The sequence below is a fragment of the Salvelinus sp. IW2-2015 genome, linkage group LG36 (genome assembly GCF_002910315.2).
Source record: "Salvelinus sp. IW2-2015 linkage group LG36, ASM291031v2, whole genome shotgun sequence".
NCBI lineage: Eukaryota > Metazoa > Chordata > Actinopteri > Salmoniformes > Salmonidae > Salvelinus > Salvelinus sp. IW2-2015.
Genome location: NC_036875.1, coordinates 10,114,147 through 10,186,235, shown reverse-complemented (window position 1 = coordinate 10,186,235; position 72,089 = coordinate 10,114,147). Strand labels below are relative to the sequence as shown.

The following is a 72,089-nucleotide window of genomic DNA, read 5'->3' as shown; positions in this document are numbered from 1 at the left end:
TTGTTAAGTTACAGCTTTATTAAAAAAAAAAAGAAAAAAGATTCCCTCATCAATCTACACACAATATTTTTTATTTTTTTATTTCACCTTTATTTAACCAGGTAGGCCAGTTGAGAACAAGTTCTCATTTACAACTGCGACCTGGCCAAGATAAAGCAAAGCAGTGCGACAAAATCAAACAACGCAGAGTTACACATAAACAAACGTACAGTCAATAACACAATAGAAAAATCGATGTACAGTGTGTGCAAACGTAGAAGAGTAGGGAGGTAGGAAATAAATAGGCCATAGATGCGAAATAATTACAATTTAGCATTAACACTAGAGTGATGGATGTGCAGATGATGATGTGCAAGTAGAGATACTGGGGTGCAAAAGAGCAAGAGGGTAAATAATAATATGGGGTGAGGTAGTTGGGTATGTGCGATTTACAGATTGGCTATGTACACCGTATTGAGGGGAGGATGGATGGGGCCATGTATTGCGAGATCTTGGCCAACAACCTCCTTCCCTCAGTAAGAGCATTGAAGATGGGTCGTGGCTGGGTCTTCCAGCATGACAATGACCCGAAACACACAGCCAGGGCAACTAAGCATCTCAAGGTCCTGGAGTGGCCTAGCCAGTCTCCAGACCTGAACCCAATAGAACATCTTTGAAGGGAGCTGAAAGTCCGTATTGCCAGCGACAGCCCCGAAACCTGAAGGATCTGGAGAAGGTCTGTATGGAGGAGTGGGCCAAAATCCCTGCTGCAGTGTGTGCAAACCTGGTCAAGAACTACAGGAAACGTATGATCTCTGTAATTGCAAACAAAGGTTTCTGTACCAAATATTAAGTTCTGCTTTTCTGATGTATCAAATACTTATGTCATGCAATAAAATGCAAATGAATTACTTAAAAATCATACAATGTGATTTTCTGGATTTTTGTTTTAGATTCCGTCTCTCACAGTTGAAGTGTACCTATGATAAAAAGTTACATACCTCTACATGCTTTGTAAGTAGGAAAACCTGCAAAAATCGGCAGTGTATCAAATACCTGTTATCCCCACTGTATAAGTATTCAGATGCTTTGCTCAGTACTTTGTTGAAGCACCTTTGGCAGCAATTACAGCATCGACTCTGCTTCGGTATGACTCTACAAGCTTGGTACACCTGTATTTGGGGAGTTTATCCCATTCTTCTATTTTCAGGTCTCTCCAGAGATGTTGGATCGTGTTTAAGTYCGGGCTCTGGCTGGGCCACTCAAGGACATTCAGAGACTTTAACCTTAAAAGCCACTCCTGCGTTGTSTTGGCTGTGTGCTTAGGGTCATTGTCCTGTTGGAAGGTGACTCKTCTCCCCAGTCTGAKGTCCAGAGTGCTCTGGAGCAGGTTTCCATCAAGGATCTCTCTGACTTTGCTCCGTTCATCTTTGCCTCGATCCTGACTARTCTCCCAGTCCCTGCTGCTGAAAAACATCCCCACAGCATGATGCTGCCACCACCCTGCTTCACCGTAGGGATGGAGCCAGGTTTCCTCCAGATGTGATGCTTGGCATTCAGGCCAAAGAGTTCAATCTTGGTTTCATCAGACAAAAGAATCTTGTTTGTAATGGTCTGAGATGCTTTATGTGCCTTTTGGCAAACGCCAAGCAGGCTGTCATGTGCCTTTTACTGAGGAGTGGCTTCTGTCTGGCCACTCTACCATAAAGGCCTGATTGGTGGAGTGCTGCAGAGATGGTTGTCCTTCTGGAAGTTTCTCCCATCTACACGGAGGAATTCTAGAGTTGTCAGAGTGACCATTGGGTTCTTGGTCACCTCCCTGACCAAGGTCCTTCTCCCCCAATTGCTCAGTTTGGCTGGGTGGCCAGTTCTAGGAAGAGTCTTGGTGGTTCCAAACTTCTTCCATTTAAGAATGATGGAGGCCACTCTGTTCTTGGGGACCTTCAATGCTGCAGAAATGTTTTGGTACCCTTCCCCAGAACTGTGCCTCTACACAATCCTGTCTCTGAGCTCTACGGACAATTCCTTCGACCTCATGGCTTGGTTTTTGCTCTGACATGAACTGTCAACTGTGGGACCTTGTATAGACAGGTTTGTGCCTTTCCAAATCATGTCCAATCAATTGAATTTCCAACAGGTAGACTCCAATCAAGTTGTAGAAACATCTTAAGGATGATTAATGGAAACAGGATGCACCTGAGCTGAATTTCGAGTTCCATAGCAAAGGGTCTGAATAYTTATGTAAATAAGATATTTCAATTTTTTATTTTTAATACATTTGCAAAAAAAAAAWWTTWAAACGATTGAATCCATTTTAGAATGAGGCTGTAACATAGCAAAATGTGGAAARAATCAAGGGGCCTGAATACTTTCCGAAGGCACTGTGTACTATATAGCTTTCAGCAACTAGTGGACTAGAATATAATGAAAGTATATCCAATATTTATGATGATGATGCTTCTGAATATGAGTCTGATATATGAATGCAGTGCGTACAGTAAAGCCATGTGGGCAATACATGAAGACATATCCCTCTGGGCAGAAACTGGTTGAATCAACGTTGTTTCCACGACATTTCAACAAGAAARTTCAATGTGATGACGTTGAATCAATGTGGAAAACTGATTGGATTTGCAAAAAGTCATCAACGTAAGGGAATTTAGACTTTTTTTCCACCTGACTTTTAACCTAAGTCCAATGGCATGTTGAAAGGTTTAGTTGATTTCACGTTGAATTCACCCTAGTTGACAACTCAACCAAATGTAAATCAAAACTAGACATTGAACTGACATCTGTGCCTAGTGGGATGTCACATAAAATAAGTTGTCATCTTCATGAATTCTTTGTATGTATCTTTCAAATCTTTATATCTCATCTTTTTGTTGTGGATTTTTAACACAGGGCATTTTCTGTACGTAAATGACATTTCTGTAAACAACAGACAAGGAAGTAAATCCGATCTAAATCAAATTGCTGATGAAGTGTGAGGTCTGATTGGATAATGAGCACATCAACATTTTGTGCACAGAGAATAGAGTCAGGAATACAGTATAGTGCTGTAARCAGAGATTACTGTACTCATCATTCCACATGGCTCAAAACAACCTAAAGAGCATTTAAATGTTGGACCCTGACCTAAACCTCCATCTGCATGTTAAGAAGGTTGTCCAGTCCTGCTTTTATCATCTAAAAAATATAGCTAAAGTTAAGTATTTTATTTCAGTCACTGATCTGGAGAAAGTTATACATGATTTATTTCCCCACACTTAAATGACTGTGAAATTGGTATGTGACAGCATTAAGCACAGGAACAGAACAGAACAGCCTCATCCACCAGTCATCCTCCTGTCAGTCATCACACCAGTCAATGCAGTCTATGAAGAGGATTGTATTGTGGGGGTTATATAAAAAGCTGCTTTACTGTCAACAGCAAATGGATAATGAAAACAAATCTCTTCGGAAGTGATTAGAGCAGCAGAGATGCCGGAAGTGCATAAAAATTCTATTTTTAATTTCATCTGGACTAGTTTGAAATTTTTTAATTGCATCCTTCCTTCCACAAGCACTCAGAGACATGCRAACTGAGGTTGACATCAGCGGCCTGTGCAGTTGCTGGATATGCTCTTAGGAAGGAAGCCCATCATCCAGTGCCGTTTCGAGGCATAAGCGACATAAGCAGCTTAAGGCCCTGCGACCACTAGGAAGTCAGTCGGGGTCTAAACTTACTGTTAGTTTGGATAGTAGAATAGGCTACACAACGTGCAATTTCGAAATTTGGTAGTGCATGAGCAGCTTTCCTTTTGTTATGCCAGTCACTGAAAGTCATTTAATTAACCCATGTCAGCTAACATGTAATAGATTGCTAGGTAAGTTAGTCTAGCCAGCTATCTAAACCTTGTAGTAATCATGGCCGAATTGGGGCCCTGACCTCTAGAAGGCCCCAATTGATTTTGTTAGTCACTCTCACTCAGATATCATATGAACATGGCATGAGTCATAGCAAAATGTGTTGAACTGCAGGAAATCTGCTTTAAAACTGCAACATTTAAAATAAAATTAAAATWAAATAAAATTGTATTGGTGACATACACATATTTAGCAGATGTTATTGCGGGTGTAGAGAAATGAAATGCTTGTGTTCCTAGCCACCAACAGTGCAGTAGTATCTTAAAAAGATTCACAACAATACAAACAAATCTAAAAGTAAAAGAACGGAATTAAGAAACATATAAATATTAGATTGAGCAATGTGGGAGTGGCATTGACTAAAATACAGTAGAATAGAATACAGTATATACATATGAGATGAGTAAAGCAGTATGTAAACATTATTTAAACATTATTAAAGTGACTAGTGTTCCATTATTAAGGTGGCCAGTGATTCGATGTCCATGTATATAGGTCAGCAGCCTTTAAGGTGCAGGGTTGCGTAACCGGGTTAGTGATGGCTATTTAACAGTCTGATGGCCTTAAGATAGAAGCTGTTTTTCAGTCTCTCTGTACCAGCTTTGATGCACCTCTACTGACCTCCTGGATGTTAACGGTGTGAACAGGCTGTGGCTCGGGTGGTTTTCTGTACGCCTGAAGGCCAAAATGTGTAGAATTGCAGGATATTATATTTAAAGCTGTAAAAGTTTCTCTCCACTCCTCTAAAATGTTTTGCCCGTGAGGTGGCGGGGATCCCCAACCAAATATCACTGAGGGCCCCCAAAAAGCTAGAAATGGCCCTTCCATCACCCACCAATGCAGCCAACCAAAATACTTTATCAGTTATGTGCAGTGCAAGATACGTTAACTTTGTCCACAGTCAAATGTTCCTGGTTACAGACACCCTTGGCCTAAAGTGCACTTGAAGGGATGGATGACTGTCTATWACCACTGGAAACAAACTGGTTGAATCAACGTTGTTTCAGTGTACATTTGTCGACGTATTGTGACGTGTAATCTACATGGAAAATATACTGTCATCAAAAAGTCATCAAACATTTTTTGAAAAAAACTGTTTGAAAAACGTCATCAACAAAAACTTTTGTTTTGAGGGTGGAATTTCAACCACAGGATTATGTCATCATTGTAACCTCTTTTCAACATAGACTAACCCGGTATAAAATATGTTGAATTTGTACCTTTTTAAACTAAGTCAGATTTTCAACTTTATACCCACTATCAGAAAAAWATATAYATAGGCTGGGCAGCACCTCCTATGGAGTGTTGCTCTATCTACAGCTATTAATTTGTTCTCCCACCAAAGGTTTCAACCAAGCCCTGCTTAGCTTTTATATGTGTCACTGTGTACGGTTACAGGCACACAATAAAGAGATTATTGTGGATAGTCAGATTAATGTAATATTTAGATTAAAATGCTTACATGCTTTGCAAGAAGAACGATGTCCCTAATAATCCTGTTTAAACGGACACATCTGAAATCAGGCTACCTGATGGCAATCCGATAAATGCAGAAAATCGCTCATCAGAATAAACTCTCTACTACACCACTATTTTGGGGAAACATATTTGATTCTGAGTGCAGACATACAAGTTTATATGTAAAAACTGCTTATAAGACACATAGATTCAGTTGCTCCCGAAGTCACTTCACTTGCGCTAAAGAGGGAGGCTTGCTCGGCTGGTGCTAGCACATCCGCAGATCAAATACACCGCTGGAACGCCAATTAGGTGTTTACATGTCCTAATAATTTGAGATTTCGCAGAAAACCAGATGTTTTAAGGTGTTTACATGACTATTGTGTAATCTGCCTACTGCCAAAATCAGTATAATATCTCATTATTACTGTGCATGTAAACGTACTCACTGACTACTACCAATGTGTTATCTTGAGAATGATTATTGAGAGATGTCTTAAGACCTAAATGTATTCACTGTTGCTATCGAAGTCATTCCAAAGGGTAGGTATAACAGAGCAAATTAAATGTAACCATGCTTTATAAGTCAAATTTCACCAATGAGACCATTTAGGCCTATATAGTATAGCATTTACAAAGTCATCAACAGCTTTCATTTCAATTCAACCCAGGGTTCAACTAAAAATAGACAATACATAAATGTATAAGCCTAAGGTTAAGCTTTGGTTGAATTAAAATGTTAGTCATTAATATGTTGGATTCAAGTCTCCATCTCAACCAAAAATCTAAGTTAAAGAATAGAACTAAATCAAATCAAAGTGCAATTCATTTGATTTTATTAGATTTAGTCCTATTCTTTAATTAACGTACATGTTTGGTTGAGATGGAGACATGAATCCAACATATAAATGAATCATTTGTAAACACGCATGACTTGACCTTCGCCTCTCCGGAGCACAATGAGGAGTTGTAGTGAGATGAGCCAAGAGACCTAATTCAGGGAGAAAACTGAGTAAAAAAAGATGCTTGTTGCCATACCTCCCTGTTCAGGGTCGGGCCGGGTAGTACCAGGATGGGAGACCACCTAGGAACACCAGGTGCTGTAATATCCAAACTGGATATTGAATTGTGTTTGGTTGTCAACGCAGTTCCATTTGTGCCACTGACTTAGTCTGGCTTTAATTCCAGTTTGTCTACAAATTAATAAATGATATGTTGGATGTACGTCTCCATCTCAACAAACAATCAAAGTAAAGAATAGGACTAAATCAAATCAAATCAAACATTAAATGCACTTTACATAAAGGTTGATTTGATTTAGTCATATTCTTTACTTTGATAACATGGTTTAGATGGAGGCATGAATCCAACATATCAATTATTCATTTGTAGACAAACTGGAATTAAAGCCAAAGATACATCTCCTTCAAATGTTGATATTTGGTTGCATTGACAACCAAACACAACTCAATATCCCTTTGGCAATACAGTAAATAGCATATTAACTTGTTAACATAATGTGTTAACTTGTCAACAAGTTAATAGGCTATTTACTGTATTGAAAAAGTGGCCATGGATGTGTTAGAAAAGTAATATTGAATTGTGTTGGTTTGACAATGCAATCAATTAACAACATTTAAAAGATATTTAATTATATGTTGGATTCCAACTAAACCAAAAATAAAAGTGAAAGAATAGGATTACGCCAGTGGCTCAGATGAAACCTTCCAAGCATTAGATATCCTTTAAATGTTGATATTTTGTTAAGCTGTCAACCAAACACAATTCAATATTATTTTTGAAATACAGTAAATAGCCTATCTTACAAACTAATGTAACCATATTTATTCAACCTTAAAATAAATAACACATCCATGGCCACATTTTGAGGTTAGCCTACAGTAACTATAAATCTTTTCTTCTGTAATCATAGAAAGTGGGCATGTTCAAGATAGCATGTTGACAAAACAAAGGAGCTGATCGTGGACTTCAGGAAACAGCAGAGGGAGCACGCTCCTATCCACATGGACGGGACCGCGGTGGAGAAGGTGGAAAGCTTCAAGTTCCTTGGCGTACACATCACTAACAATCTAAAATGGTCCACCCACACCGACAGTGTGGAGAAGAAGGCGTAACAGCGCCTCTTCAACCTCAGGAGGCTGAAGAAAATTGGCTTGGCACCTAAAACCCTCACAAACTTTTACAGATGCTCAATTGAGAGCATCCTGTCAGGCTGTATCACCGCCTGGTACTGCACCTGCACTGCCCGCAACCGCGGAGCTCTCCAGAGGGTGGTGCGGTCTGCCAAATGCATCACCGGGGACAAACTACCTGCCCTCCAAGACAGCTACAGCACCCAATGTCACAGGAAGGCCAAAAGATCATCAAGGACATCAACCACCCGAGCCACTGCCTGTTCACCCCGCTATCATCCAGAAGGCGAGGTCAGTACAGGTGCATCAAAGCTRGGACCGAGAGGCTGAAAAACAGCTTCTGTCTCAAGGCCGTCAGACTGTTAAATAGCCATCACTAGACGGCTTACACCAGTTACGTAACCCTGTACCTTGGAGGCTGCTGCCCCATATGCATAGACTTGAAATCACTGGCCACTTTAATAATGGAACACTAGTTACTCTAATAATGTTGACATGTTTTTGCTTTACTCATCTCACATGTATATAATGTATTCTATTCTATTGCATTTTAGTCTATGCCACTTATATAATATATATATATATATATATATATATATATATATATATATATATATATATATATATATATATATATATATATATATATATATATATATATATATATATACCTTAATTCCATTATTTAACTTTTAGGTTGTGTGTATTTTTGTGAATTTTTTGATATTACTACACTGTTGGAGCTAGAAACACAACCATTTCGCTACACCCGCAATAACATCTGCTAAACATGTGTAAACATGTGTGTGACAAATACAATTTGGTTTGATTTGATTCGATGCAAAGGCTGCAGGTCTGAGGAGATATTCACAATTGCTATAATAATCTGCACAGAATCTTGTACAGCATTGATCACTTGCACTATGTCCTTATAATGTAATCTCAACTGCAATCCCGGTCATTTGGTTGTGCTATTAGAGAATCACAGTGATAACACATTAAGTTGTATAAATACAAAATATCTGACATTGTATTCCCATTTGAACTGTGTTGCTATATAATTGGTTGAAAGCACAGTGATAACACATTTAGATGACAACTAAACCAAAAATCTGACTTTGTTTTTCCATTGGAATTTGGTTGAGCTTTCATATGGTTGAAAGCATAGTGATAACACACTGGGAAATCAAAAGACTTCTGTCTGTCTTTTTGAGTCGGTGAATTAAGGTTGAAATCTCATTGATCAACGTCTCAACCAAATATTACCCACATTTCCACGTTGAAATGACATGGTTTGCCCAATGGGTTGTCTCTATAGGTGGGACAACATATTTGTTACAAATGGCAGCCTATTCCGTAGTGCACTACTTTTGACGGGAGCCCTATGAGCCCTGGTCAAAAGTAGTGTACTGAAAGGAATAGGCTGCCATTGGAACACATACAACTTGTCTGATCACTTATCTCATTTGTATTAAGAAGGCTCTCTCTGATCTTTAGCAGGGCACTTAGCAGGCACCTTGAGACTATCCCCTAGCATCAGGCTTATGAGTTCATAGGTTGCACTCATGAGTCTGTGATTCAGTGAATGTCAGTGTAAACATACTGCACAATCTATTTCCCTGGGTTCATATACTGTATAATCTCGGCGCATGGGGTCACCACTGGTTTTACCAAATGTAAAATTAAATGGCATCTGCCATAGGAGAAGCAATTAACACTCTGTGTACAGGCCTGCAATGCTAAGCTACACTCTTCACTGAAAATGGTAGCCTGTTGTTGAAAGTCAGCTTTTTCTACAGATTCACAAATGTATTCATTAGCAATATGTTTATATTAATATTTTAGAACCCGGTGGTATAATTTGTCCTTGTGCAAGGAATTTCCTCTTAGAAGAAAATAAAGAACTCTATTATATTATATTCTAGATTACATGAGTATGGAAGCTCGTTCCTGCCACCCAATAAAATCTATGAGATAGTAAGTAAATTATGAGATGATAAATCATACCTTTATTTGGTAAACAGCTGAGGAATGTGACAGGATAAATGTAACCACTCTCAAATACATAGACGAAAGGACTCTCCTATACAGTACATTCGGAAAGTATTCAGACCCTTTTTCTTTTTCCACATTTTATTACATTACAGTCTTATTCTAAAATTGATTAAATACAAATGTTTCCTCATCAATCTACACACAATGCCCCATAATGACAAAGCGAAAACAGAAATACCTTATCTACATAAGTATTCAGACCATTTGCTATGAGACTCGAAATTGAGCTCAGGTGCATCCTGTTTCCATTGATCATAACTGAGGTGTTTCTATACTTGATTGGAGTCCACCTGTGGTAAATTTAATTGATTGGACATGATTTAGCAAGGCATATACCTGTCTATATAAGGTCCCACAGTTGACAGTGCATGTCCAAGCAAAATCCAAGCCATGAGGTCAAAGGAATTGTCTGTAGAGCTCCGAAACAGGATTGTGTAGAGGAACAGATCTGGAGAAGGGTACCAAAAAATTGAAGGTCCCCAAAAACACAGTGGCCTCCATCATTCTTAAATGGAAGAAGTTTGGAACCACCAAGACTCTTCCTAGAGCTGGCCGCCAATGGTCACTCTGACAGAGCTCCAAAGTTCCTCTGTGAAGATGGGAGAACCTTCCAGAAGGTCAACCATAACTGCAGCACTCCACCAATCAGGCCTTTATGGTAGAGTGGCCAGACAGAAGCCACTCATCAGTAAAATGCACAGGACAGCCCGCTTGGAGTTTGACAAAAAGCACATAAAGGACTCAAGATTCTCTGGTCCGATCAAACTAAGACTGAAATCTTTGGCCTGAATGCCAAGCGTCACGTCTGGAGGAAACGAGGCACCACTCAKCACCTGGCCAATACCATCCCTACGGTGAAGAATGGTGGTGGCAGCATCATGCTATGGGGATGTTTTTCAGCGGCAGTGACTGGGAGACTAGTCAGGATCGAGGAAAAGATGAACAGAAAAAAGTACAGAGAAATCCTTAATGAAAACCTGCTCCAGAGCGCTCTGGACCTCAGACTGGGTCGAAGGTTCATCTTCCAACAGGACAACGACCCTTAGCACCCAGCCAAGACAATGCAGGAGTGGCTTCGGGATAAGTCTCTGAATGTCCTTGAGTGGCGCAGCCAGAGCCCGGGCTTGAACCCGATCTAACATGTCTGGAGAGACCTGAAAATAGCTGTGCAGTGATGCTCCCCATCCAACCTGGCAGAGCTTGAGAGGGTCTGCAGAAATGAATGGGAGAAACTCCCCAAATACAGGTGTGCCAAGCTTGTAGCGTCATACCCAAGAAAATTTGAGGTTGTAATCGCTGCCAAAGGTGCATCAACAAAGTACTGAGTAAAGAGTCTGAATACCTTTAGAAATGTGATATTTCAGGTTTTATTTTTAATACATTTACAAAAAAATTGAAACACCTGTTTTTGCTTTGTCACTGTGGGGTATTGTGTATAGATTGATGAGGAATTAATTTTTCATCCATTCTAGAATAAGGCCGTAACATAACAAAATGTGGAAAAAGTCAAGGGGTCTGAATAGTCTGAATACTTCCCGAATGCCCTGTATGGATGCATGGACTGACCATTCATGAGATCAAAATGATAGTTTTAACCATGTTTTGAAGATATTCAGTGTTTGTTTACAAATACATTGTTTACAAACAATGGAGTTAAACAAGCTTATATTTTGGGTTATGATGGGGTAAGACTGTTGCTCATGAGGCATTTCTAAGTTATATTCTTCAATAATAATTTAAAAGTCCAAAACTGGATGTACCAGTTCCTGATTTTCAAACAGGCACCAACTCACATCAACAAAACTCTCCAACCCCTTAATATAGAACAATATCACCACAAACTAACTCTCTCTCTATCTATCTCTCACACACATGCACCCTATCTTACTACTTACTAGTACTTACATACGACTAACTTACTTAGTACACACTTACAATTTACTATAATATTATGACTTACACATCTCAAAATAATGACTTGTTATCTCAAAATAATGGCATACTATCTCATAATTATGACTTACACTCTCATAATAACAACTTACTATCTCATAATTATTACTTACTATATCATTATAATGACATATCTCATAATTATGACCAACTCTCTCATAATAACGACTTACTATCTCATAATAATGACTTATAAATCTCATAACAATGACTTACTATCTCATAATAATGACTTACTATCTCACAATAATGTCTTACTCTCATAATTATGAATTACTATGTCATCATTTGTAGTCAGATTAGTTTTTTGCGTGGCAGGAACGAGCATCCATACATGAGTCTATATAGCCTATTGAGGAGAAGAGAAATACAGTATATCGAATTTCACTGATATTATCATTTTAAATTTATGTGAAGCCTATAATAGAATGGCTGCATAATGGAACATCATTCAAAGCTGTCAAAAATAAATGTAATTGCATTTCACATGAAAATACTAAAGTAATTCATGAATAGGTTTAAACTGTCTGATGTGTGAAAAGAATATGGCATATGTTATGCTAGGTACTGCCGTCATTGTAAATAAAATTTTGTTCTTAACTGACTTGCCTAGTTAAATAAAGGTTAAATAAAAATAAAAATAAATATTTAAAAAACTGCAGGTGGTTGATCATAGCGGATATAACAATAATACCCGCTTCCCTGTTGATCTAATTAGTTCGATATCGCTGATTTTGATATCGTCTAGAATATGATACTGTAGTACATTTAACATGATACTTGTCAAATATCTAAATTACTTTCACCCTCAAATATTTGGATATTAAAGATGAGTGCCCCACAAAGAAGATAACGTCCGCCTAATCAGTGTATTGCAATGGGAAATAGTAGCTTCTTACCGTTGGCAGTAGCGCCTCCATTTGAGCGCCTTGGTCCTTAATGTCCATGTTCGATAGTCTAATTCCCGGAGTATGGAATGGTGGTGTTATTTTTACTATTCCCAGTGTTAGGTCTGAAAAGTGCCGTACGGAAAACCACGAACTGGCACGCTAAGGTCACATGTTTAGCAGTAGTCGTGAAGCCTTGGCAGATATCATTATTCCTCACATGGGCGCAGTTTATATTTGATCAATGCACACAAACCATAAGCATCCTTCTTGTTTTGTGACGCCGCAGAATAGATTGTTGGGAGCACATTATTATTGAGGTGGTTTCTCATAAATGTAGAATTTTGGTAGGCTACCGTATCTCGCTGATGTTAATTACGACAAAATTACAATTCTAAAAGACACCTAAGACAAACTTTACAAACTTTACTGACTCAAACTGCATTAGAACTGAGAGCATATATACATGAACGTAACTACATATAAGCACACCTATAAACATATATGTATATTATAATAAAAGTATATATTTAGTACACAATAAATAAAATAAATGACGGGTCAATATCTAAATATTGCCCCTTGACTTGATCAAAGCTCAGAACGCTTATTATATTCTTGGTCTGACCATTCTAATCGCACCTGCCTTTTTGCGAACGAGTGGAATCACCAACAGTGGTTGTTCGTTATGTTCTCCTGCATCCCCAGGATTTTACTTCCGGGTGTGCCCTTTTACCAGCACATTCACCACTCTCTCTTAAACGGCCAACCCGCCTTCTCGCGGCACAGACCGAGGGCCTGAGACGTGAAACGAACCAGCCTACCCCAGCTCGAAGTCGGCTCAAGTTGGCAAATAAAGACGCTGCTGGCGGTGTTTGCGAGATGCCGGACAAAATGCCTTTTAAAACCACCCTGCGATTCCTGCCGCGTCTACAGACATCCCTCAAACAACCAAAAACCTACTCTCGGAGAATGCATGCACAAATGGTAAATAGTCGCTTTTTTGTTATAGCTAAATATATATATGTCATGGAAAGGTGGCTGCTGGCAGACTTCTATTGCAGTAACGTTGAAGGTCTCTGGCTAGCCTACTTAGCCAGCTAGAATAATGAAGTAAGGAGCTAACGTTAAACGGAGCCTACCTTTACATGAGCAAAAAACAGGCTACTAAGTTCTCATAATAACTGCTTTACAGAGAGTAGGCTACTGAGACAGACAGTGATGTGGCGCTCAGTGAGTGGTGAGGCTGAGGCAGGCTGCAATGCATGCAATTGAGCAGAGGAGACCGAGAGCTTAGTTAGTACAGTCAGTAGTGGAGGCTGCTGAGGGGAGGACTGCTTATAATAATGGCTGGAACGGAGTCAATGCAATGGCATCAAACATATGGAAACCATGTGTTTGATGTATTTGATACCATTCCACTGATTCCGCTCCAACCATTACCAAGAGCCTGTCCTCCCCCAATTAAGGTGCCACCAACCTCCTGTGGAACAGTGGTTCCCAAACTTGTTGTCGGAGCCTCATGTGGGGTCCCTGAGAAAATCTGTAGTAATCTTATCAAACAAGTTAGATATTTTTTATTAGATAAAGATATGTTTCACTATGAACATCTCCACATGGCTTATCTTCCATATAGGCCTACATTAAATTGCAAACAATACAGTTGTACAAATGTCATACATTCTCGTTTATATCGGTGGTTGATTGTCTTATCTCGATCGCCCACTGGAGTTTATAGTTTTCCCATTACCCACCTTTTTCTTACCACTTACGTCACTGATATTAATACAGAATCATAAGTAATAGTCGAATAATTAATGTGAATGTGATAATACGATCCTCTGTGTGCTCTATTGATGTATTTCTGTGCAGCGCTTGATTAGTAATGCCTAGGAATACAAATGTGGACACTATGTAATTTTAGAAAAGAGACATCTATGTGAAGAGTTGATGATTTTATGCAATTCATCATTACAACGGACTGAACCGTCGCTGAGGCTACATGTCAGTGTGAATCCTTCAGCTTTCAGGGGTATAACATTACATTTGWATGGCTAATAGGCTATGTGTTTTTACATCGACTGAGGTGAATGAAACTACAGCAGCCAAGGCAATAATGGCTGGGTTCATTTTTGGTTGCTTTTGCTGTTCACAAAATAGTATTTTAAAGTTTTTTAATTGTATAGAAATGCAGTAAATGAGCTTCAACTTGACCAAAAAATACTATGAGAAACAGGGGGAATGTTTAGTCGTTTATTATCATCATTGATTAAGATTACATGGACAGAGGGAATCTGATCCTAGATCAGCACTCCTACTCTGAGACCCCCTTTATGAAGACAGGCCCTGAAGGTTACCAAGCCCGGGCATCACACGACTCAGACTGGTCACACCCTCTCACTACTGGGCCATGCTCTCTCCATCCAAATTCAGTGTCCAACTTGGCCATTGTTCAAAAGCCATGGCAGCAGCTCTCCCTTGGCTCTCAGCATCAAAGAGCATCAAAGGGGAAGCCCACATTGCCCTCCCTTAGGTTTCACTGTGCTCCCACTCTACGCAACACGTCCCTTATGCTCTGTACCAATCCCATGTCCTCCTCAGAAAGAGCTCACCATCCACCACAAATAACATCACTCCTTGCTTGACATCATATAACATATATCAATACAATCATTCAGTCAACTTGTGAAKTTGATGCTGTTTTGACTGATACACCTCAACTATTGCTCATTCTCATATTTGGGAAAGTACTTCCTGCCCTCTGGTGTATATGAATGGAACAGCATCAATAAGATACACTGATATATTGTTGCAGAATTTAGACCAGAATATTGGTCAATAGTCATTGTGAAAAGTGACACTGTATTTGAGAATGCCTCGCATAGCTAAATAGTCCTCATATAACTCAATTATGACTTGTGTTTGTATTGGGTTGGCGCCCCCCCCTTGGGTTGTGCCGTGGCGGAGATCTTTGTGGGCTATACTCGGCCTTGTCTCAGAATGGTAAGTTGGTGGTTGAAGATAATCCCCTCTGACGGTGTGGTGGCTGTGCTTTTGCAAAGTGTGCGTGGGGTTATATTCCTGCCTGTTCGCGCTGTCCGGGGTATCATCGGATGGGGGGGCCACAGTGTCTCCTGACCCTTTCTGTCTCAGCCTCCAGTATTTATGCTGCAGTATGTTTATTGTCGGGGGCTAGGGTCAGTCTGTTATACTGGAGTACTTTCTCCTGTCTATCCAGAGTCCTGTGTGAATTTAAGTATGCTCTCTCTAATCTCTCTCTTCCTCTCTTTCTCTTTCTTCTTCTCTCTCTCTGGAGGACCTGAGCCCTATGACCATCTCTCAGGATACCTGCATGATGACTCCTTGCTGTCCCAGTCCACCTGGTCTGTGCTGCTGCTCCAGTTTGAACTGTTCTGCCTGTGGCTATGGAACCCTGACCTGTTCACCGGACGTGCTACCTGTCCCAGACCTGCTGTTTTCAACTCTCTAGAGACAGCAGGAGCGGTAGAGATACTCCTTAATGATCGGCTATGAAAAGCCAACTGACATTTACTCCTGAGGTGCTGACTGTTGCACCCTCGACAACTACGTGGATATTATTATTTGACCATGCTGGTCATTTATGAACATTTGAACATCTTGGCCATGTTCTGTTATAATCTCCACCCGGCACAGCCAAAAGAGGACTGGCCACCCCTCATAGCCTGTTCCTCTCTAGGTTTCTTCCTAGGTTTTGGCCTTTCTAGGGGTTTTCTTACACCGTGCTTCTACACCTGCATTGCTTGCTGTTTGGGGTTCTAGGCTGGGTTTCTGTACAGCACTTTGAGATATCAACTGATGTAAGAAAGGCTATATAAATACATTTTATTTAAATTTGATTTGATATTGTCTACCTAAAAGATACTGAAAAGATACTGATAAAATAACGATTCAACATGCAATGCATTGTGATAGCCACAAGATGACAGTGGTGCAGATGCAGTATGCATGCCTACATGTCCTGAGTAACAGAGACGGTTTGTATGGTCCCTGTGTAACGATGTGAAATGGCTAGCTAGTTGCGGTGCTGTCGCACGCTAATAGCTTTTCAATCGGTTGACGTCACTCGCTCTGAGACCTGAGACCTTGAAGTAGTTGTTCCCCTTGCTCTGCAAGGGCCGCTGCTTTTTGGGAGCGATGGGTAACGATGCTTCGTGGGTGGCTGTTTGTTGATGTGTGCAGAGGGTCCCTGGTTCGAGCCCAGGTAGGGGCGAGGAGAGGGACGGAAGCTATACTGTACACCTGCATCATTTTTGATGTAAGCGTATTAATATAACGGACTAATTTACATCAAAACCTGTAATCCAAAGGTTTACAAAGTTTTCCAGGTAATACAATTGTGGATGTGCTTTGGATGTCCGCTGTTTACTGGTGGAGATAAGCATGCTTTCTCCAAGTTAGAAAAGGGGTTATTAGCCTTTTCTGTGAACACCTGAATGGGGGCTCTTGAATGGTGCCCTTGGCCAACTCACCATCAGTGACTTAAAAATATGCTTGCCTAGCCCATAATAATCTTCATGATCTGTGAGTGTAACTTATGCTCTCTCTGTCTCTCTCTCTGCTCTCTCTCTGTCTCTCTGTCTCTCTGTCTCTCTGTCTCTTCTCTCTCTCTCTCTCTCTCTCTCCTCTTCTCTCTCTCTCTCTCTCTCTCTCTCTTCTCCTCTCCTCTCTCTCTCTCTTCTCTCTCTCTCTTCTCCTCTCTTCTTCTCTCTCTCTCTCCTCTCTCTCTCTCTCTCTCTTCTCTCATTAAAATCCTAGATTAGGGGCCTAATTAATTTTATGTCAATTAACTGATTTCCTTATTAACTGTAATTCAGTAAAATCTTTGAAATTGTTGCATGTTGCGTTCATACTTTTGTTCACTATAGTTTAGTGACAAAATGTTTTGTTAAATATGGGTACAATAACATATATTCGCCAAAGTATGGTCATCTGGTCTTTGGTGTCCCAATGCAAATAGCGTAGCCGCAGGTCRTAAACAGGGTTTGCGTTTTAGTGTTCATTCACATTCACTTCACTCGATCTACAAACACGTAGCCTATTAGCTGTACTCTAATGTTATACCCCTCAAAGGGGGGAAATATGAGAAATGATTCACAGCACTCCAAACCCAAAACATTGGTTTCTTCTCTTAACTAGCTTCAATGGCGTGTCTCTGTAAAAACAATATATATATTGGTACTGTTTTAATAAAACACAATTTCCAACACCATGGTAGGGTGGCTAGTGCAAGTTGCAAGTTGCTGTTGTTTACCACTGCTGTACACAATGTCCAGAAGCTAGCCACCATAGTAGCATGGTGGTGGAACATTTTGTTTTATTAAGACAGTAGACATATTTTMCTTTTTTTTGTTAGTGCGGACCCCCATTACATTGAGTTAAGGAAGGAACCGAAGCCTTTTGCAGCCTGAAGGGTGGATGTTTTATATACGAACCGAACCGGTCGCTGGGGTACAGGAGTGTATTACTGGCTGCCTGATTGCTTTGACACCTAGAGGTAATAAACAGCGTTAGGTAATAGGCCCTCAAGTTGAACCCTCTATTTAAAAGTAGTGCGCTAGGATGCCATTTCATCAGACGCAGCCTCTCTCTCTCTATATATATATATATAKAGAGAGAGAGAGAGAGGCTGCGTCTGAAATGGCATCGTAGTGCACTAGGATGCCATTTCAGACGGGTTTCTAGAACAGGTTTCTAGAAATTTCTGCAAATGTATTCAAAATTAAAAACAGAAATACCTTTATTTACATAAGTATTCAGACCCTTTACTATGAGACTCAAAATTGAGCTCAGGTGCATCCTGTTTCCATTGATCATCCTTGACATGTTTTCACAACTTGATTGGAGTCTACCTGTGGTAAATTCAATTTATTGGACATGATTTGAAAAGGTACACACCTGTCTATATAAAGGTCCCACAGTTGACAGAGCATGTCAGAGCAAAAACCAAGCCATGAGGTCGAAGGAATTGTCCATAGAGCTCTGAGACAGGATTGTGTCGAGGCACAGATCTGTGGAAGGGTACCAAAAAATGTCTGCAGTATTGAAGGTCCCCAAGAACACAGTGGTCTCCATCATTCTTAAATGGAAGAAGTTTGGAACCACCCGTCCTAACTGAGCAGTCGGGGGATGGCGCCAACAGAGATGGTCGCCTCGCTTCGCGTTCTTAGGAAACTATGCAGTATTTTGTTTATTTATGTATTATTTCTTACACTGTTACCCTAGGAAATCTTAAATCTTATTACATACAGCCAGGAAGAACTATTGGATATAAGTGCAACGTCAACTTACCAACATTACGACCAGGAATACGACTTTCCCGAAGTGGTCCTCTGTTTGGACCACCACCCAGGACAATGGATCGGATCCCAGTAGGCAACCCAAAACAACGGCGCAAGAAGGGACAGACGGAGTGGTCTTCTGGTCTGGCTCCGTAGACGGGGATATTGCTCTCCGCTCCCGAGTATACTAGYCGCCAATGTCCAGTCTCTTGACAACAAGGTAGACAAAATTAGAGCAAGGGTTGCCATCCAGAGAGACATCAGAAATTGTAACATTCTCTGTTTCACGGAAACATGGCTCACTCAGGATACGTTATCAGAGTCGGTACAGCCACTCGATTTCTTCACGCATCGCGCCGACAGAAACAAACATCTCTCTGGAAAGAAGAAGGGTGGGGGTGTATGCCTTATGATTAACGAGTCATGGTGTGATCATAACAACATACAGGAACTCAAGTCCTTTTGTTCACCTGACCTAGAATTCCTTACAATCAAATGCCGACCCCATTATCTACCAAGATAATTCTCTTCGAATATAATCACAGCCGTGTATATCCCCCCCAAGCAGACACCTCGACAGCCCTGAAAAAACTCAATTGGACTCTATGTAAACTGGAAACCACATATCCTGAGGCTGCATTTATTGTAGCTGGGGATTTTAACAAGGCTAATCTGAAAACAAGGCTCCCTAAATGATATCAGCATATCGAATGCGCGACCCGGGCTGGCAAAATTCTGCATCATTGCTACTCTAACTTCCACGGCTCATACAAAGTCCTCCCTCGCCCTCCTTTCGGCAAATCTGACCACGACTCCATTTTGTTGCTCCCAGCCTATAGACAGAAACTAAAACAGGAAACGCCCATGCTCAGGTCTGTTCAACGCTGGTCCGACCAATATGATTCCACGCTTTAAGATTTCTTCGATCACGTGGACTGGGATATGTTCCGGATAGCCTAAGACAACAACATTGATGTATAAGCTGATTCGGTGAGCGAGTTTATTAGCAAGTGCATCGATGATGTTGTACCCACGGTGACTATTAAAACCTTCCCCAACCAGAAACAGCGCGAACCACTGCTTTTAATCATGGCAAGGCGACCAGAAACATGACCGAATACAAACAGTGTAGCTATTCCCTCCGCAAGGCAATCAAACAAGCTAAGCGGCAGTATAGAGACAAAGTAGAATCGCAATTCAACGGCTCAGACACGAGACGTATGTGGTAGGGTTTACAGTCAATCACGGATTACAAAAAGAAAACCAGCCCCATCGTGAACACCGGCGTCTTGCTCCCAGACAAACTTAACAACTTCTTTGCTCGCTTTGAGGACAATACAGTGCCACTGACACAGCCCGCTACCAAAACCTGCGGGCTCTCCTTCACCGCAGCCAGCGTGAGTAAAACATTTAAACGTGTTAACCCTCACAAGGCTGCCGGCCCAGACAGAATCCCTAGCCACGTCCTCAGAGCATGCGCAGACCAGCTGGCTGGTGTGTTTACGGACATATTCAATCAATCCCTATCCCAGTCTGCTGTTYCCACATGCGTCAAGAGGGCCACCATTGTTCCTGTTCCCAAGAAAGCTAAGGTAACTGAGCTAAACGACTATTGCCCCATAGCACTCACTTCCGTCATCATGAAGTGCTTTGAGAGACTAGTCAAGGATCATATCACCTCCACCCTACCTGACACCCTAGACCCACTCCAATTTGCTTACCGCCCTAATAGGTCCACAGACGACGCAATCGCAATCACACTGAACACTGCCCTAACCCATCTTGACAAGAGGAATACCTATGTAAGAATGCTGTTCATCGATTACAGCTCAGCATTTAACACCATAGTACCCTCCAAACTCGTCATTAAGCTCGAGACCCTGGGTCTTGACCCCGCCCTATGCAACGGGGTCCTGGACTTTCTGACGGGCCGCCCCCAGGTGGTGAGGGTAGGAAACAACATCTCCACCACGCTGATCCTCAACACTGGGGCCCCACAAGGGTGCGTTCTCAGCCCTCTCATGTACTCCCTGTTCACCCATGACTGCGTGGCCATGCATGCCTCCAACTCAATCATCAAGTTTGCAGACGACACTACAGTGGTAGGCTTGATTACCAACAACGACGAGATGGCCTACTGGGGCCCTCGGAGTGTGGTGTCAGRAAAATAACCTCACACTCAACGTCAACAAAACAAAGGAGATGATCGTGGACTTCAGGAAACAGCAGAGGGAGCACCCCCCTATCCACATCGACGGGACAGTAGTGGAGAAGGTGGGAAGTTTTAAGTTCCTCGGCGTACACATCACGGACAAACTGAAGTGGTCCACCCACACAGCCAGCGTGGTGAAGAAGGCGCAACAGGGCCTCTTCAACCTCAGGAGGCTGAAGAAATTTAGCTCGTCACCGAAAACACTCACAAACTTTTACAGATGCACAATCGAGAGTATCCTGTCAGGCTGTATCACCGCCTGGTACGGAAACTGCTCCGCCCACAACCGTAAGGCTCTCCAGAGGGTAGTGAGGTCTGCCCAACGCATCACCGGGGGCAAACTACCTGCCCTCCAGGACACCTACACCACCTGATGTCACAGGAAGGCCAAAAAGATCATCAAGGACAACAACCACCAGAGCCACTGCCTGTTCACCCCGCTATCATCCAGAAGGCGAGGACAGTACATGTGCATCAAACCTGGGAACGAGAGACTGAAAAACAGCTTCTATCTCAAGGCCATCAAACAGCCATCACTAACATTGAGTGGCTGCCGCCAACATACTGACTCAAATCTCTAGCCACTTTAATAATAAAAAATTGGATATAATAACTGTATCACTAGTCACTTTAAACAATTCCACTTTATATAATGTCTACATACCCTACATTACTCATCTCATATGTATATACTGTACTCTATACCATCTACTGCATCTTGCGTATGCCGTTCGGCCATCGCTCATCCATATTTTTATATGTACATATTCTTATTAATTCCTATACACTTGTGTGTGTATAAGGTAGTTGTGAAATTGTTAGATTACTTGTTAGATATTACTGCATGGTCGGAACTAGAAGCACAAGCATTTCGCTACACTCGCATTAACATCTGCTAACCATGTGTATGTGACCAATAGAATTTGATTTGATTTGAGAAGGGCCTTGGTCAAATCAAATGTTATTTGTCACATGCGACGTATACAACAGGTGTATCACCTTACCGTGATATGCTTACTTACAAGCCCTTAATCAACAATGCAGTTCAAGAAATAGAGTTAATAAAATATTTACTAAATAAACTAAAGTTTWAAAAATCCAATCACTCACAAGTTAACACAAGAAATGTACATAACAATAACAAGGCTATATACAGGGGGTAGCAGTACCGAATCAATGTGAGGGGGCACAGGTTAATCAAGGTCATTTGTAAAGTGACTATGCATAGATCATAAACAGCTAGCAGCAGCAGTGTAAAAACGAAAGTAAATTGTAAATAGTCTGGGTGGCTTGATTAGTTTAGTTGTTCAGCAGTCTTACGGCTTGGGGGTAGAAGCTGTTAAGTAGCATTTTGGTCCTAGACTTGGCGCTCCAGTACCGCTTGCTGTGCGGTAGCAGAGAGAACAGTCTATGACTGGAGTCTTTGAAAATGTTTTGGGTCTTCCTCTGACACCGCCTAGTATATGGGTCCTGGATGTCAGGAAGCTTGGCCCCAGTGATGTACTGGGCCGTATGCACTACCCTCTGTAGTGCCTAACAGTCAGATGCTGAGCAGTTGCCATACCAGGCGGTAATGCAACCGGTTAGGAAGCTCTCAATGGTGCAGCTGTAGAACCTTTTGAGGATCTGGGGACCCATGCCATGAGCTTTTCAGTCTCCTAAGGGGGAAAATGTGTTATCGTGTCCTCTTCACAACTGTCTTGGTGTGTTTGGACCATGATAGTTTGTTGGTGATTTGGACACCAAGGAACTTGAAACTCTCAACCGGCTCCACTTCAGTCCTGTCGGCCCTCCTTTTTCTATAGTCCACGATCAACTCCTTTGTCTTGCTCACATTGAGGGAGAGGTTGTTGACCTAGCACCACACTGCCAGCACTCTGACCTCCTCCCTATAGGCTGTCTCATCATTATCGGTGATCAGGCCTACCACTGTTGTGTCGTCAGCAAACTTAAAGATGGTGTTGGAGTCGGGCTTGGCCACACAGTCGTGGGAGAACAGGGAGTACAGGACTAAGCATGCACCCCTGAGGGGCCCCAGTGTTGAGGATCAGAGTCACAGATGTGTTGTCGCCTACCCTTACCTCCTGGGTGCGACCCGTCAGGAAGTCCAGGATCCAGTTGCAGAGGGAGGTGTTTAGTCCCAGGGTCCTTAGCTTAGTGATGAGCTTTGTGGGCAACTATGGTGTTGAATGCTGAGCTGTAGTCAATGAACAGCATTCTCACATAGGTGTTCCTTTTATCCAGATGGGAAAGGGCAGTGTGGAGTGCGATTGAGATTGCGTCATCTGTGGATCTGTGGGGTGGTATGTGAATTGGAGTGAGTCTAGGATTTCTGGCATGATGGTGTTGATGTGAGCCATGACCTTTCAAAGCCTTACAAAGCACTTCATGTGGCTACCGACGTGAGTGCTACGGGCGGTAATCATTTAGGCAGGTTACCTTCGCTTCCTTGGGCACAGGGACTACAGTGGTCTGTTTGTAACATGTAGTTATTACAGACTCTGCCAGGGAGAAGTTGAAAATGTCTGTGAAGACATTTGCCAGTTGGTCCGCTCATGCTTTGAGTACATGTCCTGGTAATCCGTCTGGCCTCGCGGCTTTGTGAATGTTGATCTGTTTAAAGGTCTTGCTCACATCGGCTACGGAGAACTTGATCATACAGTCGTACAGAACAGCTGGGGCTCTCATGCATGCTGCAGTGTTTTTTGCCTCAAAGCGAGCATAAAAGGCATTTATCTCGTCTGGTAGGCTTGCGTCACTGCGCAGCTCGCAGCTGAGTTTCCCTTTGTAGTCCGTAATACTTTTCAAGCCCTGTCACATCCGACGAGCGTCAGAGCCGGTGTAGTAGGATTCAAGGAGGTGACCAATTATCTGATGGTCACTCTGACATAGCTCCAGAGTTCCGCTATGGAGATGGGAGAACCTTCCAGAAGGACAACCATCTCTGCAGCACTCCACCAATCAGGCCTTTATGGTAGAGTGGCCGGACAGAAGCCACTCCTCAGTGAAAGGCACACGACAGCCCGCTTGGCGTTTGCCAAAAGGCACCTAAAGGACTCTCAGACCATTACAAACAAGATTCTCTGGTCTAATGAAACCAAGATTGCATTCTTTGGCCTGAATACCAAGCGCCACATCTGCAGGAAACCTGGCACCAACCCACGGTGAAGCATGGTGGTGGCAGCATCATGCTGTGGGAATGTTTTACAGAGGCAGAGATTGAAAGACTAGTCAGGATCTAGGTAAATATGAACGGAGCAAAGTAAAGAAGATCCTTGATGAAACCTACTCCAGAGCATTCAGGACCTCAGACTGTGGCGAAGGTTCACCTTCCAACAGGACAATGACCCTAAACACACAGCCAAGACAACGCAGGAGTGGCTTCAGGACAAGTCTCTGAATGTCCTTGAGTGGCCCATCCAGAGCCCGGATCGAACATTTCTGGAGAGACCTGAAAATAGCTGTGCAACAACGCTCCCCATCCAACCTGACAAAGCTTGAGAGGATCTGCAGAGAAGAATGGGAGAAACTACTCAAATACAGATGTGTCATGCTTGTAGCATCATACCCAAGAAGAATACTTATTTTCCACCATAATTTGCAAATAAATTCATTAAAAATCCTACAATGTGATTTTCTGGATTTTATTTTCTCATTTTGTCTGTCATAGTTGAAGTGTACCTATGATGAAAATTACAGGCCTCTCTCATCTTTTTAAGTGGAAGAACTTGCACAATTGGTGGCTGACTAAATACTTTTTTGCCCAACTGTAGATACTTTTGTATCTGTTTCCTCCAGCATCTTCACAAGGTCCTTTGCTGTTGTTCTGGGATTGATTTGCACTTTTCGCACCAAAGTAAGTTTATCTATAGAGACAGAATGCGTCTCCTTCCTGAGCGGTATGACGGCTGCGTGGTCCCATGGTGTTTATACTTGCGTACTATTGTTTGTACAGATGAACGTGGTACCTTCAGGCTTTTGGAAATTGCTCCTAAGGATGAACCAGACTTGTGGAGGTCCACAATTTTTTTTCTGAGGTCTTGGCTGATTTCTTTTGATTTTCCCATGATGTCAAGCAAAGAGGCACTGAGTTTGAAGGTAGGCCTTGAAATACATCCACAGGTACACCTCCAATTGACTCAAATTATGTCAATTAGCCTATCAGAAGCTTCTAAAGCCATGACATCATTTTCTATATTAAAGCTGTTTAAAGGCACAGTCAACTTAGTGTATGTAAACGTCTGACCCACAGGAATTGTGATACAGTGAATTATCAGTGAAATAATCTGTCTGTTAATAATTGTTGGAAAAATGACTTACTTGCCAAAACTATAGTTTGTTAACAAGAAAGTTGTGGAGTGGTTGAAAAACTAGTTTTAATGACTCCAACCTAAGTGTATGTAAACTTACGACTTCAACTGTATATAGTTTGGACACACCTACTCATTCAAGGGTTTTTCTTAATTTGTACCATTTTCTACATTGTAGTATTATAGCGAAGACATCAAAACTATGAAATAACACATATGGAAACATGTAGTAACCAAAAGTGTTAAGCAAATAAAAATAGATTTTAGATTCTTCAAAGTAACCACCCTTTGCCTTGATTACAGCTTTGCACACTCTTGGTATTCTCTCAACCAACTTCACCTGGAATGCTTTTCCAACAGTCTTGACGGAGTTCCCACATATGCTGAGCACTTTTCCTTCACTCTGTGGTCCAACTCATTCCAATTCATCTCAATTGGGTTGAAGTTGGGTGATTGTGGAGGCCAGGTCATCTGATGCGGCACTCCATCACTCTCCTTCTTGGTCAAATAGCCCTTACACAGCCTGAAGGCGTGTTGGGTCATTGTCCTGTTGAAAAACAAATGATAGTCCCACTAAGCGCAAACTCCTCTGAACAGTTGATGATGGGATGTGTCTGTTACTTGAACTCTGTGAAGCATTTATTTGGGCTGCAATTTCTGAGGTATARTTAACTCTAATTAACTTTTCCTCTGCAGCAAAGGTAACTCTGGGTCTTCCTTTCCTGTGGCGGTCCTCATGGGAGCCAGTTTCATCATTGTGCTTGATGGTTTTTGCAACTGCACTTGAAGAAACTTTCAAAGTTCTTGACATTTTCCGGATTGACTGATCTTCATGTCTTAAAGAAATTATGGACTGTCGTTTCTCTTTGCTTATTTGCGCTGTTCTTGCTATAATATGGACTTGGTCTTTTAGCAAATAGGGCTATCTTCTGTATACCACCCCTACCTTGTCACAACATAAGTGATTGGCTCAAACGCATTAAAAAGGAAAGAAATTCCACAAATTAACTTTTGACAAGGCACACCTGTTAATTGAAATGCATTCCAGGTGACTACCTCATGAAGCTGGTTGATAGAATGCCAAGAGTGTGCAAAGCTGTCATCAAGGCAAAAGGTGGCTACTTTGAAGAATCTCAAATTTAAAATATATTTTGATTTGTTTCACACTTTTTTGGTTACTTCATGATTCCATGTGTTATTTCATAGCTTTGATGTCTTCATTATTATTTTACAATTTAGAAAATAGTAAAAATAAAGAAAAACCCTGGAATGAGTAGGTATCCCAAATTTTTACTGGTACTATATATATATATATATATACACACACACATCTATCTCTCTCCATCAATAGGCTATACATTTGAGTTAAAAATACAATGAATACATAACATAGATCACATATAGCCTCTATCTATATTACTTTATATTACCTTGCATTTCCGCATAATTTTGCACCTTTTGGGAAAGTGGTCCAGCATCTCCACCCCCCTCTGTACGAACCTGGTTAGGCTATGGTCCCTGCTGTTTTATACCGGTGACCTGCAGGCCAATCAATATGAACTTGAGCCACAGAAATTCATCATTTCATCATTGGTACATGCATAGGCTAGTTTGGATTTAGAAGGATGATAGCTTCTTGCTCCAGGTAATTAGCTTTTATATCGTTTATTGCAATGAAGCACATTACAGCAGATACAGAAGCTTCCACATAAAACACAATCTATAAAAAAGTATGGATGGTCAGAGAAAGACTTGAAAATTCCATGTTTTTTCTCTTATTAATGTAGTAAAAATGACACTATATTAACATGTATAACGTTTATTACCACACCTATAATGAATGTCTGTCTTATTTTGAGTTTGATCAAATGGCTGTGTCCTCAAATGTCTAACATCTGAATGTTTTCTACTGACACTGTGATTGAACATAGAGGGCATAGAGTACTACAATGGGAACATAAATAATTAGGCTACGTGTACTCAGATCTCACTCTGTTACACAACGAAATAGCCATCATAGACCTCTCTCAATCGTTTTTTTTTTTATCACATTGTATGAGATCACTTGACTATATCATAGGCCTACGATGTGCSTTTTTAAAACACAACTAACAACTATTTCTATCCTTCAAATTCTTACAAATCAATTCAATAGTTTACAATCATTTCACAATATGACAAAATGGTTAAATAGCTTATTATGTACATCATTTTCATAATTACAATAGACAATAGCTGTTGATTAAAACTAGTTTAAATGAAATAGGTTACTGTATGTAGGCCTTCAGCTATTAGATAGCAAACTTATAATGTTAACTGTAAATGTCGCCTAAATTTCCCCAGTAGGCCTATGCGCTACAAGCCGACATTTTCTAATCGTTCGTCAATATTGGTTCAATATTGGTCCATTACAACTGATCGGCCTATCAGTTGGATATTATCAGTTGCATATAAAGATAGATTAATCTAAATAGAACACCCCCCCCCCCCCCCCCCGTTTTGTGGTTGTCTAACTGTGTGGATAGAACTATAGTAACCAATGTCCTTGACGCAATTTTTCTCACACTCTCTTTGGAGGCAAGATCTCAGATTTCAACGGGGACACTGTTTCCGAAACCGGTGTGGCAGACGGTGAAATTCTTCTCCGTTTAGCTTGCTCAAAGATACCAGAATCACTTGAATCAATCGACTTGATTGAAGACGGCGTCTCTATCCAGCTGGATTCGGATAAGTCTTTTGGTTTTGCCTCGTTAGACCCTCCGATGGGTGACSTTTCTGTTGGGATGGTGTCCGCGTTATCAACCAGGTAGTTGGACGTGCCTGTTCTGCTAACAGAATTTGTTGGCCAGCAAGAGAGCACAGAGCTAGACTTACTGCAGTACTGGGGTGGTGTGTGTGTGCCCCAGCCGGAAGGGTCGGCATAGTAACCTAGAGGTCTGTTTGAGCACCCTGTAGTGGGCAGTGGAAGTGTCTTTACTCCAGCTGCTGCGTAGGACAGCAGGGTGGCCGCGTTACCGGCAAAATCAGCAGCCGCGGCAGCATCGTATGGCGAGGCGGCAAAGTCCAGTCGGTTATTGGCAGGGTTGACAAACCATCGCTGCGGGGATGCAACTGTGGGCTCTTCGGTTTGTTGCGGGGATAGCAAGCTGTTACTAAGTGGGACGCTGCGGTCCGTGCCAGGTCCAGTCCCTACGCCAGGGTGAAAGCGAGATTTGGCATAACTGCTGACAAATTGGTCCTGTAGGAAAGAACCAGCCATGGCATATCTCGCACCAGGCATGATCTGAGAGCGAGGCGAGTCACCCGGTGATGGTGTTAACCGGTCAATGTCGCAACCTGTGTAGACACTGAAAAGACGAGGAAGAAACAGACAAACAAATTATGAATCACCATGGGCTAAGGTTGTCACTGCCAATGTGATGTGCAAGAATGGAACAAACTTTGTTCATGACTCATTTGATAAAAATGCTGAATAAACTATGTTTTGGGGGAGGGGACATTAGCAAATAAATGTCGTGATAAAATTGTCACCATTTTATAATGTRGTAATTATATTGGATTGTACAAAGGCCTACTCCAAAATATAATGCTTACCCACTGGGTACAGACGTCAATTAAACTTCTAGTCCACGTTGGTTCAACATAATTTCGTTGAAATACATGGAAACAACGTTGATTGAACGAGTGTGTGCCTAGTGGGTATGATCAAATGTGTCCCCATTAATATTCAAGAACATTTACATTTTGATCAACGAGGACACAAAATAAATTTTTCCTGACAGTTACATTTCTTTACATTTCAATTGAACATGAGCAAAATAATTACGAGGTAGCCTATGCTACACTTCATTTACATAAACGCTATCATTTGTATTGCCCGAGAGAATAAGAACCAAACGAAACAAACTGTTTCATAATGAGAAGGGATCAAGAACAAATGGCAAATGGTCTTACGTGTCATAGTTGTCCCGAAATCCTTTAGCAAATGGATTGTGGTCGATTTTTAGCTGGGTAATCTGCACACAAAAACAAGTAAGCAGATGTTAGGAATAGGTGCACGTAGTTGTTTATTCCTAATTACGTTGCAAATCCGAATATGCCAAACGAAATGTGTCTTTCGAAAGGCAACAACACTAGAATACTTAACGAATGGAATTATCATCAATCCGATTTTCTTACATCGGTATTCTGGTAAGCTGTGACTGCGATGAACTGTGTCTCTGGGAAGGTGAACGTCTGTACTCTTCCAGGTTGGCTGGAGTCCTCGGTTCCGTCTTCGTTGACTTCCACCACATGGAGCCTGGGCTGATACTTGTGAAGCGATTGTAGAACCACCATCTGGAGGTATACAAGTAAGGAAGAGATTCCATGACCACTGTCAATTTCGACCTACATTTGGAGCCAATAAGCCATGATGTAGGCTAAATGACCCAAACTGAAGACAGGGTAAGGCTTTCGTTTTTATGACATTTTATGAAAACTATTATTTGACGGTGATGTATCATTGGAGAAAGACCTAATAAATATTGTGTAATAACTGCATACGGTGTGCGCAACAAACTCTCTCCATGCACACCGCTCAATAGTTAATTCAGGGTCTTTGAATGTCGCTGATCATAATATTTTACGTTTTTAAAACAAGGTCGTAGCTGACCTGTCCGGTGTTGTTTGAGCCTCCTTTATTGTTCGTTAATTTCAGCTTTCCAAATGAGATTTCTTGGCGCATCCAGTGCGCACCGGTGTTTGGGGAGTCAGGGTGCATGTACACCCTGTTTCCTGTAAAAAAAACAAAGAAATTACTTAGCCTACATTGAAATGCGTTGTTTTTACAAAATATCATACACATCACAATATTGATTTTCAATTACATTAATTCGATGATATCATGTTTTGATTGTATTAGCCTAATGTTGCGTGTTAGCTTGGAACGGCAGAATCAATTGAAGATGATTCTTCTTGGAACGGCAGAATCAATTGAAGATGATTCTTCTTTTGATAATATAAACTACTCTTAATTATCAACCATTATCATCACTGTATTGTTCACAGAGATGTAGAGGAACGTAGGCCTACCTGTCACATTGGTGTCCGCTTTGCCACATGGTACCCACTTGCCACCTTGGAATCGCCAGTGATTTGGATCAGCAAGAATAACATCCACAAATATGTTGTAGTGCGCCGTCGGATCCAGACCGGAAATGTTGAAACTCAAAAAGGGGAACATTCGTCTGCGGGTAATAATTAAAAATATGTAAATAATATTTGGTCAAGATCGGTGTAAATGTCCTGCATAATAGACCCTGTCCAACATTTGGTGATTTACCCAATTTGAAAATATTACTGAAACAATTGAAGAAAAACATAGTCAGTTCAAATGTTTTAATTGTAATTTATAATAATGGCAATATATTAAACGAATTACAATTGCAATGCCCTTCCTTATTTAAAACAAATCGGACTCATGCGTGTTACTTCACAAGCTATACCAAACTTGTGATTAAAATTAATGTAGCTGAGGAAACCTACCGTCCTTGTTTGGTGATTATCATCTCTGTTTGATGTCTGTGAAACTTCAGCCACAGGGCCCTGTTGCACAGATACACCTGCGCTTTCCCAGGCAGCAGCCCAGCTTGCGCCGAGGAAAACTGGTAGAACGCCCCTCCTTGATAAGTGTGTCCATACTGTTGTGCGTATGGGTAACCCGCGGTTGGGTAGCCTTGCGGAGAGCTGTTGGTGAGAAGACTATTGTACGCTCCATTAGTGATGACTGGATGGTGGGCCAAATAATGACTCGGGCTCCCGATAGAAAAAGCCGGGTGCGCTGGTCCATGTTGACTCGGATAGGGGAACATAGTACTTGGAGTTGCTGAGACTGACTGTGGTTGGCTAGATTGCGAAAGGGTATACCTTTCTCCTGTAGATCCATCGAAATTATGACGAATTTCAGAGACTCCGTGAAGATCAGGAGAGAGTTTGCCTCTCTGGACGTCCCCTGATGCGTCCTTGGAGTCGGGGAAATTGTCTGCCTCTGACTGGTTCGTCATCCCCCTGGAATTTTTTTTCAGAGTTGAACTTCTCTCCAGGTTGTCATTAGCAGATATAATAGGATGGTCCTGCAAGGAGAGCTCAGATCCATCGGAGCTTGGGTAGCCACTGCCCACATTCAGACATTTCTTGGAGAGCCCACTAGTGCAATTCTCGAGCTGCATAGCTCTCAACACTATTAACGCAACATATATGGAATCGCAAGCTTTTGTCCACTCCTAACTCTATATAACACACGCAAAAAAATCGCCTTCCTATGTTTTCAGTCACCTTGAGTAAGAGCAAATGAGCCAATTGACACTATCCTGCAATCAGGAAGGATTTGCTATTCATCACTCATCATGCATTGCTAATGAAACAACTATTGCTATTGGTTAGCTCAAGACAATAATTTAATTAGACAGCACTTAATTAGGATAATCATGAGGGCTTTGCCCATAAACCCTATTTGCTTGCAGAGACAATCAGCCAGTCCTTATTTGATAACATTTTACTTTATGTGATATATTTGTGTAGATATCACACCAATGTTAATTGTTTATTATCTTAATGATGCATTGCCACATGCTCATACAAATATCAACAAAAATAGGCCGGAATCATAGTTACGTTTTTCCCCTGTAGATTTCGACATTATTATGGGAAATATGCGTTATTTACCTATTCATCTGGTAAGAGTGGCAAAGTATGTCTACCGGAGAAACACAAATATATTATGAACATACCAAAAGTGACAGGCAATGACAGGCAGTGCACTTCATGCTTTAAAATGTTTGTGATAGCGTGAAATCATGCCGTTCCTCTGAAATGTGTTTATGAGTCTCAAGGCAGGTAAATATTTCATTATACTGGTCCAAAGTTATGAATCAGAGCACTCATAACAGTGAGTGCAATGACAAATAAAATAAAAACACCATCAAAATCTGCAAGAATGGGGAATAAACACCAATAAAATAACGTTATGAAAGTCATTTTGAAATTTCAGAATTTTAACAAATGTATAAAATCTTTTTGTTCAATGATGTTATAGCATAGCACTGCTATTATTAAACGAGTGGACTCTTGAGTTTCATTGTTTGATCAGCAGTTATAGGCCTAATTAATAATACACAGGGAAAAAGGGAAAATCTGATATTCCTCTAAAAATATTTCTGCATTAAAGGTCGATTTCATCTCATCATTTTGACTGTTTATCCGTATGAGAGCTTCATTGATGTGCATGGGCAGTGTGACAGCGTCATTGGACAAAATCCAACCTGAACGTTGTGGTCCAGACTGAGCCAAGACGATGCTGTGTCTTGCTTTACAAGGCTGGCAAAACTCCAACTATTTACTTATTGACTGAAATACATTATAGGTTATCCAAATGTGAGATGTAGACCAATATTTTGTATTTAAATGCCTCTTTGGAAACTCAGGCGATTAATAATGTATTGAAGGGGATAAATAAATCAAAAACGTTAAAGCTCCATATCAACACTGATATTTGTTTGCTGTTTGGCTGACATAATTTCCTTCTCAACAGCTAGATTTAGAGTGTTCACAGTTGTCTATTAATCTTAAACATTAAGTTATCTATTTAGGAGATTTTGAGCGGTTCTGGACGGGTTCCGACTGACATTTTTGTGTACAGAGCACTCTGTGAGTGACGCAACATCAATTGCCGTGCACTCAGTGAAAGCTCTGGTTGTCCCGCTTCGCATGACGCTCTCTGCTCTCGTCTGAGATACAGTATGTGAAATCTCACACCATGATAAATATTTGCATAGAGAGCGACATGTCACATTTTCTGGCCTATCCAGACAAAGGATCGACTTCCTCTGGCGGTGACCCTTGCGGCTCCGTTTACAATAAGGCATATGAGGCATTTGAAATGGAGAGCCTAGCAATTGCAGCAATAGCAGCATCATCTAGCTTGGATGTACTCAGTTGGATTTAGAGCTCTATATATGAAAAAATACAACATCATTTTGTAGAATTGAAACAATTCCACTTTCTCTTCGTCACAGAGGGATGAAATCACATAGTGCTTAAAGCTGAAGTTATAATGAGTTGGCAGGCATTTGAATGCTGGAGCGGCAGGTAGCTTAGTGGTTAGAGCGTTGGGCTAGTAACCGAAAGGTTGCTGGATCATAATTCCCGAGATAACAAGGTAAACAAAACCTGTTGTTCTTCCCCTGAACAAGGCAGTTAACCGACTGTTCCCCGGTAGGCCGTCATTGTAAATAAGAATTTGTTCTTAACTGACTTGCCTAGCTAGTTATTACATTTTTATTTTAAAAAATGGCGTCTGGGGATGCTGGACAGAACATTTTATGTCATCAATTAAATTAAATGGGGACACTTTTGTACAGTCACTAAGTATGATCATATTTATTTTACTGTTATAAGAAAGATGAAATAAGTAGTTTATAATTTGATTGTTACTATATATTGAAACCACTTCATTCATTTCAAGACCACTTTTGTTGAAAAGGGAAAAAATTATATGTGTTTTCATATTTTCATCATATATTTTATACTGTGTATTTAAGCTTGTGTCCTCAAAAGTGAGCAATTTAACTATTTTTACTAGAAAGGTGCGATTTTAATATTTCTGGCAGTATAAGCATTACATTTAAGTCATTTAGCAGACACTCTTATCCAGGGCAATTTACAGGAGCTTTGCTCAAGGGCACATCAACAGATTTACAGTTGAAGTCGGAAATTTACATACACCTTAGCCAAATACATTTAAACTCCGTTTTTTTTTTTACAATTCCTGACATTTAATCCTAGTTAATCCCAGGGTCAGAAGTTTACATATACTCAATTAGTATTTGGTAGCATTGCCTTTAAATTGTTTAACTTTTTGGGTAGCCTTCCACAAGCTTCCCACAATAAGTTAGGTGAATTTTGGCCCAATCCTCCAGACAGAGCTGGTGTAACTGAGACAGGTTTCTAGGCCTCCTTGCTCGCACACGCTTTTTCTGTTCTGCCCACAAATTTTCTATGGGATTGAGGTCAGGGCTTTGTGATGGCCACTCCAATATCTTGACTTTGCTGTCCTTAAGCCATTTTGCCACAACTTTGGAAGTATGCTTGGGGTCATTGTCCATTTGGAAGTCCCATTTGCGACCAAGCTTTAACTTCCTGACTGATGTCTTGAGATGTTGCTTTAATATATTCACATAATTTTCCATCCTCATGATGCCATCTATTTTGTGAAGTGCACCAGTCCCTCCTGCAGCAAAGCACCCAAACAACATGATGCTGCCACCCCCGTGCTTCACGGTTGGGATGGTGTTCTTCGGCTTGCAAGCCTCCCCCTTTTTCCTCCTAACATAAYGATGGTCATTATGGCCAAACAGTTCTATTTTTTTTCCATCTGACCAGAGGACATTTCTCCAAAAAGTACGATCTTTGTCCCCATGAGTTGTTGCAAACCATAGTCTGTCTTTTTTTATGGTGGTTTTGGAGCAGTCGCTTCTTCCTTGCTGAGCGGCCTTTCAGGTTATGTCGATATATGACTTGTTTTACTGTGGATATAGAAACTTGTACCCGTTTCCTCCAGCATCTTCACAAAGTCCTTTGCTGTTGTTCTGGGATTGATTTGCATATCTCATTTTAAATACATCCACAGGTACACCTCCAATTGACTCAAATTATGTCAATTAGCCTAGCAGAAGCATAGAATTTTCCAAGCTGTTTAAAGGCACAGTCAACTTAGTGTATGTAAACTTCTGACCCAGTGGAATTGTGATACAGTGAATTATAAATGAAATAATCCGTCTGTAAACAATTGTTGGAAAAATTACTTGTGTCATGCACAAAATAGATGTCCTAACCGACTTGCCAAAACTATAGTTTGTTAACAAGAMATTTGTGGAGTGGTTGAAAAACTAGTTTTAATGACTCCAACCTAAGTATATGTAAACTTCCGACTTCAACTGTATCACCTAGTCGGCTCAGCTACGGGCCCAACGTTCCCAACCTCTTGGCTACCTGCCGCCCATAACTAGGTATTGTTTATGGCCCATGATAAATAATTACTTTTGGGTATGTCTAYTTAGGTGGAAATGTACATTTTGACATTACATTTAACTCAAAGGGATCAGCACAACCAACTGATAACATTTTTTTAGTGCTGGGTGATCCCAGCATCTCTATCACAATGGTACAGTGAAGCTTTTGGTAGGTCCTTGGTACTCTTGCAAGTTCTAGCAAGTTCAGCAAATGCATTTCTCTTCTCTCTTACATGATAGGTGGGGAAACACAATGTGACCAATCAGAAGGAGTGCTGTGGAGCTGCATGGTTCAATACCATTGCTACAAGCCAAGGCAGTTGACTAGTGAAAGTGAGAGGATGTGCTACTAATAACTGAAATGGCGTATTGGCGGCAATCAATAAAGTTTGACTGAAGTAAATTAAACACAATACTTTTGATGTATACAACTTCCCTGTTTTCTTGAGTCATCGACATTGTATTTCAGGGGGAAAACAGCCAAGCTTGAAATAAATCATAAAGCATCAGTATACTGAACATACATACATGTTGCATTCTGTTTCAATGAAGTTGCATAATGTGTGTGTTAGAAACTTAAACAAGCCAAATTGAATGGTGCAGAACAAGCCCCATCTCTGATAGTGGGGTTTCCAGTAGAGGCTAAAGGCTTTGTATTCTAATGAAGAGCTGTGCATCTATGAGGCTAACAAGAGAGGTCATTACAGCAATAGGGTCCAGGATCCTATTCCTGTGAAACGTACAAGCATGGGCTTGCCTGTGCCTCTAACCAGGAACTGGCGCAAGTATTCTCTTCCTCATTACTTGATTATGGTTAACTTCCATCACTGATCTTTAAAGGACAATTCCACCCCAAAATATTTTGGTGTTTGTTTCATTCATCCATTGTTGACATAGTCACAAAATGTTTTGCTTGTCAACAATCAAGTTTTCAAGATATGTAACTTTCAAAATATAGAAATCGCCCCTGATGCAAAATGCAACATTATATGATCCAAAATGCATCATAAGGGGATGCATAGAGAAAAATGGTGCCGGAGGAGATGGCTGCCGTTTTACGGGCTCCTAACCAATATTTTGCGTTGTTTGTAACTTATTTTGTACATAATGGTTCTGCCACCGTCTCTTATGACCGAAAAGAGCTTCTGGATATCAGAACAGCGATTACTCACCTCGAACTGGACAAAGATTTTTTTTTTTAACAAGTTGGACACGAAGGATTTACTCCATATACCCGACCCAGCCCAAATCCCCGCCATTCACATGAAGAGAAGACGCCGATACAGGAATTCGTCGGCGTGTGGGTAACCCGTCTCTAACATTCGTCCTATTAGCCAACGTGCAATCATTGGAGAATAAACTGGATGAGCTCCATTAAAGACTATCCTACCAACAGGGCATTAGAAACTGTAATATCTTATGTTTCACCGAGTCGTGGCATGAATGACGATATGGATAATAAACAGTTGGCTATTTTTTCCATGCATCGGCAAGACAGAACAGCTGCATCTGGTAAGACAAAGGGTGGCGGTCTATGTCTATTTGTCAATAACAGCTGGTGTGCAAAATCAAATATTAAGGAAGTCTTGAAGTTGCGCTCGCCTGAGGTAGAGTATCTCATGATAAGCTGTAAACCACACTATTTACCAAGATAGTTTTCATCTATATTTTTCGTAGCTGTCTATTTACCCACCACAAACCGATGCTGGCACTAAGACCGCACTCAACGAGCTGTATAAAGCCATAAGCAAACAAGAAAATGCACATCCAGAAGTGGCGCTCCTAGTGGCCGGGGACTTTAATGCAGGGAAACTTAAATTTGTTTTACCTAATTTTACCAGCATGTTACATGTGCAACAAGAGGGAAAACAATTCTAGACCACCTTTACTCCACACACAGAGACACATACAAAGCTCTCCCTCGCCCTCCATTTGGAAAATCTGACCATAATTCTATCCTCCTGATTCCTGTTTACAAGCAAAAACTAAAGCAGGAAGTACCAGTGACTCGCTCAATACAGAAGTTGTCAGATGACGCAGATGCTGAGCTGTCAGTCACCGGCTTCAGCAATAAGTGCATCAATGACGTTGTCCCCACAGTGACCGTACGTACATACCCCAACCAGAAGCCATGGATTACAGGCAGCATCCACACTGATCTAAAGGGTAGAGCTGCTGCTTTCAAGGAGCGAGACTCTAACCGGGATGCTTATAAGAAATCCCGCTGTGCCCTCAGACAAACCATCAAACAGGCAAAGCGTAAATACAGGACTAAGATTAAATCCTACTACACCGGCTCTGACGCTCATCGGATGTGGCAGGGCTTGCAAACTATTACGAACTACAAAGGGAAGCCCAGCTGCGTGTTTCCCAGTGACACAAGCCTACCAGACGTGCTAAATGACTTCTATGCATGCTTTAAGGCAAGCAACAATGAAGAATGCATGAGATTACCAGCTATTCTGGACGACTGTGTGATCACGCTCGCCGTAGCCAATGTGAATAAGACCTTTAAACAGTTGTCAGAACAGAAATTACAAGATTATGTTATAATACTATTATTGCATCAAATTGTTGTTTTAAGCAACAGAATAGAGGGTTCTTATAACTCTATTGTGTCTGTGTGAACTGTAAGTGGGCCTCTAGGAGATGTAACACTGACTGTGGATTTACGATGGATTGGTGATCAAGACAACATTCCATAGCATGTGTTTGTGCCTGACTGAAAGGTACCAGGGAGAGATGGCTCAGGGCCAGACCCTAGTTTCTACACAATGAGAAGTCTTTACAGCAGATGCTTTTTGCTGTGAATTATTAGTATCTTCCATACGAATCTTAACCTTGTGACCCATTCCATACATCTGTTGTTTGTCATGAACATCCAGGAAGATGAACTTTGCTATAAAATGCTGTGGCTCAAATCCGCGAGTTGGGCTTCTCAACGAATCACCTACGGRTGGGTTGTCGACAAGCTTCATTATTTCAATAATTAATCAATGTTATTAATACGTTTTTAATAAAGTAATATCCTGATTGGTGATTGACCTTGTTTCTCCTCATTATTGATTAGAATTTCCATGACACAGGTCAACATTCACAAGGCCGCAGGGCCAGACGGATTACCAGGACGTGTACTCCGAGCATGCACTAACCAACTGGCAAGTGTCTCAACTGACATTTTCAACCTGTCCCTGGCCGAGTTTGTAATACCTACATGTTTTAAGCAGACCACCATAGGCCCTGTGCCGAAGAACACCAAGCCCCCAGGTGGTAAGGGCAGGCAACAACACATCTGCCACGCTGATCCTCAACACGGGGGCCCCTCAGGGGTGCGTGCTTAGTCCCCTACTGTACTCCCTGTTCACCCATGTCTGTGTAGTCAAGCACGACTCCAACATCACCATTAAGTTTGCTGACGACACAATGATGGTAGGCCTGATCACCGACAATGATGTGACAGCCCATAGGGAGGAGATCAGATACCTGGAAGTGTGGTGCCAGGACAACAACCTCTCTCTCAACGTGATCAAGACAAAGGAGATGATCGTGGACTACAGGAAAAGGAGGGCCGAGCACGCCCCCATTCTATTCGACAGGGCTGTAGTGGAGCAGGTTGAGAGCTTCAAGTTCCTTGGTGTCCACATCACCAACAAACTATCATGGTCCAAACACAGCAAGACAGTCGTGAAGAGGGCACGACAATGCCTATTCCCCCTCAGGAGACTGAAAATATTTGACAATGGTCCCCAGCTCCTCAAAAAGAAATACAGCTGCACCTTCGACAGCATCCTGACTGGTTGCATCACCGCTTAGTATGGCAACTACTAGGCCTCCAACCGCAAGGCGCTACAGATGGTAGTGCGTACGGCCCAGTACATCACTGGGGCCAAGCTTCCTGCCATCCAGGACCTCTATACCAGGTGGTGTCAGAGGAAGGCCCTAAAAATTGCCAAAGACTCCAGCCACCCTAGTCATAGACTTTTCTCTCTGCTACAACACGGCAAGCGGTACGGGAGTGCAAAGTCTAGGTCCAAAAGACTTCTTAACAGCTTCTACCCCCTAGCCATAAAACTGCTGAACAGCTAATCAAATGACAACCCCCTTTTTTTACGCTGCTCTGACTCTCTGTTTATTATCCATTATTTATGCATAGTCACTTTACCCCTACCTACATGTACCTATTACCTCAATTACCTGGACTAACCTGTACCACTGACTCGGTACCGGTACTCCCTGTATATAGCCTCGTTATTGTTATTTTATTGTTGCTCTTTTATTTTTTACTTTAGTTTATTTAGTAAATACTTTTCTTAACTAAAATTGCATTGTTGGTTAAGGGCTTGTAAGTAAGCATTTCACTGTAAGGTCTACTACACCTGTTGTATTCGGCGCATGATTTGATACGATTTCTGTATTTTGAAAGATAGTATTTGGGTGGAGTTTTCCTTTAATAAGCAAACTGGGCTTGCTTTTTTAGATTCAGACAATTGTTGAGTCATCCATGATGCAGCAGCACCGTACTTTGTTTTCTCCCCATGCTCTATTCCCATTTGTTTGTTATTAGCCTCAGTACTTTGCTCTTATTAGCCCAGCTAGTGGCCATAACCACAGAGAGACCCGGCTGATTATCCATACCACGGCCAGACAGTCCCTCAGGAGGTCATTGTGCAGGTTTGGGAGGGACTATACCTTATGCTTGGCACACACCAGCCACTGACCAGACTATATGAAAACAATATGAAATAATATGACATAATGAAAATGTAATCCATTGTAACCATAAGCATTCTTGAAATGGATTATAATGGCAGATATAAAATAACAATAGTGCCTATTTGATAAAAACAATTTTTTATATTTTGTAAGAAACTTTACCTGTCGGCATATGGACAGCTCATTCAACTATGGTTTATGTCCGAAAAACATCATGTTGGCATCAATGTAAGGATAAAAACAAACTAAATGTTATTTACAGTCAGAGTCCACCGCACCAACAGATCTGCTTATGGCTGGTAGTCAGGTTTCTTTTTAAATGGTCTCATTCAAACAATTATAAAGATTCAAATACATAATGCTAACATCTTTCTAACATTTTACTCTGAATGTTTAGTCAAAGGTATAATTTCTTTAAGAACGGTATCATCCTCCTTTTCCATGTTGTCCCAAGGAACAATGTTTGCCACCTGGGTCTAATCTAATCAATGTGGATGACAAGGAGAGAAAAAGCCTGAAAGTGAGCACCAGCTCAGGGACTTTACCTAATGCCCGGCACTGTCACATCAATGATGTGATCATAGCACACAAAATGACAAAAAAAATGATAGCCAGCAAGGATATGGGGACAGAGTGTGCTGCCCCAGTCAGATACAATTGCTTTTTGTGACTATGAAATGGCATCTCTCTTGTCGGATGGGTAAACATTTCCCTGTCAGGCCAATAATAAGGAATGAAGCTCACTGAGCTGAACTAAGAAGATAGAGCCAAGGTTATTTGTGATTCATGACAGGTAGTGGCTTATATTACAGTGGCACTAAACATTTTATGGGAATGCATTTAAGATGCCCTTTAAGTTATTTATATGTTGTTTGCCAGACTTCACATTGGAATTTCCATCAATAAATCAAGTTAAAATATGTATATTTTTCTCTTCCATTTTAATAAAAAAGAGGAAGCAAATAAATTCCCCCTTAACTTTAATTAGTCTGACTAATTTGTCTTAAGCCTTTGTTTGTTTGATGCTAACATAACTGTTGGCCCCTGTGGTCTCCTGCAACCACAGATCTCCCACTGTCAGAAAGAATCAGGGTGCACTTTAGGAAAAAGACAGCAGGTGGTCTGCTAAGGGGCCAGGTGGACAGTTGTGGCTTTTAAACCCTTATTAGCCATCCTCCCTCTCCTCCCTCTCCTCCCTCTCCTCCCTCTCCTCCCTCTCCTCCCTCTCCTCCCTCTGCCAGAGACACAGTGAGACACTCGGCCATGTCATCCCCAGAAGTGCACTCCTATAGCCATCATTATTGATGTTCTTTTAGGTCCTCGAGTCAGAGATCCCTCCGATTCTTGACCACAAACCTTAACCTGGCTGTCAGTGAGTTTGATAAAAGGGTAGATGAAATAAGGTGTCTCTTTGAATACTTTGGACTCCAAACTAAAATGAAACCCTGGTCGCCAAGCTGTTATTACAAGCTTGCAAACCCTTGCATCTGGAATCTTGAAACTAATAAGAGACTTAACGTTTTCAGTGCATTGTCAAAGGCAAAGTTAGTATGAGATCATCCTTTTACACTTTCTTATTTATGTGGCACTGAAAAAGACAGAGGTCAAGTGGAATTAAGTCCAGTTGTTTGTTTCTATAACCCTCTCAAATATCTTGAGACTGCATTACAATTACCACATTTGAACACTTCTTCATCATATCAGTATGTTGTGATCAGCATGTAAAGCTGTGCATGTGTGCAAAAAAATATTATTCATATTTTTAACCGTGGAAAATGAATAGAGTATTAATGAATAAAGCTGTGGAATTTTTCCTTTCGGTTGTGGAAAATAAACAGGCGCTGAGCGTCCGGATCTCCAGATGTCCCCGTGTTCGAACTCAAGCTCTAGGACTGGAGCACAAATTAACAGCTGTGGAATTACTGACACATATGAACTCAGGAAAATCAGCAATGTTGTTAAAAAAAAAAGAGATGCATTTACCAAAGAGCACTATAGTAAGCTAGTACGATATTCATTTCAACGCTATAGGATTTTCTACATGTGCTTTGCCAAGCTAAATCACTAATGTGTATTATAAAGGATTATCGGGCTAGGAGTGTAGTGTAGAAAAGGGCTAATGTTCCAACTAAAATGTATTTTATCACCTGCTAGTGACCTGTTATCAACTGTTCAGTTTGTTGCTAGTCTCTTAATTTTTTTTACTGAACTGTGTTATTTCTGCTGCCATGCACGGTCAGACGTCTACAAGTGAAGAACATTGGCTACTGTCCCTAGTGGCATAAAACATTCAGGCTAACTCTACTTTTTAAGCCATACTTTTTAAGCCATTTCTGATGAAAAGCATAAGGAAATTAAACTGACTTATGCCAAATGAATATCACTGAATCGCTGAGATTGTGGGGCTGATGTTTGTAACGTTGAAATTATTTATAAAACATCAATTTCATTTTAAGAGTACCCATGCCATGAAGTGTGCAAATTTCCCTTCAGCCTCCCCAGAGAGTTTCTATGCACTGGGCCTAAATCAAATGATGAAGAAAAACCTCCAGTATCCTCAGCATTGTCCTTCTAATAGATCAAAACAAGCATGCAAGTAGAAGCGACAATGCTACAACCCCAATATCTGCAAAGAGGCTGTGGATAACACATAGCTCAAATCAAATTGTAATAACATTTGCTTTGTGATAGTGAAACCAGTAGTATATAGTGAAACAATAATTTTTCTATTTTTCAACTGAATGTTGGCTTTTTTTTTCTCCTGAAAATGACAATCATTTATATATTTTGTGACAAAAACAATCATATTCACAGCAAATGAGTGGATATTGCGTAACACCGAGATATATATTACGTGTACAATCAGAAAATACACAATTCTCAGGCAAAGTGCCGAAGAGATGATATTTTTGAAAATGGGAGCAAACAGCCGATTGTCGTCTTAATTAAAGTAGCAAGCAACAACAGCTGGCCAACACACGGCTCATTGGGAATGCAGTGTGAAAAGAGAGGCCCACAGATTATCGCTTTAACTCATGTTGAATTTATCCTGGAGCAATACAGTCCGAGTCCCTCTCTGTCAAAGAAATAGTGACTGATAAAAGCTGGTATCCAACCCCAAAAAGCATAGCCAGAAATAACACAGCCACACAGTCACTGCACAAAATGGCTGAGTGAACGCTCGAGAGTGAAAGCATTAGAGACATCTTCAATATGTTTAGCACAGCTTCACAGCAGCGCAATATCATCGGTTTATGGCCATTAATACTTCAGGACCCCATCTCTAAGTGAAGTTAACAACGAGGTGTTCACGCAACAACCAAACATGATATGCTTAACCCTTGGAGTAATTCCAAACTTCAGGAAGAATATCTGCGCCGGCTCTTTAGGCCTACACACAATACATTTGATAATAGTAAAAAAAGAAGCAAAGCAATAGAAGCAGACAAACAGTGTCCTTGCCATTCAACTGTGAGAGGTAGCCCTCAGCCAATTTCTGTGTGCTGTATAGTGCGTCTCACTCTTTCCTCCTCCCCATGGCAAAGTGAAATGGAATTGCCTCTCACATTCACAGACAGCTCTGTGAAGGTGACAATAGAGCTATACTCCCTGCTGTCTGCAGACAGGAAACAGGAAAGTGGCATATGGGGCCAGGAACCAAGTAGAAAGGAGAGGCAACCAGGCGAGGGAGGAAACCAAAGGAAAGGTTAATGATCATTTCTGAATTGTACAGGGAGAAACTACGCTCTAAGTTGAGAGGAAAGTAATGTGACATGATTGGCAGACTGACTCACGTCTCTTCCCTATAACAAACAGCCACAGGTGAAAAAAACAGTAATATCTTCATCTTCTTGGGTGCTGGTTTAAAAACCAAACTATGACAGTAATGTAGGCTGATGAAATGTCAAATTGTTTTGACATTGAATCAACTAGATGTCCTGAAACTGAAGGATCAACATAGCATTGGATTTCTCTCAAGTAAAAATCACTATGTTTAAGTTACATGTTACAAATGAACCATTGCATAGAGTAAATAATACAGAATTAGACCGTGTCACATTGCCTCTCATGTGGACATGAGAGGTCAAAGGGCGAAGGTGAGGAATAGAAGCATACCTGGTAGATATACACTCTGGAAGGGCTCCGCCATCACCATGGCACCACCTGCATGCTCCGACAAGAACCTCTGCTAGCTGTTAGTATGGTCTCCAGACAGCCTGCAGTTACAACCAAAATGGCTTTGATAGCCAGTCACCAGCACCATCTCAGGCCTGCAGCACAAGAAGGACTTACGAGGAGCTGTGCCAATCCGTAAATGACCGGGCACCTGCAGCAATATTTTATAAATTGAGCAGGTGGGTATGATGAAAAATGTAGGGTGGGGGAAAAAAACGAACAAAGGACATTTAGAGATGTTTTTTACAACATGCCTGATGGAAAACATGAGAATGAGCGCTGCGAGTGGATTACAGAAGGTGTGCTTACATTAAGCAGGATGTACATTAGCAGTGGAAGAACTTGCTTTCAATTTTTCACACTGTTACCACACCATGACTGAGACAGTTTGTAGCCTTTCAGCACCCGAGACTGGATATCCACCCTTTAAGGATCAATTAAATCAGCAGTGGGACTAAGGAATCCATCATCAAGCAATTTGCACTGTGTTGCTCTGCTGCTGAGCCTTTGTTCACATTCATTTTTTAATGTTTTTTTTTTCTTTCTACATCAAAGGTATTCGAAGAAGTGTATAACAACTGTTGAAGGGAGCAGAATGGACAATTATTGTAACTGAAATAGATTGAGCTAATCCTCATAAGATGTGCTTTCTATCCTTCTCTAAAACATGACAATACAATGCAATAAAATACAATGCAATACAACGCAACGCAATACACAGATACAGACAAAAACACACTTATTATACCTATTCACAATTATACAAAACTAAGCTGATGTATACTATTCTATAATGATGCACTGCAGTAACAGATGACAACAGATGTCTCCGTGACGTCCTGAATCTGACAGGGAGATCATTGGAACCTGACAAGATAACACTTAAACACGGAGGTGACATGACAGTGTCTTCTGAGCCAGATGGATCGATGCTTAGCTTAGCTCAGCGAGCATCTGAGCAGTTATACGGCAACGTTTATCCGCTTCAATATCAAGTCCTACCTGATTCGGCAGCTCTACATTTAAAAAAAACAATTGAGTAATAATGATGAGGTTCCTTAATCTTCAAACTATAGAATGCCTAGTAAAGGTTCCCTCTCAGAAATGCTTATGGTCTTTTCAAATGTTGACCTCTCAATTACTGCAAGTGAGGTGATGTGACTTGCGTGGCAGTGTTCCTCAGTGGGGCATATGTAGGAAGACTTACACAAATGAGTGTGAGATAGCCAGAACTATAGAAAACAAAAAACATCTGTAAAGCTGCACATTCCTGAGAAATGTAACGATGTCACTGAACAGCATTCGATGTCCCAAAGGGTGAATAATAACATCTTACTGTATTGTCTCTGGTAGCCTAGAGTCAAACCCCGTTTTTTATACATCTAAATCTATGTCCTTAAATCAAAAATCCAATATTTCCTTCAAATATTCAACAGTCGCTTTTTCCCTCTGAGAACTAGGGAGTGTGGTTTAATACTGCAGCTACACAGGGATCTACCAGTGCAGGTCTCTACAGACATGGCAGAGTAGCTCTGGTCTGTTGTGGAGCTATAATGTTTCTGGGCAAGATCATGACACACACAGGGACATTGAGATTGTCCCATAGATCAGGGAGTAGTATCACAACTTGAAATTGCTCCAAATCCAAGCAGTTCTATGCTACACATATTTAGATCAATCTATCGGCCATCTGTTGATCTAAAATCATGGTTCGACTGCCAGTTCTATATGGAACATGATCAGCATGCTTGTATTGTGTAAAACAGTAGCTAGCATATTTGTTTGAAGAAGGCTGGCCTATAAGACACCCACATTTTGTTCGATCTTATGTAATCCTATGGGTTGTGTAAATGCAAAAACCACAGAGACGAACAACGAGAGAAGAAGAAAACAAAAACACATCTCTTCTCGATGCAATGACAGAGCAGGGTCCCTAACTTACAGATCGGGGCACTGGGAGCACTTTGCAGGTTGTTGTCTCAGGTATGACGGGAGATAATTGCGCTTGCTCTCCCCAGATAGAGAAAGGTGTGAAAAAAATATGCAGCCAATTTGTCTTGCGCTGATTTAAAATAGAGGAAAATATAACCTGCATATATTCTGGATCATCTAAAACGGTAAAGACATAGATTGGCAATGACTCAAATTCCAACTACTACTAAACATAAGATCAACCATGAAAGAGATAAAAAGCAAGAAATATATAAATATCCATGATGTTCAATCTAATCACACAGACAAAGAGAGAGTGTGAACATTGGCACAAGATCCACTGATCCATGGGGAATTGGCAGGGATAACAGCAAGCAGGAGCATTACATATGGGTTGCCATTTTCACAACTTTGACAAAGAGAACGCAAAAAGTGCTATCTCTCACTATCCAACACTGTTAAAACAAGAAGCAAGATTACCATCGTAACAAAGACTCCAGGTGAATTAACTAAGCACACTTTGTCAAAAAYAAATAGTGAAGTGAGAGATGGATGTTCCACAGGGATGCAATAATGTTCAGACCAGTCTGAGTGGCAGAGCAAAGAGACTGGGCATTAATGAAGCCATCATCCTCCCACTAATTCAATGAGGTGTCAGTAAGGGAGGTAGCCTGCCAGAATGACTCAGTTCTACCAAAGCCAGATGGTTTCTTAACACCGAATAAATAAATGGATTCGTGTGTAGACCTCTATTGCAGGGTTTGTGTACTTAAAAACAGGACAACAGGATGGTCATCAGAAGGAGAAGAACGTTCTGATCTAATAACCTGGTTAGCATGTGTTCCCAAGGAAAGGTTTCTGCTGCTATTGAAGTTGATTCATGTGTTTACGGCATTTAAAGCTGTTATGTTGACAAAGTGTTAAGACAGGCCTTTGTCAACGTAACTGTACACAGCTCACACCTAAAAGTGCTCTCCACCAAGTCCTTCTCCACCTCACTTTGTTAACATCATTACATAGATCCCTCCACCTTTCCTTATGGTGTGAACTGGCATCAGTTATTTAGCTGTCTTTTAATTATTACATATTGTTAAAATACCTGCTAATGAATTGTGAAACCAAGTGTTATGGTGTGATTGTGGCGGCTCAACTAGAAGGATTCACTACATTTACAGCGGTATGCAAGCACCTTTTTCAATTACAGTCCATCTTTAGGGGTTTTCATTCATTAGGCCAGTAGCTGGTGTGAGGATGTCCACCTTACACATAGACAAAGGTGTTTCTGTGTTTTTTATTTGCCGCCATCATTACAGGCTGAAAGCAGAGGGCCCTCTACCTGCAGAGGGACTCAGAGGAAAACAAAGGAGTGCCCACTGTGATTTTCACCAGGGGCTTGGATATTCACACCTATACGAGTGTTGTTTGTAAGGCTGATAAACGTGTGAAACGTAAGGGGTGGAGTAGAATGGATACTTCATCCAAAGGAAGAGTCTGGATTTTAGGACATAGAAATCAAGAGAATGGTGAGACTCAGATGGTTATTTCTTTATCTCTATGTTAAACAAAAAATAATAAATAATTACAGAGCAGCAGTGTATCTGATACCAAAGTGGTTGTTCTAACTGGAGCTGAACATGGCCATATGGGCAAGTGCAAAAATAGAATGTCCAGGAAGTGCATAAGGATTCATATGGCACATGAAAAAAGACAGCATTTCCAATATTACCAGTCTGATAGTCAATTCCTGAAGATCTCATCAACGAATGGCAGGTTCGTCATGACAGTTAATACAAAGATACCTTGGCGGCAAGATTCTACAAAAGATTCTACAAAAGAAGGATAATTGGTGTTGGCAAATGATTATTCGTTATTACATGCCGGATTTCTAGTCCCTAAAAATAACAAGATCAAAAGGATGAAAACAAAGTGCATGTGAGTTGCTCCTCCTCCCAGCATTGGTGATGTTCAGAGGCAGCCTGTTATTGAAGGTGTTAATTGGCAAATTCAGTAAAAGTCAAGAGCATGTTCCCTGTCGTCCTCGCCCAGCGAGGCTAGGTCATTAAACCGAGAATGGATTCTTTCATGCTGCCTTAACCCTTGAAATGCAAGTTTATTCCACTACCCCCCCCCCCCCCCCCCGCTCCAACCCGCCCCCATGTGTTATAGTGAAAAACAATCTACATCGATGCAACCGAGGGCCATCGAAAGATGAGGAATTTCTTGTAGGCTACGGCTTTCAATCTCACAACCATAATGCAAGACAAGAAATGGCTATCTACCAACAATTCTGCAATTAGGCTCATGATAATCCTTCTAAAACACAGCCATGAGATGTTACTGTATGAGGCCCACTCAACACCATGTCAATAAGGGTCATATTTTTTGGAACTGTTAATAGGTTTGAAAAATGTATCAGACAATGACATTATCAAACTCACATTGACCACTATCTCTGCGAACCGTGTACATATCCAGCCTCCAGGTCCCCTGAAACGGGAGGCTCCTTTGGGGTTCTGGGTGCGATCTCACCACTGCCTCTTGTCATCACTTGCTGTGACTGCCAAATCTGTTCTCCAGAAATCAGGGCTCTCAAATCAGCACCCGAAACAAACACATCACGGAGAGAGGGGCCGTTCCGAGACTTTCCAAAGGCAACAATGGCTTCAACACATGTCATCTGACACGGGTAACTTAGAAACAAGCAGCAAGATGCAGCTCAGCCCATGGCATGAAAACTGCGAGGTGATACTTTGAGTTCACTATGCCAGGAGATTTGGCAGTCCAAAGTGACATTGTGACCAGCCCGCAGATAACTGAATATGGTTCTTTCATGAGTTGTTAATTGTTTGCATGACGTTGATGTTGCGACACTGTTCTGGCCAGGTGGTCTTATTACACTGGCTGGGCATGTGTAAACAGGCATCTAGACTGTAGGCTTTTTTGTTGTTGTTGCAAACAGCACACAAGATTTAAAAATGGGGAAAGGTAAACACATCTAGAAGAAAATGGATAAGAGATTATACAAAGAATCAAACGAATTATTCCAAAACTAGCAGGCAAGGCCTTTGAAGATCACATTATGTGTTAACTGTAGAATATCGTAGAATAATCTTCAGTACGAGGAAGGTTTGCTTTTTTACCTTGCACTAAAAGCAGTAGGAACACATTTGCACCTGTCTGAGTCATAGCATTTCCAACCTGGTGGGTCTGTCTATGTCTGTAAATAAGAAAAGCCAGAGAAAGAAGCCATTGTAAACAATGCAGCAGTCTACTAGTTCAACTTCCCAAATGTTGGTGGTAAGTAAAAGGGTTGATCAAACTTCCTGTTAATTAACACTACATACAAATTCTAGAATCTGTCTTTCTTTTCTAACAAACATTTTMTTTTCTTTTTTCTTCAGATGTTCTGGTAAGCAGTACGGTACAGTAGTACTCTTCAGTGATTGTGATGTGTTAAATCTGTTAAGAGATTGACAAGTGTTCTCGCTAGGGCCATGTTGTCTTTGCTTCAAGCTTGGTGTACATTCCACCCCAATATAGCAGGCGTGATAGCCCTTGAGTAATGTCATGACAGTGTATTGCATATAGTATACCTTACTCTAAACACTATGTACTGTAAGTCTGCCACTAGAGCAATTCCTTTAGTAATTATGAAAATGTCAATGATTATAGAATTGTATTTGGAGTCAAGATATATCATACAATGTAAAAGAACACGCGCACTAGCAGTTCCATTTCAATAGCAGCTATTGTCAAAGGAAGCGAATAATTTACAACAACAAAAATGAACCGCAGATGCTACAATGTGATCATAGAAATCCCTCGTTCAAGTTATATTAGTTTGATAGTTGAATAATAAAAATAAAAACTTCAGATGTACAATCTGCAGATTCCTTTTCTAAGTCGGTTAGAATACAGAGATGTGGTGATACAGGCCACTTGCTGTCTAGGACCTTTTGGCTTATTCATTGGCTGGCAGAACTGGTGCCAGAACAAATATGTCCCCCCCCCCTTCTCTCCTCCAGTTGGAATTGACTGAAGTCCCCTGAAGCTGGTGACTTCCTATTTATCCCTGAACTCTGTACAGCTCAGAATGGCGGTACAGCAGCACTCCTGATTAGCATGCAGTAATGATTGTGAGCTGGGCTCCATTGTTCTAACACCTCCCCTCTCCTCCGCACCAATCTGTCACCGTTCAGCGGGCTAGCGCTGCCTCAAATGCTGCTCTCCACAAATGAGATGGATAATTAGTTGCCCCTCACGAATGCTGCACTCTTCTCACCCCTGATTGCTTTCACCTTTTTGCTCCTGGCAATTTTGACACCTCGTAATCAGCCTGCTGCTTCTCCCTCTCGATCCATATCCATCTTCCTCCTCCTCCTCTTCGATTTTTTTATATTTCCTCCTATGTTCCCTCCAAACATACCTGCCACAGCCGTCACAGCTCACATGGAACAACAAGCTGGCCCAGGTTAGGTACACAAGCTGTTCCCCTCAAGGTGGGCATACAATGGGCTCCCAAGAGCTAAAGTCAGCGTCCTTAGCTCGCTGTCCACATTGCTTTATTAACAAGTGAGTAAACATATCAAATAAAAAAAAATCATAGACCTAGCTGTCAGTGCAGCTTCCCTCTTCCAAATAACAAGCAGTGACAACATAATTATGTGCAAGCATCTGTCGATGATTCCAGAGAGAGAACCATACAGTCTGCACTGTGTTCAACTCTTCACAGATTTACAAGGCAGCATCATTAGGGAGATGGGTTATTTGTATTTGCTACATTTTTTCTGAATAAATTCTCTCTATCCTTCACTGTCCATAATTTGATGTGAAAATTCTGCAATTTATGTTCATCCAAGTTAGACATAGCACATTATGCTTGGCACATTGTACATGACCAAAATGTAATATTCAGCTTTGTAAATACAGCACTAGGACATGTTGTTTCAGCTATTTCACCCTCTAAGATAATGTATTGTTGTTGTATTTGTGTGGTACTAATGTCTTCCTCTTCCCTTGTCCACGTGAACAGCAACAAATTATTATAATAATCTATTAGCATATGTCAAAGAGGATGAATAGGCTCTGCTCTTTCTTTTGATATCAACGCCTGCTCACTTTTGGTTTCTCCTTCATCACGGAAGATTTGAACATAACCATGAAGATTGGTGAAGTTATATATAAATCAGGCAATAATGTCAGTGATAAAGCAAAGGCCATATTCTGTGATTATCAAATCCTTAAGACTCGACTCAATATGATTAAAAATAATGTATGATATTCAAAATAATGTAAAATATATTAAAATAGCTATGAAGTATCCACCGGTGTCAAGTAAAGCATGTAAAATGGGATTAATAACAGACCCTGTTTGCAGTCTTCACACCAGCTCATCTAGACAGCACAAGTGTTACTAGCCCATATCCGAAGGGCTGCAAGGTCGTTACTGCACACAAATGTTTTAATACACGTATTTCCCCTACTTCACCAAGACATCATCACACAAGAGAGTAAAAATGACTACAATTGTTTGCAAAGCTGTGAATAAATATTGCCGAAGTCAAAAGCTATTTGTACACTCTTAGAAAAAAATGGTGCTAGCTAGAACCTAAAAGGGTTCTTCAGCTGTCCCCATAGGAGAACCCTTTGAAGAACCCCTTTTGATTCCAGGTAGAACCCTTTTGGGTTCTATGTGGGACCTTTTCCAGAGGGTTCTACATGGAACCTGAAAGGGTTCTACCTGGAACAAAAAATGGGTTCTCCCTGGAACCAAAAATGATTATCCTATGGGGACAGCTAAAAAAAAAACTTTGGGGACCCTTTTTTCTAAGCATGTAGGCAAGAGGCTAGGTCTCATCGTGAAAATCGACTGTGTTGCTAACAGCTTGTGTATTGGTATACCGTTACTAGCTGGTCAGATATAATTAAAGACTATAAAATTAAAGACTATCAAATGTAAAATGTATTAATGTAAACCAACCCATAAAAGAGGAGCGGGGGAGTGCAAAATCATGTTCAAGCGTCTATTCATCTGTTAATAAAGTACCACCTATCATCTGAAGATGTATAAGACTAATATTGTCAAGGATAAAAACATTGATCTACAAATTGCAAGATAATTTGTCATGTAATTGAAGAACTGAACCGGTACCTGATATTATGTGGAGTAACACATAGTTTAATTAACCTGTTTACCTGCACAAATCTGCTTTCAATGACCATATGGTGTTATAAATTATAACATTGTTTTAATTAAATGGAATTATTTCATATTCTGCACTAAGCATACCATGCAGCTGCTACCAATTACAAAAGCTAATTTAGCCAATTAGTATTTATGTATAGCCTACTTTTAATAAAAACGCCTGTGACCAGTATTTCATAAACCAACTTGTGCACAGCATAATCATTTAGACAGAAATCATCACTATGAATTGATAAGCAAAACATTATGCTGGCATATGTATTTTGGATTGAAATATTACTATATGCCATAAAATAACCGCACATTTATCTATACTTGTAATTTGCATGACTCGCACATTTCCAGATCCACTTGGAGAATCAAAGTGGATGCATCTTCAAAGATCTCGGTGAATGTTCCCCTGAAAATACAGTATCAATGTATTACTGCTTTGGGGGACAAATGTAGGCACCATGCATGCCATTAAAATCCTTGTGTATAATCAAAAAACATTAAATAATGTGTGAAAAATCATGATTAAATGTTTGCTTTATTACACTCAGACCGATACTGTACAATATCATTTCATAGGTCGACGTACAATTTCCAAGTAATATTTTAAGACAAAACTGTAAAACTGTACCATTAACCTCTTACAAATTAAATAAATGATTGAGAGTGGATTCAAGTCCCAAAACGCCAGTGTCATGTGACATCCAGCAGAGTGCGTGTAATTCATGGCGTGGCAACAAAGACATGAATTAACCATGAATCAACCCTAGAGTTGTTGTATTGGGCAGCCACTGTCTGCTAGTGTCAATTGCTGGCTTCACTCTCGCTCTGGCAATGAGTATAAAGGTGGCTGTGCATGTGCTCTTCGGGAACTACCACGTTGCAGTAGGTACATATATCAGGGCTGTTGTTGTTCATCTGTTGTTGCTGTTCCGCACTCACGGCCTGCGCTGCTGTTGCTGTAGTAGCGTCGCAAAGCTCAGGGCGCCTTGGGGGCTACATGGAAGGACAAACACACCACTTTATACTCTAGAATTCATACACTTAGCATTGCTTACACTCACCCACTTACAGCATGGTAGGTCATGTGCTTGCGTCTTTCACTGAGGAAAGATCTGTTGCTCCGGGGGAATACAAGCAAAGCATTGTCCAACTTGAACCCGCTTTCTCAACATCCATAGTTCCTGCCCACGACTTGTACTATTGTAATGCTGTATATTTGCTACAGTAGGATTGAATAGTTATTCGTTTCTGCCATTCGTGATAAATTAGAAACGGAGAAACCAACCAATGACATGATCTAATAGCAAAATAAAATCTACCATCAGTGTGGGTGTTCTACCACTATTTACCATACCAGACACACGTCTCAACAAAGGTGTATTTCTTCAGTGTATTTTCTTTTTTGTTGTTGTTATTTTTATTAATTAAATGTATTAGATATTTTTTAATCTCTTAATAAAAAAAAATTCTCCACAATTTCGTGGTATCCAATTGGTGGTTACAGTCTTGTCTCATCATGTTATCCAGGTGTACGGAGGAAACACCGTACACCTGGCGACCGTGTCAGCGYGCACTGCTCCCGGCTCGCCACAGAAGTTGCTAGTGCGCGATGGCAAGGACATCCTTGCCGGCCAAACCCTCCCCTAACTCGCACGACCAATTGTGCGCCGCCCCATGGGTCTACCGGTCGTGGCCGGCTGCGACAGAGCCTGGACTCGAACCCAGACTCTCTAGTGGCACAGACCACTGCGCCCCTCAGGAGGTCCTTCGGTGTATTTTCTAACAAAAAGCATGGTCTTATATAATACTCAAAAAAGGTCAGATGACCTTCTGAAAATTCTAAAGAATACTACGTGACAGGTAAGATCAATTTGACGTATACTGAAAAAATAAATAAAAGCAATACTGCCTCTATCATTCTGCATTCACGACCTCACAGGTGTGAACAGTTGTACTGATACTGGTAATCATAAAATATACATTCCTTTGGTTCTGAGATCAACATGGACTTGTATAACCAACTACAAAATTGAATGGCATGAAAGCATTATCATCTAAAACAATTGGTGTGTTTTATGATCATTTGTAATAACTATGTAACATGCATTGTTGTACACATAGGCCTATCATAGCTTATTGTGATGAACAACTTTCAGAGACTTGCCACACTTGTGTCGATGTGTGAGGTTGCCTTGTACTATTTATACGCTTTCTCTCTCCCATTCGTTTGCCAGAAAAAAAATCAGTAGTTGAGAGTTTCCTAATTTTACCTGCAAATAAAGGAATGAGCATTTCCTGTCAACCTCACCTGCTGGTGTCCACGCACACTCTTGTGTGAGAGCGACATGGAGGGGGAGGGAGGGTGAGAGACAGAGGTAGTATACAGGAATGGGATGGCCAGCTCTATAGACGGTTACCTCTATGACAGCAGGGAAAGTGCTGACTCCTGCCCTTGGCATGGACAGGTCAATGCGTTTTTCCGGAGCGCTGTTCAGGAACTCGTATTCACTGTCTGTGGAGGGGGGGAACTTGATGCTGAGTGTGGTGAAGGAGTCCACTTGGTTCGTGTCCTCGGGGCTTGCACCGCGGGATGCCAGGGACATGGGCGGGTGCTGGAGGTCGACCCCTGGCCTCAAGGCTGAGGGGAAGGGCCTCTCCGCCTGCTCCACGGCCACGTCTGTACACTGAATGGGCATGGAGAACTGCTGCTCTGTCGAATGTCATACACAATGCTTTCATCATACTGTTTCTGTAACATATCGACATTCACTTACAACATTTAGATATTACGTTTTCCCATTGAGTAGCAATTAGTTCAAGTAATAATGAATAATGTAAAGAATATTTTCACTTTTATTTTCAATAAGTATAAATACACACGGTAAGTATAATATGATTGTAGTTTTTTTCATTCCCATCATTATATAACTAACCAGCGCTACATCACAGCATGTGTCTGTGGAATAATTCAACATATTTATCTGCTCATTCTTTTCCACACAGGTGGAGGGCCATGATTAAATAGGCAACAAGGCATTAATGTACGGTTCTGCTTAAGGTGTTGATATCTCATTGTATATAGGAACAAAGCTAAAGCTGACATATATAATTACTAATATCGTGTTATGACATATCCAAAGCAATTGTAGCTCAACATATTTTYTCTATTGTAATTAAATTAGAGTACATCAGTTCAGGCCTTGGGTTCCTTTCAACAGTGCTGGAATAATAAGCAAATTCCAAATTACTATTGTGCAGACTTTAATATTACCATTTGCCATGTCATTTCCTCTGTAGATTTTTTTCAGGTGATCTTTTTGTCTCTGGGTTAATGTACGTATCTGCTGGAATTTCCCCCGAAGAGCTTGAAACACTTCAAGAACATCTTTACTGAGAGACAAAGAAATGCAAGTAAAATAACTGCTTTTCATCCAAAAAATGAAGAAAAGACGCACATACTAATGCACATACTTCTCAAAACTGCTGGCTACTGGTGCTGTGTGTGGTGAAGATGACACAATCACAGCAGTTTCCATATTTTCCTTCTGAAAAACAGACACACATGGCATGAAGGACTTACACAGCAGGAAATATCAACCTTACTATTATTATACACTATCCAAATTGAATACTAAAATTACATATTTTTCTGCATAATGTGATCATTTCATAAATCAACATTTGTATGTCATAAAAGTCATATACTGTAACAATAATTATGACAATTATACATTCTAACAAAAAAAATCATGGGTGATGCCTTGTGATSTAAGTTATTAGGGAATTACTTCTCAACAATAAAGCTGGCGGTTCTATAAAGCTGATGACTATGGGGCGGCAGGCAGCCTAGTGTTTAGAGCGTTGGACTAGTATCCGTAAAGGTTGCAAGATCGAATCCCCGAGCTGACAAGGTACAAATCTGTCGTTCTGCCCCTGAACAAGGCAGTTAACTGTCCCTAGGCCGTCATTGAAAATAAGAATTTGTTCTTAACTGACTTTCCTATTTAAATAAAGGTAAAATAAAAATAAATGGCCTCAGACCCTGAGGGTTGGTGATGCTATCCTCTAGCGCCACCTGTTGATGAAAGATAGTATGTGTGTGTTCATTCTATTAAAATGATCCCCAATGAGGAGTTTTGATTATATTACAATATTACGAATTAATCATTTTTAAAAACATTGATGTTATCCAGCTATAAATGTATTACAGAAAAGCAACAAGATGAATGATGGCCTATGTCACACGAAGTGGATCTATTGTATTGTGCATTGAGCTCTGATACAGCTATCAGGGCTTGAAGATACAGAACAGTATCTACAAGCAAATGTATGATTTATGAACAATAACGTCTGTGTGTGCGTGTGCGTGTGTATGTGTGAGAGAAGATATTGAGCTTTTTTGAGAGATTTGAGAGAAAACAAATGTTACGAGGCAGCCAATGGGGATGTCATGTTTGCACCCCAACACGTCCTTGCATCTACATCCTATTTGTAAACATAAATAAACAAGATCTAACTCTAATCTCGTGTGGATTGTTTGATTGTGTTAAACATATCTACCAAGTAATGAATCTTCCTCAAGGAGCTTCCTGGGTTGTCAAAGAGAGGGTTGGAAGGAGACAAGGTTTCTTCTTCCTGTTTTCTAGGAGCAGCCTCACCTTTGACCTCTCCTAAGAATCAAATAAGAGAGGAAATATAATGTAACCTAACTACTTAGTCAACACAGAAAATCTAATTTGCAATGTCCTGAAACAACAATAATATTTATTACAGCACAATTTATCTCCCGGGGAATAGACAATGCAACGGTATGCCTGGATGTTCCCAATGTAGGCATCTCGTTTCTTTCACTGGAGATGAACTGTGAGGTATAGAATATGTCAGAAAATGTCATCATGCAAACAATTCTATTGAGAAAACAGCTATGCTTGTCACTTACCTGAGGGTTGCTTAGTTGCTGATATCAACTGAGCTTTGAGTTTCGAAATCAACTGCTGCTGGTCTTCTATCTGTTCCTGAAGTTTCTGAGTGTGCCGTTCATAATTTACATTCTGCAAATGTAAAACTTCCGTTACATATGAATCGTGAACGGCATCACTTACTAGTAGCTAGCCTTTTGTGTCCTTTATAGTTTGTTACTATGTAATGATCATGTATTTCATTATATCGAAGCACTGTATGGAAAGCTATACCACATCTCACTGGACGGAGTTCAAGTCTCATAAGTGAATTAGAAGAGTTGGGGCCGGATTCCCAGACCCAGATTAAGTCTAGTCCTGGAATAAAATGTACATTCAGTGGAGACTATCCATTAAAATACATTTATAGTCCAGGACTAGGCTTTCTGGGAAACTGACCATTTGTTTTTTATCACTGTGCATAAGGTGTAATACCATCTGCTGTAGTTCCTTTTTGGCATTGTCTCTCTCGATAGAGGCCTGGCGGTAAGCTTCATAGGCCTTGTTGAGTTGATCTCCAATATTCCTCTCCATGCTGTGTGCTCCACGATCATCACTGACACAGCAGTCATGAGGCCTGGCGCAACATATCACACAACCAAAGTTTAGGGGCACAATACAGCATTAAAGCACATCATCACATAATTTGCTGTAAGAAAACCCTATTAATCACCTAACTTGGACAAACACTTGAATAAAACTGAAAACCCCCAAGTCATCCTCTCTCATCATGACACTGGGGCCAGTGCGTACTTCTCTTTTACACCTGTCCTTGTTAATTTGAGAAATTCAAAAGATCAACATTTCTGGTTGATTATACAGGTGTCCTAAGTAAAAACAGCTTCTTAATGAAAACAAACAAACATCCAAAATATGTACAGAAAAAAAACAGTTAGGAATAAAAATATAAACTGATTAAATCAATTGACATTTATGCGAAATTGAATATTAGTCTTTTTTTTTTAAACAAGTACAGTGCTGTGTACCAATACATGAATTTACATTATTGAATGCCATGGTTTGTTACTAGTCAATTAATCTTTGGTCATACGTGAGAAATGCCTGCAATCACTGTAATAAACAAATGTGTGGAAAATATGAGATATTCACAATCATTTTGTGCACTGAGAAGATGTTAATAGATTGAATCAAGTATAATGGCATATATTTTGGGTAAACACACCTCAATGTGGTTGCCCATTATTAATGATAGCTAATGAACAATAACAAATAGCCCATCTCTTCTTTCAAAAAAGTTGTATTATGCCATGATCAATACATTAAGCTACTAATATGATAAAGTCAACAGCCAATGACCTAAAATGGGAAGCTATGACAGATCTAATACTTTTAAAAGCAGTTGGGGTTTGTTTTTCTGGGTGTCCTGAATATATTTTTTTCAGACTTCTGATAGTGAACTGAGCATGGTACTACTCTGATATGATTGGTTACTTCGTTTGAACACACAGCTAATCCAATTCTCCATCTAGTCATTTATTTGAATAAACACCCGTTTAAGACAGTACAATAGTAGTCACTGTATGTCACTGATTGCATACCAAAGTGCATGATACTATGAAGACACATGCTAGCCTGAAGCAACCTAATAGTTATACATTGTAGCACGAACTGGCTACATCATATAACGTCGACCTTCATTGGCGAATGTACAAAATCGTTCCGGTACAGTTCCGTTTTTTGTATCGAGCAGTGTCAATAGTTGAATAGTTGAGTAAGTTTGATACCCAACCAGACACTCGTTGAGCTCGCCTCGACTTTCGTATCTGACTGTATAATTGCAGTATCTTACCTTCATTCGAATATGTCCAAATTATTGTTTTGATACTGCGAAAAGTTCTTATTCTTCAGGTGGCCTACATTTACTACGTGCGGGAGTGGTGTATTTCATTCAAATGTTCATTGTACATGCATTTTAACGCTTGGGGAACTTCCCTCGGGGAATCCCCGAGCCTAGTAGACTTCCGCCTTGCTGGACTGACCAATCATCTTTGAGGTAGTGAGTTCTTGCTGGGTGCTTAGCAAGTTGAGGGTTCTTCTTGCTGCCTACACGTCTGCAACGTTGTGCACGTAAAAAGTAATCAGATAAAACAAAGTTAAGTGTCAGAAATGTATGTGTTGATTTTATTGTCAGCTTCTCTGATGAGTGTTTTCTCACACTGTTGAACTTAGCTAAATTCAGCAGAAAACAACATTTCAGCCTCATTAGTGTAAAAGTTTTTTTGCTTAAATTGTGACCACTAGGTCTCTGATAGATAACGTGTATAGTAAAATATTAAAATAGACATGTTGCTCTTTGCAAAAAATAAGTATCACTAGCTGAGATATTCAGATGACCATATCATAAGCACTATTGATTTAGTAAACTTTATAGTTATTTTTAATGATTCAGACAGAAAGGTGGGGGCATGTCACTGTGTACTGCTGCCTACAGCAAATAATCTGCTTTCATTGCATAACATAGTACACAAATATATCAGCATCCAGCTGTAGGCCAAGTTGGAAGATCTACTCTTTTTTTCCCACAATATGCAATTACACATTTATTAAATGTATTAATGCAATCATAACTCATGAGTATTTTGCTGTTTCACACATTCATTGAATAAGTTCATTTGTGCAGAACTGCAAAAGGAAAATGGGACAGTGCCAAGTCCAATAGTGACCAACAGAGGGCAGGTAGTTGCCTTCAAATACATTCTGTATTGAAGAATAATATATCTTACCATGGTCATCATTATTAAGGGGTTTCCTTAAGGCACTGTCAAAACAGTAAAAAAAAAAGTCCCTCTGTGAGACAGTCCAATGGCCAAGAGAGATCGCAGGAAGGCACTGAACAACAGTCTTTCAGGTGAAGTCGTGTTTTATTTACAGCAATGTGTAGACGTAGGCAGTCAACTTGATATTAATGGATCCAGAAAAATAATAAAAGCTCAAATATAAAACTGTCTAACAAACACTATTCACAGTTATAACTACAGCTATTTACTATAGGCTAATGACTCTCATTACAGCCATCTCGTAGGCTAGTGACGGACAGGCAGGTATCCTAACAATCAGCAGTCTACCCCATTCCTCCAGGCCCGAAATTCTTAGACAGACTGGCATAAATACCAGTTGGCAACCAACCTTTCTTCCGTGATTGGGTCATTCCAACTCCCTTCCCTGGCTCCCTGGGTATAAATGGACACCCTCGTTCATCTTTTACTGTTATGTTATTACCGTATGTTGCCTCAGGATCTCACGGTTTGACTTCAGTGTTGAAGTTTGCCCAGGGAGGGGATAAACGTCAAGTTAAGTTTAGGCATTAAATCTGAAGGGTTAAGGTAAGGGTTAAGGTTAAGGTTTGGGATAGAGTAAAAAAAAACACACAAAAAAACGAGTGCCTAGCACTGGGATTGAACACGTGACCCTTGGAGCCAGAGCTCGCGGCATACTTGATGGTAATAGCCTACTTGATGGTAATAGCGCTTACCGTTGCCCATAGTGGGTTGTTTTGAAGGCATCTCCCAACATCCTGGGACCTGGATGAATGTCAAATATCGCATTGGATCTCAAGTGACCTGGTTGGTATTTTGATCATGCATTTGAATTATGCATTTGACATTTGTCCTTACAGCTCAATTCTCATAGGATCTTAAAGATGCACTCACAAACCTTCATACAGTATAATTTCAGCCAGTAGTTTTGAAAGTGGTCAAAACGGGTCGCCAATTTTTGTGTACTACATCATCCAATTGTGTACTATGTCATGCATTTCATGTGATATATTACGAATTTTGCAATTTGAAGGATATCATACTAATTTTGCAATTCGTGTGATATGTTATAAATCCAATTCATGCAATATGTTACAAATTTGTTGTGCTTAAGATCCCGTAGTGCATATTTAAGGTCACAACTCTAGCAAATGGGGTCTTCTCTATATGACAACACATTATTCAAAACATTTCAGAGTCACTCCTTCTCAAATCAAGAGTAGGCCTACACATATGCCTGTTGGCAGGGGAAGAAGAGAAACCTAATAAATTCAGCTAAGGCACTTTGACAAAGATACCAACAAATATATTAAAGTGTGAACTTCCATAGGGTTGAATGGCTTGTGTCCCACTGAGTATAAACTGTGTGGGGAACATTTTGTCTCAGATACTCATATTTATTTTATTTATTTATTTCACCTTTATTTAACCAGGTAGGCAAATTGAGAACACGTTCTCATTTACAATTGCGACCTGGCCAAGATAAAGCAAAGCAGTTCGACACATACAACAACACATAGTTACACATGGAGTAAAACAAACATACAGTCAATAATACAGTGAAAAATAAGTCTATATACAATGTGAGCAAGTGAGGTGAGATAAGGGAGGTGAAGGCAAACAAAATATATATATAAATAAATAAAAATATAAAAAGGCCATGGTGGCGAAATAAATACAATATAGCAAGTCAAAAAAATAAAAAACACTGGAATGGTTGGTTTGCAGTGGAAGAAAGTGTAAAGTAGAGATAGAAATAATGGGGTGCAAAGGAGCAAAATAAATAAATAAATACAGTAGGTAAAGAGGTAGTTGTTTGGGCTAAATTATAGATGGGCTATGTACAGGTGCAGTAATCTATGAGCTGCTCTGACAGCTGGTGCTTAAAGCTAGTGAGGGAGATAAGTGTTTCCAGTTTCAGAGATTTTTGTAGTTCGTTCCAGTCATTGGCAGCAGAGAACTGGAAGGAAAGGCGGCCAAAGGAAGAATTGGTTTTGGGGGTGACCAGAGAGATATACCTGCTGGAGCGCGTGCTACAGGTAGGTGCTGCTATGGTGACCAGCGAGCTGAGATAAGGGGGGACTTTACCTAGCAGGGTCTTGTAGATGACCTGACCTTTTGTCCATATTAAAGGAAGGAATGTGCTATGCCAAAAAATATATATAATAACTTTTCTTGAAAAAAATTAAGTGCAGGAGCATAATGCACATTGTCACTAGAGGTCAGTTACAACAGTGCTTGCTCTACATGCTTCAACCTTAGCCACATGGATGTTTGGAGATATCTCTTTGAATACTTGGCATTCTTGTCAGCCTTGTCTGAGTGAGCCTCACACCTCTGTTTGCTGCCATAGCATTAATGGCCAGAGGGGGAAGATGCTGTGGCTCTGATTGACACATTCATTTCACCCCTGTGAAAAGAGGGGTGGGGCCTACTCATTTTGTTTGCACTCTAACAATTAAAGCACGTGTTTGGCTATACAATAGGGGACTTGTACAATGAGTGGAAACACAACCTACACTCTAAAAATTAGGGGCTCAAATCAAATCAAATTTTTCGAATCAAATCAAATGTTATTTGTCACACACAGAATACAACAGGTATTCTGTAAGGTAGACATTACAGTGAAATGCTTACTTACAAGCCCTTAACCAACAATTGAGGTAATATCTAGATGTAGGTAGAGGTAAAGTGACTATGCATGGATAATACACAGAGAGTAGCAGCAGCGTAAAAATGGGTGGTGGGGTGGGGACAGTGCAAATAGTCCGGGTAGCCATTTGATTAACTGTTCAAGGGTCTTATGGCTTGGGGGTAGAATCTGTTAATAGGGATAGCCCCCTTTTTTTCAATTTTCGCCTAAATGACATACCCAAATCTAACTGCCTGTAGCTCAGGCCCCGAAGCAAGCATTTGCATATTCTTGGTACCACTTGAAAGGCAACACTTTGAAGTTTGTGGAAATGTGAATTGAATGTAGGAGAATATAACACAATAGATCTGGTAGAAGAAAATACAAAGACAAAACCAACCAGTGTTTTTTTACCACCATCTTTGAAATGCAAGAGAAAGATCACTGTTATAGCAATCACTCTGGTTGTAATTCGAATAATGTCCACAAAATGACAGCAGTGTATGTGCAAAGTTTAAGATTGATAACTTGAAGTATGACTGAACCTCATGACTTGTAGTGTGAAGTCCCCAGGCACATTTGGCCAAATCGTGAATGAGACATTCACATTCATATTCAATTTTTCTGCAAGAATATCGTCAAATCTGTATACTTGGACTTTGATTTAGCTTTCCAAGTGTTAGTTACCATATTATAAGTTCAACATTTGCAAAACAACCAGTTTTCATAACTCTGAATATCTTTATAATTTTTGTCCAAAATGAAAAGGCATGCTGTCGTACAAGGTTAGAAGCTACATTTTACGACATATACAGTGGGGAGAACAAGTATTTGATACACTGCCGATTTTGCAGGTTTTCCTACTTACAAAGCATATAGAGGTCTGTAATTTTTATCATAGGTACACTTCAACTGTGAGAGCCGGAATCTAAAACAAAAATCCAGAAAATCACATTGTATGATTTTTAAGTAATTAATTTGCATTTTATTGCATGACATAAGTATTTGATCACCTACCACCAGTAAGAATTCCGGGCTCTCACAGACCTGTTCGTTTCTTTAAGAGCTCCTCGTTCTCCACACTCGTTACCTGTATTAACTGCACCTGTTTGAACTGTTCTGTATAAAAGACACCTGTCCACACCAATCAAACAGACTCCAACCTCTCACTATGGCCAAGACCAAGAGCTGTGTACAAGGCATCAGGGATAAAATTGTAGACCCTTGGCACAAGGCTGGGATGGGCTACAGGACAATAGGCAAGCAGCTTTGGTGAGAAGGCAACAACTGTTGGCGCAATTATTAAGAAATGGAAGAAGTTCAAGATGACGGTCCATCACCCTCGGTCTCTGGGGTCCCATGCAGATCTCACCTCGTTGGCATCAAGATCATGAGGAAGGTGAGGGATCAGCCCAGAACTACAACGGCAGGACCTGGTGAATGACGTAAGAGAGCTGGGACACAGTCTCAAAGAAAACCATTAGTAACACACTACGCGCCGTCATGGAATTAAAAATCCTGCAGCGCACTGCAAGGTCCCCCTGCTCAGCCGTGCATGTCCAGGCCCGTCTGAAGTTTGCCAATGACCATCTGGATGATCCAGAGGAGGAATGGAGAAGGTCATGTGGTCTGATGAGACACGAAATAGAGCTTTTTGGTCTAAACTCCACTCGCCGTGTTTGGAGGAAGACGAAGGATGAGTACAACCCCAAGAACACCATCCCAACCGTGAAGCATGGAGGTGGAAACATCATTTCTTGGGGATGCTTTTCTGCAAAGGGGACAGGACGACTGCACCGTATTGAGCGCAGGATGGATGGGGCCATGTATCGCGAGATCTTGGCCAACAACCTCCTTCCCTCAGTAAGAGCATTGAAGATGGGTCGTGGCTGGGTCTTCCAGCATGACACCGACCCGAAACACACAGCCAGGGCAACTAAGGAGTGGCTCCGTAAGAAGCATCTCAAGGTCCTGGAGTGGCCTAGCCAGTCTCCAGACCTGAACCCAATAGAAAATCTTTGGAGGGAGCTGAAAGTCCGTATTGGCCAGCGACAGCCATGAAACCTGAAGGATCTGAAGAAGGTCTGTATGGAGGAGTGGGCCAAAATCCCTGCTGCAGTGTGTGCAAACCTGGTCAAGAACTACAGGAAACGTATGATCTTGTAATTGCAAACAAAGGTTTCTGTACGAATTATTAAGTTCTGCTTTTCTGATGTATCAAATACTTATGTCATGCCATAAAATGCAAATTAATTACTTAAAAATCATACAATGTTGATTTTCTGGATTTTTGTTTTAGATTCCGTCTCTCACAGTTGAAGTGTACCTATGATAAAAATTACAGACCTCTACATGCTTTGTAAGTAGGAAAACCTGCAAAATCGGCAGTGTATCAAATACTTGTTCTCCCCACTGTACATACCGGATACTCCCGTAAAGCCCAGCTCATTGGCTATCTAGCTAGCTTTGTTTGACCTAGCTAGCTTTGTTTGTGTTTCTTGGGCCTTCCTCTGACACCGCCTGGTATAGAGGTCCTGGATGGCAGGAAGCTTGGCCCAGTGATGTACTGAGCCATACGCACTACCCTCTGTAGTTCCTTGCGGTCAGAGGCCATGCAGTTGCCATACCTGTCTTGATCATGTTGAGGGAGAGGTTGTTATCCTGGCACCACACTGCCAGATCTCTGACCTCCTCCCTATAGGCTGTGTCATCGTTGTCAGTGATCAGGCCCACCACTGTTGTGTCGTCGGCAAACTTAATGGTGGTGTTGGATTCATTCTTAGCCATGCAGTCATGGGTGAACAGGGAGTACAGGAGGGGACTGAGCACGCACCCCTGAGGGGCCCCTGTGTTGAGGATCAGCGTGGCAGATGTGTTGTTACCTACCCTTACCACCTGGGGGCGGCCCGTCATGAAGTCCAACTGGATAGTTGCAGAGGGAGGTGTTAAGTCCCAGGGTCCTTAGCTTAGTGATGAGCTTTGAGGGCACTATGGTGTTGAACGCTAAGCTGTAGTCAATGAATAGCATTCTCACGTAGGTGTTCCTTTTGTCCAGGTGGGAAAGGGCAGCATGGAGTGCAACAGAGATTGCAACATCTGTGGATCTGTTGCGGCAGTATGCAAATTGGAGTGGGTCTAGGGTTTCTGGGATAATGGTGTTGATGTGAACCATGACCAGCCTTTCACAGCACTTCATGGCTACAGACGTGAGTGCTACGGGTGGATAGTCATTTAAGCAGGTTACCTTGGTGTTCTTGGGCACAAGGGACTATGGTGGTCTGCTTGAAACATGTTGGTATTACAGACTTGGTCAGGGACAGGCTGAAAATGTCAGTGAAGACACTTGCCAGTTGGTCAGCGCATGTTCGGAGTACACGTCCTGGTAATCCATCAGGCGCTGAGGCCTTACAAATGTTGACCTGTTTAAAAGTCTTACTCACATCGGCTACGGAGAGCGTAATCACACAGTCACCTGGAACAGCTGATGCTCTCATGCATGCTTCAGTGTTGCTTGCCTCGAAGCGAGCATAGACGTGTCACTGGGCAGCTCACGCCTGTGCTTCCCTTTGTAGTCCGTAACAGTTTGCAAGCCCTGCCACATCTGACGAGCGTCGGAGGCGGTGTAGTACGATTCAATCTTAGACCTGTATTGAAGCTTTGCCTTTTTGATGGGTCGTCGGAGGGCACAGCAGAATTTCTTGTCAGCATCCAGGTTAGAGCACTGCATTAAAGTCCCCGGCCACTAGGAGCACCGCCTCTGGATAAGCATTTTCCTGTTTGCTTATGACCCTATACAGCTCATTGAGTGCCGTCTTAGTGCCAGCATCGGTTTGTGGTGGTAAATAGACAGCTATGAAAAATATAGATGAAAACTCTCTTGGTAAATAGTGTGGTCTACAGCTTATCATGAGATACTCTACCTCAGGTGAGCAAAACCTTGAGACTTCCTTAATATTAGATTTCATGCACCCGCTATTATTTACAAATAGACACAGACCGCCACCCCTTGTCGTACAGGAGGAAGCTTTTCTATCTTGCCGACGGACCAAAACCCTCCCAGCTGTATGTTATCCATGTCGTCATTCAGCCACGACTCGGTGAAACATAAGATATTACAGTTTTTAATGTCCTGTTGGTAGGATATCCTAGATCGGAGCTCATCCATTTCGTTATCCAATGATTGCACATTGGCTAATAGAACTGATTGTAGAGGGGGTTTACTCCCTCGCCTACAAATTCTCAGAAGGCACCCCAACCTCCTCCCACTTTTTCTCTGTCTTTTCTTCACGTAAATGACAGAGATTTGTGCTCGTTCGCGAGAAAGCAGTATATCCTTTGCGTTGGTCTCGTTAAAGAAAGATTGCATAGTGGAGAAGGTACGGTGGGATTCGAAATGGTCAGTGATCTGTTTGTTAACTTGGCTTTCGAAGACTTTAGAAAGGCAGGGTAGGATAGATATAGGTCTGTAACAGTTTGGGTCTAGAGTGTCTCCCCCTTTGAAGAGGGGGATGACCGTGGCAGCTTTCCAATCTTTAGGGATCTCAGACTATACAAAAGAGAGGTTGAACAGGCCAGCAATAGGGGTTGCAACAATTTTGGCAGATAATTTTAGAAAGAGATTGTCTAGACCAGCTGATTTGTAGGGGTGCAGAGCTGTTGACCGGGGTAGGGGTAGCCAGGTGGAAAGAATGGCCAGCCGTAGAAAAATGCTTATTGAAATTCTCGATTATCGTAGATTTATCGGTGGTGACAGTGTTTCCTTGCCTCAGTGCAGTGGGCAGCTGGGAGGAGGTGCTCTTATTCTCCATGGACTTTACAGTGTCCCAGAACGTTTTGGAGTTTGTGCTACAGGATGCAAATTTCTGTTTGAAAAAGCTAGCCTTTGCTTTCCTAACTGCCTGTGTATATTGGTATAACTTCCCTGAAAAGTTGCATATCCCGGGGGCTATTCGATGCTAATGGAGTACGCCACAGGATGTTTTTGTGCTGGTCAAGGAGAGTCAAGTCTGGAGTGAACCAAGGGCGATATCTGTTCTTAGTTCTACATTTTTAAAATGGGGCATGCTTATTTAAGATGGTGAGGAAAGCACTTTTAAAGAATAAGCAGGCATCCTCTACTGACGGAATGAGGTCAATATCCTTCCAGGATACTTGGGCCAGGTCGATTAGAAAGGCCTGCTCACTGAAGTGTTTTAGGGAACGTTTGACAGCGATGAGGGGTTGTCGTTTGACCGCGGACCCATTACGGACCAGGCAATGAGGCAGTGATCGCTGAGACCCTGGTTGAAGACAGCAGAGGTATATTTAGAGGGCAGGTTGGTCAGGATGATATCTATGAGGGTGCCCGTGTTTACGGATTTAGGGTTGTACCTGGTAGGTTCCTTGATAATTTGTGTGAGATTGAGGGTATCTAGCTTAGATTGTAGGACGGCCGGGGTGTTAAGCATATCCCAGGTTAGGTCACCTAACAGTACAAACTCTGAAGATAAATGGGGTGCAATTAATTCACTTATGGTGTCCAGGGCACAGCTGGGGGCTGAGGGGGGTCTATAACAAGCGGCAACAGTGAGAGACTTATTTCTGGAAAGGTGGATTTTTAAAAGTAGAAGCTCGAACTGTTTGGGCACAGACCTTGATAGTATGACAGAACTCTGCAGGCTAACTCCACCCCCTTTGGCAGTTATATATTGGCGGAAAATGTTGTAGTTGGGGATGGAAATTTCAGAATTTTTGGTGGCCTTCCTAAGCCAGGATTCAGACACGGCTAGGACATCAGGGTTAAAAAATAAAACAAACTTAGGAAGGAGGCTTCTGGTGTTGACATGCATGAAACCAAGGCTTGTATGGTTACAGAAGTCAACAAAAGATAGCTCCTGGGGAATAGGAGTGCAACTGGGGGCTACAGGGACTGGGTTAACCTCTACATCACCAGTGGAAAAGAGAAGGAGTAGGATAAGGGTACGGCTAAAGGCTATAGGAACTGGTCGTCTAGTGCGTTGGGGACAGAGAATAAAAGGAGCAAATTTCTGGCCGTGGTAGAATAGATTCAGGGCATAATGTTCAGACAAAGGTATGGTAGGATGTGAGTACAGTGGAGGTAAACCTAGGCGTTGAGTAACGATGAGAAAGGTTTCGTCTCTGGAGGCACCAGTTAAGCTAGGTGAGTCCTCCGCGTGTGTGTTGGGTGGGACAAAAGAGCTATCTAAGGCATTTTGAGTGGGACTGAGGGCTCTACAGTGAAATAAAACAGTAAGAACTAGCCAAGACAGCAGTAGACAAGGCATATTGACATTAGAGAGAGGCATAAAGCAATCACAGGTGTTGATCAGGAGAGCTAAGACAACAATGGGTAAATGGCGATGAATGGGCAGAGCGGGTTAGTTAGGTACATACAGGACCTGAGTTTGAGGCTGGGGCCGACAGGTAAACAAAATGATGTACCGTGTTATTGAAACAGTCCAGGAGGCATCAGCTGTGTAGCCGAGTGATCATAGGGTCAAAAGAGCAGCAATAGGTGGGTCAGGGTGCCGTTCAGTAGTCACTACTACGCTAGGCGAGCAGGGGACACAGCTATCAGAAAAGTTAGCTGGCCGGGGCTAGTAAATGGTTCTTCGGAGACATCGTGACAGAATAGCCTGTTGAAACCCCCTCGGACGGTTACGTCGGTAGACCAGTCGGGATGGATCGGCGGGGCTCCGTGTCGGCAGTAAAACGTTCCAGGCCAATTGGCAAAATAGGTATTGTAGCCCAAGAATTGGCTGAAAGACATCTTTGGCTAGCCGGGAGATGTGCCATGCTCGAGGCTAGCTCCAGGCTAACTGGTGCTTGCTTCAAGACAGAGACGTTAGCCGGGAGTAGCCACTCGGATAGCAGCTAGCTAGCTGTGATGATCTGGTGTAAAGGTTCAGAGCTTGCGGTAGGAATCCGGGGATGTGGTAGACAAAAAGCAGTCCGATATGCTCACGCTGTGCAGACTGGCAGGAATTGACCGGCCTGAGGCTGGCTGATGTCTGAGTTAACGGTGATGACCGCTAGCAGTGGCTAACTGACTACTAGCTAGCAGCTAGTTAGCTGGCTAGCTCTGATGGGGGTTCCGGTTCTAAAGTGTAAAAAATAGCAGATCCGTACCACATTGGGTGAGGCGGGTTGGAGGAGAGTATGTTCAGTCCGTAGATGGAAATTGAGATTAAAAATATAAAAAATGTATATGAAATACACTGCTCAAAAAATAAAGGGAACACTAAAATAACACATCCTAGATCTGAATGAATGAAATATTCTTATTAAATACTTTTTTCTTTACATAGTTGAATGTGCTGACAACAAAATCACACAAAAATGATCAATGGAAATCAAATTTATCAACCCATGGAGGTCTGGATTTGGAAATTAAAGTGGAAAACCACACTACAGGCTGATCCAACTTTGATGTAATGTCCTTAAAACAAGTCAAAATGAGGCTCAGTAGTGTGTGTGGCCTCCACGTGCCTGTATGACCTCCCTACAACGCCTGGGCATGCTCCTGATGATGGTGTGGATGGTCTCCTGAGGGACTCCTCCCAGACCTACTAAAGCATCCGCCAACTCCGGGACAGTCTGTGGTGCAACGTGGCGTTGGTGATGGAGCGAGACATGATGTCCCAGATGTGCTCAATTGGATTCAGGTCTGGGGAACGGGCGGGCCAGTCCATAGCATCAATGCCTTCCTCTTGCAGAAACTGCTGACACACTCCAGCCACATGAGGTCTAGCATTGTCTTGCATTAGGAGGAACCCAGGGCCAACCGACCAGCATATGGTCTCACAAGGGTCTGAGGATCTCATCTCGGTACCTAATGGCAGTCAGGCTACCTCTGGCGAGCACATGGAGGGCTGTGCGGCACCCCAAAGAAATGCCACCCCACACCATGACTGACCCACCGCCAAACCGGTCATGCTGGAGGATGTTGCAGGCAGCAGAACGTTCTCCACGGCGTCTCCAGACTCTGTCACGTCTGTCACATTGCTCAGTGTGAACCTGCTTTCATCTGTGAAGAGCACAGGGCGCCAGTGGCGAATTTGCCAATCTTGGTGTTCTCTGGCAAATGCCAAACGTCCTGCACGGTGTTGGGCTGTAAGCACAACCCCCACCTGTGGACGGTCGGGCCCTCATACCACCCTTATGGAGTCTGTTTCTGACCTTTGAGCAGACACATGCACATTTGTGGCCTGCTGGAGGTCATTTTGCAGGGCTCTGGCAGTGCTCCTCCTGCTCCTCCTTGCACAAAGGCGGAGGTAGCGGTCCTGCTGCTGGGTTGTTGCCCTCCTACGGCCTCCTCCACGTCTCCTGATGTACTGGCCTGTCTCCTGGTAGCGCCTCCATGCTCTGGACACTACGCTGACAAACACAGCAAACCTTCTTGCCACAGCTCGCATTGATGTGCCATCCTGGATGAGCTGCACTACCTGAGCCACTTGTGTGGGTTGTAAGACTCCGTCTCATGCTACCACTAGAGTGAAAGCACCGCCAGCATTCAAAAGTGACCAAAACATCAGCCAGGAAGCATAGGAACTGAGAAGTGGTCTGTGGTCACCACCTGCAGAACCACTCCTTTATTGGGGGTGTCTTGCTAATTGCCTATAATTTCCACCTGTTGTCTATTCCATTTGCACAACAGCATGTGAAATTTATTGTCAATCAGTGTTGCTTCCTAAGTGGACAGTTTGATTTCACAGAAGTGTGATTGACTTGGAGTTACAATTGTGTTGTTTAAGTGTTCCCTCTATTTTTTTGAGCAGTGTATATACGAAGAAAACAATGTATACATGGGACGGGACAGGACAAGACAAATAGACGTCCGACTGCTATGCCATCTTGGAAAGTTGTTTATGATTACCATCTATCTTTTCATACTTGTGAAAATCTTTCTAAAGCAGAAAATGACACAATTCAATGGATATCAATCAACAAAGAGGTAAGAATATGTAGGCTATAAGAATATGTTGAAGGCTAGCTGTATTTGGTGCAGATGACTGACATGCTCACTTTTGTGTCTATGTCTGCAGGTATACAGACAAGGAGGTATACAAAGGTATGTCAATTGGTATTGGTATGTTATGCAGAGCACATTTACCATCCTCCTCCCTTACTGAACCTCTTCAATTAATATCCCATAGTCCTCTACATTATGGACACGGTATGTGTATGATAACCACAGTTTTTTTCATCACATTTACAACAAACCAAGTTATGAATACTGTCGTGTGCATGTTTTGTTAATCATCTGTATAGTTGCAATTTTTGGATTCACAGACTTCACCCTCCCTACACCTCTGATGAATATAACAGGAAACCTGTTCGATCACCATGCACTGCAAAATCATTCAGGCTACGGATATGGAGAACATCAATACATTAACATCAACACGCCAGAGGATATAT

At 41.4% G+C, this 72,089-nt stretch overlaps 3 protein-coding genes across 4 annotated transcripts in view; all 3 read right to left on the bottom strand.

Moving 5' to 3' along the window:
- The window catches only part of LOC111959841 (sodium-driven chloride bicarbonate exchanger), a 52,079-nt gene extending 39,334 nt beyond the window's left edge, over positions 1-12,745 (bottom strand). The window contains exon 1 of the mRNA XM_023981652.3: positions 12,404-12,745. Coding sequence (XP_023837420.1) covers positions 12,404-12,451 — 48 coding nt within the window. The 5' untranslated portion in view covers positions 12,452-12,745. The remainder of the gene's footprint in view (positions 1-12,403) is intronic.
- A 14,137-nt stretch (positions 12,746-26,882) lies between these two features.
- Positions 26,883-31,578, bottom strand: LOC111959361 (T-box brain protein 1-like). Its single transcript, XM_023980866.2, has 6 exons — positions 30,760-31,578; positions 30,307-30,461; positions 29,888-30,009; positions 29,413-29,571; positions 29,188-29,249; positions 26,883-28,580 (listed from the first exon to the last, which is right to left on the bottom strand). Exons 1-6 carry the CDS (start codon positions 31,440-31,442, stop codon positions 27,794-27,796), a joined length of 1,968 nt encoding a protein of 655 aa, XP_023836634.1. The 5' UTR covers positions 31,443-31,578; the 3' UTR covers positions 26,883-27,793.
- Positions 31,579-52,586: 21,008 nt separating this feature from the next.
- LOC111959858 (TRAF family member-associated NF-kappa-B activator) lies at positions 52,587-59,201 on the bottom strand. Of its 2 annotated transcripts, none has more exons than XM_023981688.2 (8): positions 59,071-59,201; positions 57,696-57,837; positions 57,242-57,353; positions 56,863-56,972; positions 55,774-55,847; positions 55,574-55,692; positions 54,720-55,012; positions 52,587-52,708 (listed from the first exon to the last, which is right to left on the bottom strand). In XM_023981688.2, the coding sequence occupies exons 2-8, from the start codon at positions 57,792-57,794 to the stop codon at positions 52,685-52,687; spliced, it is 831 nt and encodes a 276-aa protein (XP_023837456.1). In that variant the 5' UTR covers positions 57,795-57,837; positions 59,071-59,201; the 3' UTR covers positions 52,587-52,684. The 2 variants fall into 2 exon arrangements, with proteins under 2 accessions (XP_023837456.1, XP_023837455.1); XM_023981687.2 differs by lacking the exon at positions 52,587-52,708 and adding an exon at positions 53,003-53,295.
- Between the last annotated feature and the right edge of the window lie 12,888 nt (positions 59,202-72,089).

Coding starts and splice junctions, on each gene's coding strand:
- LOC111959858 (XM_023981687.2), bottom strand. CDS start 57,794: ATGGAGAGGAATATTGGAGATCAACTCAACAAGGCCTATGAAGCTTAC. Junction 55,013..55,573: donor AGGAAATGACATGGCAAATG/GTAATATTAAAG, acceptor GACATTCGACAG/AGCAGCAGTTCTCCATGCCC. Junction 53,296..54,719: donor CTTTCCCTGCTGTCATAGAG/GTAACCGTCTAT, acceptor CCTTCCATGTAG/CCCCCAAGGCGCCCTGAGCT.